Here is a 60949-nt window from a genome sequence, read left to right on the forward strand (position 1 = left end):
TGCTCAAATAAGGAATCAATTAGCAGTCAAAATCTGTAAAACGACAATGGCTTTGGCAGGGGCAAATCTACTGGACTTCATCATGTCCGGAAGCAAACGTACTCAGCAAGAAGCCTTCAGATTTTGGGTCCAAAAGTAAGTAACAATTCACAGGAATAATTAAGGACAAAAATGAGAGCATATTTGTGAGAATTAATATAAGTCTAGGGAAAATTCATATTAAAGAAGCTTTACAGAAAACTAATATTTATACCCAATACAAGGGCATCATACTATCAAATAAAACTCTCTGGTTCTGTCCTCTCCCTTCTTCCTATTTTTTTTCCATTTTTGAAAGAGAAAGAGAGGGAGAGAGCCCATATAAGCAGGGGAGAGGGGAAGAGGGAGAGAGAGGGGTGGGGGAGAAAGGGGGAGAGAGGGAGACAGAGAAAGAGAGAGAGAAGAGAGAGAGAGAGAGAGAGAGAGAGAGAGAGAGAGAGAGACAACCTCAAGCAGGCTCCACACTGAGCATGGAGCCTGATGCGTGGCTTGGTTCCATAACCCTGGGATCATGACCTGAGCCGAAATCAATAGTTGGACACTCAACCAACTGAGCAACCAAGGCACACTGGTTCTTCCTATTGTTTGATTCCTGGGCCTCAAAATTCAATATGGAGCACCTGGAAAACTAGAATAGTTGTAGATATTCAAATCCAAGTGAATATACTGGCAGTACTATATATCATCAAATATAATATAAAGACAAAGATTCCTAACATCCCCCAGCCAAACTTTCTTAAAGACTGTTTGGGGAGATAAAAATATAACAGTAATGAGAAAGGATGGATCTTTGAGAAGATTGGGAAAGATAATGTGAGATATCATCTAGAAAAGCTCTGTATACATTACTTTTGCTCAGATTTAAGATTTAGCTTACTCCTGCTTTGTCACGAGGCATCATAAAATCTTCAAAGATTCTTCAAGCCAGACAGATCTCTGTCTCTTCTATGTTATCCTGGATCCTAAGTTATTCCACCTTTTATACTACTATTTCATCATATATAATACTACACTCCTAATATTTCAAGTATGACTTATTTCCCAAAGATACTGCAAAATTTGTGAGTTCGATTTTGGAGATTTTTGTTTTTATATCATTATATTTTAGTCAGATTTTAGACATTTAGATTCTCTGATTTCTCTAACAAGATCTCTGTCTTTTGTATTTTAAGAAATCTTTCTCTATTAAAGACAATATAAGGTAGATCAGAAGAGAACTTGACCTCAAAATATATAGAATGTGGAATGGCCACAGAAGCATTTGGAGACCCTATAGAAAGCAGGGTCTTATTATTACCTCTATTGTTAGAGGTATTGATGATAGGGTTTATGCCACAAAAAATCAAATGGTCTCTATTACAATTATTCCTTGGAATAGCAAATTAAGGGCAGAACACCCTTTGTAAATTTCTTCACAGAATCTACTGAAATAAGCTTGTATTTGCTTAAACTTTGTCTCTTTAGTAGTCTTGGTTCCTACTACCTTGGAAGAAATAAAACTGCTTAAAACATTAACAGAAACTATACACTTCTGTGGCAGAGATAATATTGTGTATTCAACAAAACATTTCTTTTCCTTCCTGGATACTCAGAAAGATCTAATTTACCTTCCCTCTTTCATCTAATCAAAGTGCTGTGAGTACTTCTAGACAGGTAATGTCTAGAAGGAATGTGGTAAGGATGGTTGGGTGCCAAGTTAAAAGAGCCCAGATTTCAGATTCACTGTTTTTGAAAAGAGCTCACAAGGAGAACAGCCTGACCAAGAACATCTATCTGCATTGCATTCTATGAGAGCAAAAACTGAAGTTCTATTTTATGAGCCATGAGATGTCAATGTTCTGGTTATAGTGTCTAGCATTAATTATCCTGACTAGAACAACTTGCTTGTATCCACCAGGTAGAGTACTAAATAAATGCTTATTGAGTTTATGACATTTTTAATATTCTAATGCTTGCTAATTCCACTTTAATTCATTTCACGAGGTGACCAAGGCCTAAAGTAGTCTACCCAACACAAACCAAACATCAAAATCATCCCAAACCTTCTAAAATACAGCTTCAGAGATACCACGCACAGAGATATTGAATCAGTAGGTTTTCAGATGGAGCCCAGAAATCTATACTTGTCATATAGAGAATCCCATGTGATTCTGAGGTACAGCAGCCAAGTTTGGAAAGCCTAGACTACAGCTTTACAAGAGGAAAATAAGGACATACACCATGTCTTTCAGCACCAAGGACAATGGCTTTACCACAGAATACATTCTACATTCAATACAAGCTTGTAGTAGATTTGTTAACAGATGCAGGGGCTAACTCTGGCAAAATAATGAAGGCAACAATGATTTACACTGAAACAATTTTTCTTTTTCTTTTATTCTACAGGTGTCTAGAGCTCTGTGTTTCCTTTCTCCTATCTCCTATCAAAATCCACTCTATCAGGTGGGGGGGGCGGGGAGTGGATTCCTTCACTACTTTATACACTAAATAATAATATTGGTGTTGCTCAAACTATCTATGAAAAGGGGCCCACTGAAGCTAATACGTTCATAAAATGCAATATAAACAAATTATGAGAAAATAAAATTTAAAAATCAAAGATATACAAAATACAAGTCCTAATATTTTTATTATTGGCTTCAAGAGACTTAAAATTACATTTCAAAATATAAAATCAAAGCAAATATAACACAGGAGAAAATAAGTATCATGGACTGGCCCAGTCTAAAGACTAAACTTTACTGAACACTACAAATTATTAAAAAGCAAAATCTTCTACTTGTGGACATTTCCATTTCTACTGACAAAATATGTACACTGCCTTTATTTTAGAAAGCCAGCCATTGGCTAGCTACTGGTTTGGGATAGGGGTATTGAGACAGAGGTGTTTCCCAGGCCCTTCAGAAGTCAGAATAAAGACATCTAGGCCTGTGCTCAGGATTAGGGAGTTGGCTGGGGCATGGGAAGCAAGCATAGGTCCTGAGAGAAAACAGATCAGCAGCAAAATCTTAACAGAATTTTCACACTTTGGCTATGATGAACTCCCAAGCTCCTCATTTGAAGCAATGTGGGTCCTGACTTGTACCTTTGCTTTCACTGAGCCAGCTGTGATATTAATATCCTGTTGTCAAAATTCTACTAACATGTGAAGGTACCAAACTTCTAAAATGTGGAAATTTTTTAAATGTAAAATTAGGCTAAGTGAAGTAATTTTGTTCAGTAGGGGACATATTTGCTATCATATGGGGAGAAAGTGAATAGGGAACTGAGATTGATAATAGCAACAAGAAACAGAAACAATATTTTAAAATTAAATAAATGGGTCATTTAGGGACCAACTGACAGATTCTTAATAAAGACTATAGAATGCATTAAACATTAGACTGTATGGAGAGAATGTTTGTAACTTTAATATGACAATTTTACGTGATGAGAAAAACTATGGACTTTGATTTATTGTTTATTGGCACAGTTCTAGAATTATATTCCAGCATTCTGTCTCTGAGACCTTGGCCTTGAATTAAGTTGGTGACAGAGTAGAAATAGTACACATATTAGTACACTGTTCATTAAATTGTGGAATAGTTGACAATTTGCATTCCCTCCTGCTTCCCCCCCCCCCCCATTTTGGTGCCCTTGACACAGTTTGGAAGCCTCCTCATCTTATCCTCTACTTCAGGTCGTCTGTTTGTCCCCATTCTCTCTAGGGTCTCCTTCCCTACCCCACCACTTTCCCTCCCTGCAATTTTGCAAGCTATCTCTATCCTCGTGATTTGGTTTCAGCTTGTAAAACTGTGTCTTTTCCATAATGCAATCAAACCAGAGAGCCTCTGCTTCACAGGTGGGTCTTGTGACCCACAGACTCTTGTGAGTCTTTGTCCAGTCTCTGTTAAGAAAGTAAAAAAGAACAATGGAAGCAATTATCCTATTGATTTCAGCTATAAATCCTATTTTGCCTGAGTTGTACGAATGATGAGTATTATGTGAAAATGCTGCTCTCTAGTGCAACAGAACTGCAAATAATGTACATCTATTTCTTATAATCCCATCCAATATATCCCAAAAGGTTCAAATCGAACAAAACAGAGGTAATATGGTAGCTGAATCATAACGTAAGTATGGAGAAGAAAAGGGAAATTCCAAGCATAAGGAAGCTGTAGTGGGAATAAATGTGCTTAAGGAAATATTATTTTAGTTACTTAAACAGGGGTCACAGATAAGAATATTACCAATCCATCAATAGACAATTACTTACAGCTTACTATACACTCAGGAATGAAGTGTGAAAACAGAAGGATCAACATGGGTTCCAACTTCAAGGAGTTGTTTGCAATTAGGTCCAGGTAAAAAGATAAGAAACACAAAAGTACATATTTGAGAGCTGGGGAATGTGGTACAGATTCAGTAGTCATATGCCACATTGAGCACTTGAAATGTGGTTAATCCAAATTGGGATATTCTGTAAGTATAAAATATAAACCAGATTTCTGAAGCTTAGAATGAAATAACAACATCTCATGAATAATCTCAACCTGATTGCATGTAGAAATGAAAATATTTTTAAAATAACAGATGAAATAAAATATATCATTAAAATTCATTTTACCTGTTTCTAGAAAATGTAAAATTACATATATGCCTGTATTTTATTTGTTAGAGAGCATGGCTTAAAAAACTGTATTTCAAAGGAATGGGAGCTTAGTAGAGAAGGGAATAATCTGGGTCCCCTAGAAGAAATGGCCCTTGAATAGGTTTTGCTGAACTTGGAGAGAGCAGAGAGAATAAAAGGTGTGTCAGATCTGGGAAATGGGTGATGGAATAAAAGAGAAGGTAAGAAAAGAACAGAGAGAGAAGACCCAGTTTGGGGGCAGGGGTGGGGATTACAGAGAACACCCTGATGAGGATGGAAGAAGAACAAGATAGAGGGAGGGCAAAGAGATGGAGTCTTTAAGGCCAGCCAGAGGCTTGGAGTACCTCAGAAGTAAGGCACCCCTTGAAAGGGTTTGAGTAAGGGAATTTTTGGATGAAAGCTGAAATTAAAAAAGAAAACTCTAGCAGTGAGTTATTTAAACTCTCATCCTATTAGAAGGTTCTTATATCATTATTAAATTCAGATCCCCAAATAATAACACAAAACTAATACCACAAAAGCTCAGCCACCCGATTCAATATGAAATAACAACACATTCTCACATGTCCAATTAACCTTGCCCTTCAAAGTTTGGTGGTGTGTATGTGTGTGTGTGTGTGTGTGTGTGTGTGTGTGTGTGTGTAAGTGAGAGAGAAAGAGAGAGAGAGATTTTCAAAGGCTATCACACACAGGTGCTGTGATCTCTAACAGGGAGGGCAATAAGAGAATGGAAAGTAAATAGGAGGCCTGGAAACACTTTCAGATGATGCACCTGAATTAACAGTCCCTTCTTTCATTGTCTATAAAAGAAGCTGTCTTTTCCTGAAAGCCCTTGGAAATGATGAAGTGCTCATCGATAAACATCAATTCCCTTTAAATCATAATGTTTGCCAGTCTGTCTTCCCCTATCTCACTCTTTATGTTGGTCCAGAATGTGACTGTCACAACTATCTGGGTGAACAAGATTGTGAAATGTGGTCATAAAATACGCGATTATTTTTAAACTCATCTTTGTCACATTGATGCTCCACAAAACACCTTTCCCTGGGCTACGATTCATTTTAATTGATCCCATCAGCACCATATCTATATCCTGAGTGCCTTCACAATACCCTCTATTTCCAGAGAAGCCCATCAGGTTATGGGTTTGTTAGTAATAAAAATTACCAAGGAGCAGTCTGTGGACGATAAGAGCAATACAAATTCTAAGGAGAGGTAATAAGAGAAATAATGAGCATCCTTCTCACTCCTTGGAAGTGAACAATTCCGAGCTCCCCGAAGCAACACTTAACCTATTGTATTAAACAGTAATGGACAAATATTAAAAATGTTGATGTCAGCATTTAGAATCTGTTGGCTTCAAAATGTCATTTAAAAGTTAAGTTCTCCTAAGTATTGTTTATCACGTTTCTTTCTACAGTGTTCTTTTCTTACTAGGACAGAGCCTTAAACCCCAGAAGAATAATTTTCCTCCCGTTTTAATGATTTGTTTACTGGTTCACTCCAGAGTGTGAGCTGGAAAAAAGGGAAGTGTCATAAAGTCTTTTATGTACCAGGATTTTCCACGATGTCACATTGGTATCAGTTCCCATTGCCAAAACTATTTGCAGAGCTGGACAAATAAGCATCCAGCGAGCTGCTATGAGGACCCGATCGCTAACCAGAGCACAGGCTGCACACATTTCACCTTCTCCCAATCTTCTTGGGGTGTGTACCTGCTAATCCTTTATGATATATAAGAGAGCGAGGAAAGTGATAGAACAGCCCCAATGGCACAGACAGCTCTTTTTCTCTCTAAACAAGAAGAATTAGTTGGACTGAAAGGTGGGCTATTCTAGGGGAGTGAGAAAGAGGTGACAGAATCAGAAGGGCCTGAGAGGGCCATCATTTTAGACTATTTCAGGAGGAAAATAAGTATAATGTGCTTGAAGTGACTTTGAAGCTCTCTTCTGAAGAAGTCCATGCTGAACTGGGGACCCCTTGCAAGATGCAGATTCTGGAAAGCTAAGCAGACTTGGCAAAAAGGAGGCAGGAGTTAATGTTGTCAAATAGGGAGTACCAGTCTTCTGCCCTCCCATGTTTAGGGCATACAGCCAGCATTACTCAATCACAGCACTGCTATCACAACCCTTGTCAATAAAGGGATCCAGGCACGAACTACTGATAAATGGGCATTTGCACTTGAGGTGAACTCCATTTACCATACTGTTTGGACTTTAGGCTTAAAAGTGAAAGGAAACACCATTTTCCTTTGCAACTTGATTTATCCCATGTCACTTGGAGAAAGGCAGGCAGGCAAAGCTTCAGAGCAGAGCAAAGATAAGTTGATATACTAATACCAAAGACATAATTATTAAAAAAAAATTGTCAACTTCTGAGTCCCCACACTTAAAAAATGCCAGGTGTTCTAAGTGTCATTTCTAATCCCCATGATAACTCTTTTCAGGGGGCATTATTATCATTCCCACCAACCCCTCCTTTCTGTGGAGGAGACTGGGACTTGGAGAAGGGACCTTCCCCAAACCAGAGCACTCATAAGTAGCAGAGCTGAGATGAGAACTCTGATCCTCTGATCCCAAGTCCCAAATTTACTATTCTAAGCCATTTCACAAAGTGGGAAGTGGTTTTAGAGTTATGAACTTATGTAACATTTATCTTTTATGTATAGGAAGTGATAGTAGATGTCTATTTATAGAAGTGATATAAAATCTTCCTTTAAAATACATTATATTTATGGGGCACCTGGGTGGCTCAGTCAGTTAAGTGTGTGACTCTTGATTTTGTCTCGGGTCATGATCTCACAGTTCGTGAGTTCGAGTCCTGCACCGGGCTCAGCACTGACAGTGCAGAGCCTGCTTGGAATTCTCCCTCTCCCCTCTCTCTACCCCTACTCTGCTCATGCTCTATCTCAAAATTTTAAGTAAATTTTTTAAAAAATTAAATAACAAAATAAAATGAATTACATTTCAAAAACCAACACTGATTTAAAGAAAAATATAAGAAAGTTATCTCAGATATTTACAAGGATATGGCAAAAGGCACTATGTTAATACCTCCATTTACTAGGAAGTCAAAGTAAAATGGCTTGAAATAGTGATTTTTACTTATAACTCCTTAAAGCTCACACAAAAGAGTACTCAAACCTGGATACACAGGGTGAACAAATAGCTTGCTGGCCTACTGGGCTTCCTCTTCTACACTCTTGGGAAACTCCTATGTTAATCAAGCACTCACAGCCTGGGAAGGAGTTTCTATTCTCAGTAAACTGAAGCTGCCATCAGGCAATTAAGAGGTATCTATTTTGCACTTTATTCCCTTAAGGTCAGGATCTGTGCTTTTAATAGTGACAATTAGCTAACATATATAATTAAGCCATGCAAGTGAATGAAGGGAAAGCAAGAGGAGGAACCCAGGAGCTAGTTTCCTTCTCCAGACATCTTACATAAACAGTACTCAAAGACTGACCCCCAAAGGTGATTTCTTAAAGTGTCAGGAAGGAAGTGCCGACAATAGGGCAAATGTTTTGAGGACAAGTAGAGTTTCTGTAGAACTCCTGAAATAACATGATGTACAAATGTCCTCATTACCTCCAAAGGGTAACACATTCATAACTCCAGTAACAGCTGATGTTTGTCAATATAAATTTCCATAGTGACTTCCTAATTTTTTTTCCATTTTGTTTATTTTGAGAGAAAACTCTTAACATCAAACCACCTCTGGCCAATATCATCCACTGATATCAGCAAATAGCACTAATATGACTCCTCAATTCTAATTCCCCCCCACATTTCAACATTTCTGAAATTAGATTATACCTTACACCTGAGTGACTATACATTCAGTGTGGTCTTTCTTTTTCCTTCCTCATCACATCTCCCACTTCATTTTCCCCTTGGCATTGAGTAAATATAATGTGTTAGTGGGAATTAGGCTCAGTCATAATTTTAGAAGTATGTCTAGAAAAATTATAGACAAATATAAGCCTCTCTACATATTATTGGCTTTGAAGTCATTTCTTTTTTAAACCATTAAACACTAAAACACGTTGTTAGGGAAAATGCATTTGAACAAGAGACCAAGCTGGTAGAAAGAAAGAAAAAATTACATAATCAAAAGAATGCCACTATGTCCCAAAGGTTAGAGTCATCTTACTATCAAGAAAGTCTAGAGCAAGGAGAACCACATAATTCACAAATTAAAATTTCCAGGACTCATTTATCTTTATTTTTAATAATTCCATTTGTGTTCATGTGTTAGATCACAAGGTCATGTGTTACTCTTCATCCTGGCTTCTCATGTAAACTACAAATAAGTTTTTATGATAATGATGTATGGGGTTAGCTATTTATCTTCCCGACAAAGAGATACCTACAAAGAAAAAATTATTCTGCCTCTGAGATGGGATATCATTAAAGGAATGCTTTCCAGATGCTTTTATAAAAAAAAAAAAAGCTTAAAGAATATATGCAACATAAAATTTCAATGTAGGCAAAAAACTGTCAAAAAAAAAAAACCAGTCAAAACAAAGGCTACTTTTGGTGAGAAGGGAGGGGATTGTGATAGAGAAGGGGCTTGAAGATTTCTTCTAGGCACAGGGAGACTGGCAATGTACTTTTTCTTGACCTGGATGGTGATTACACAGGTGTGTTTCCTTTTGATAATTCACTGAGCTGTGCCTTCTTCCATATATGTGCCATATTCTTCAAATGAAAAAGAAGTTTACAAAATAAATGCAACAGATACAGGATTTCCTATAATATATTATTTGTTGACCAAAAAAAAAAGGGGGAGAGGATTTATTCTGCCTTCGGGTAAACTGAACTAGGGGCTTTAATATTACATTGACTACAGGGTAAATGTTGACACTAAGGACATTAATCTTGATGTTCTCCCAAGTCATTATCTGTTCCCTAGCATTATCAGAATAAAATATATCTCTATAGAAATAACAATTTCTGGTCAATCTCAAAGAGTAACACTAAGCATGGAAATCAGAAATATTGATCTTGTGTTGGTATAAAGATGTTTCTATTGAAGTGAAATCATTTCTGTAAAATTGTACACTTGCTGTTCTAACACACATAACTGGTCCTGGAATTGCACTGTTCAGGAGACCACTCACAAGTGAAAATGACTTCTTTCAATAAGAAGGTTCCAACAGGATCGTTTTGGGGTGTGGATGCTAGATTCCTCTATCTCAGGTTACCCAGGTTACTGAGGACTGAGAGTGACTCAGTAAGTACTAACTCTTCCTGCCCCCAGCACAAAACAGGAATGATTCCATGAATGGGTGCGGCTTTGGACAGGGGTGATGACAAAAGGATGGAGCACAAGAGGTCTTATGTCCCTGGGAACCAAAACTGGGAGCACCAAAAACATGTTTCTATTCTAACCACCAACAATATGTATGGGACATTAAATTGATTCACATGCCAAATTTGCTGGCTCCATCACTGACTTTGGGTGGTGTCTGTTACAGAGCAAACAAAGACATTGAGGTCCCAGTGTCTCTTCCCACTCCCAGCCTGACTCATGTTAGAGGGAAACGGTTGGAATTTCCCCTGAAGGTTTTGCACTCCTGTTGAATAAGGCCCCCGCAAAAGGTGCATCCATGTCCAAATCTCTAGAAGCTACGAAAGTCACTCTATTTGAAAAAAGGGTCTTTGCAGATGTAATTAAGGATCTTGAGAGGAGATTATCCTGGATTATGGAAGTGGACCCTAAATTCAACAACAAATGTCCTTATAAGAGACAGAAGAAGAGAAGGAAAGGTGAGACTGGTGTGGCAGAGGTTGTAGTGACATGGCCGGGAGCCAAGGAAGCCAAGGAAGGCAAGGAATGTACCCAGCCACCTGAAGCTGGGAAAGACAAGGAAGGCCTCTCCCCTTGAGCCTTCAGAGGGAATAGAGCCCTGCATTCTGGGCTTCTGCCCTCCAGAACTATGAGGAAATAGCGTTCTGTTACTTTAAGTCATCCAGGTTGTGGTACTTTGTTATGGCAGCCCTAGAAAACTAACCCAAATACGCACCTAGAGACGCTGCTCGTCAAGAAGCACACAATTCCCTCCTGAATGAAAAATACTCATCCTTTGGTAACTTGCAGGCATTTAGTGTTTCTCTGGGTGGCAAGTGGTAAAATATCTTCCCAGAGGAACCCAAGAGACAGGGTGTACCAGGGACAAGTCACCGCCCCCGCTCTCCTCATGCATGGATGCCTCTGATGGACAGGGTGTGAGTGCACGCTTGCACTTTTTTATGTCTAAACTATTTCACTGGATGAATCATTATGCAAGTCTGATCAATTCAAATACCCAAGAGTAGATGATAACTGTTTTCTGGCTGGTGAAAGGAGCCTAGCTATTACTGGCAGTTACCAAGTAATGTCTTTCAACTCAGTTTTACTGAAAAAAATAATTAATTATCAGGAATTAGGTGCTTTCGGCATCTGCATCGTTCTTACTCACTTATCTCAGGCAACACCTGCAGGCTCTTCCCTGTTTCTCTGTTCACTCAGCTCATTCTGGTCCTTATCACTCATAGAAACTTCTGCATCTGCTAGGTACCTGGAAAGGTTAAGCCTGTATCTCTCCTCTCTCCCTGCTTGACTGGGCCCATGCCTTTCCCATCCCCTCCTCAACACTGCCGAGTCCCACTCATCTCCTTTACCCTAGTTCACAGCATAAAACCTTTTCAAAAAGATACAGAAGCAGCAGGTAAATACAAATGCAAACAATGAGATATCACTTTACATACATCAGAATAGCTACTATCCAAAAAAAAAAAAAAAACCCAGAAAATAACAAGCATTGGCAAAAATACAGAGAAACTGGAACCCTTCTCCACTATTGGTGGGAATGTACAATGATGCAGACACAGCAGAATACAAAAAAAATTTTTTTTGAAAATAGAATTACCATATGATCCAGCAATTTTCTGGGATATACCCAGGAGAATTGAAAGCAAGGTCTCAAAGAGATCTTTAAGCCATGTTCATAGCAGCATTGTTCACAACAGCCCAAAGGAGGAGGCAGCACAATGTCCATCAATGAATGAATGGATAAACAATGTATGGTTTACACATACAATGGAGTACTATTCAGCCTTCAAAAGGAAACAAATTCTATATGCTACAACATACATGAACCTTGAGAAGTGACTAAGTGCTAAATGAAATAAGCCAGTCATAAAAAGGCAAATACGGTATGATTCCACTTACATGAGGTATCTAGAGTAATTAATAGAAACAGAAGGTAGAATGATGGTTGCTAGGGCTGGGAAGAATGGCAAGTGGGGAGCTGTGGTTTGATGTGTACAGAGTTTCAGTTGCACAAGATGAAAAGATTCTGGAGATTGGTTGCACAGCAATATGAATATACTCAATGATACTGAATTGTACACTTAACAGTGGTAAATTTTGTTATGAGTATTTTACCACAAATAAAAATTAAAAGAGATATAAAATATTTCAATTAGATAATAATACAACCACCTACCCAGACTTGGAGCTCTTCTCCCACTGTCTGTATCCCTATCCCTTCCACCTTCCAAAGTTGGTGTGCATCTGGGTCAAGCATTATTTCTCTACTTTTACTTTCCTTCTACTTACCCCCAACCGATATGTAGTATCATCCTGATACATCTCAAAAACACAATGTTGCCTGGAAAACAGCAAGTTGCAAAATACCACTAATGTAAATGTTAAAGGCACACAAACACAAAAGGTAACTTTGAGAAGAAGTGACTGTCCCCACACCTACAGACTAGACACTACTAGAGTGAACTTTCCTCAGACTTAACTTTCTAAAACATTTCAAACAATCTGCCTGCTTCTTGATGAGCAGTGTCTGTACCTCACATTCAAGGTCCTATTTTTGTTCCCTTGCCTACTTGGTCAGATTGCTCACTGGATGCCCCTCCCATTTAGCCTGGCTAAGACCTCAGTCTTTCCAGTTATGGCTTCACCTCCTGGGCAACACCGTCATAGACAACTTATCATAGATTCAATACCTAGCCCTGGGATCCTCCTGCCTGTGTGTTCATTGCCACACATGCCCCTACCAGATCCCAATGGGTGGGCCTCAGAAACTTCAGTGATTAACAGATGATGTTGAAAATATGCATTTTTATTTTAGGTTTATGTTAAGTTTGGCTTTATGCATTATGGAAATACCTGAACAATTAAACTATCAAAGAAAAAAACCGAATCAAACACTGACGCCAAGACACAAAGCTGAGTGTTTGAGCCCTTTTTATGGCAAGAAACTAGCAAGTTATCTGATCATAAACACTTTACTTTTCCATATTCATCCTCAAGTCCATGTGTGACTTGGATGACCCACTCCTAGGGGTGGAAAAATTATTTCACTTTTGTATAGAAAAGATCTTCGGTTTTTAATGAAGGCTTCATGGTCCAGTAATCTGACCTAAAACTCAGAAAGCCAGAAAGATGTGTGACAAGTTTAAATGCTTTCGCTCTTTACTTTTCTGCATAAGGTAAGTAATTTTTATAAGAGACTACGGTGCACTCTGTATATCGGCATTTTTGGTTTTGCAGTTGAACTACATGAATGCAACGGCGTTGGTAAGCAAAAGCAGGGCTGATGTGGTTTTATAAGTGTCTAACAAATCCATCATTTTTCTCCCAAGTGTCCTTATTTCCCTTACATAGATCTCAGACAATGTAGTTCACTGTCTTCAGAAACTATGAAGACCTCTGACTTTATAATCTTACACCTGAATCAAAACTCTGCTCCAACACTCTTTAGGAATGGGCCCTGAGCAAATTGCTTTACTTCTCTGAGGCTTGATGTCTCACGGGTATAGTGAGGTTAATAAAAGCCACCTGACACAGACTGACCACATTAGCGGTAACCTAGCTGAAGCATGTAGCACAGTGTCAGGCATATCATATCATGACCAAGGTTTAACACAACTTTTTTGACACCATTTCATGAAGATCAAATAAAGGTTAAGGATAAATGCAAAGAATCTGTTAATTTGGTTTTTGTTGCTTTTGTGCGTGTTCATTGGTTTGTTCCTGTTCTGGCTGATTTGATCAGTTGTTTCTCTAAATTAGTGAAATCAATCTACTGGTTTGGCTATTAACGTGAATCACAGCCATTTACAATTAATCCATATTTACAGTATCGCGATGGAAAAAATTTCCTTTCTTCCCTCTAGGTTCTGTGGCTGACCTAATAATTAAATTGACATAGGACAGATTACCAGGGGAAAAACAAATTTAATTTCATATGTACCAGAGCCACAAAGATATGAGACCCAAGGGCAAGTCAGGCCGTTGAGGAGGCTTATACGCCATCCTAAGCTGGGAAATCAGGTAGGGGCCTGGGACTTCAAAAGGGAGAAGGGTATTCACAGAACAGCAAGAAGAGCAGGTGTTTGGTAACTGATGTTTGCCTTGCCATCTCAAGAGGTCATTCAGATAAAAAGCTATCTCTGGTAATAGCTCTTTCTAGGCCAGACCCCCTATCTAAATTCTTTTAGGTAGTTAAGGGAGAAGTAAAGGTTTTTCTTAAGTCTGCTCAGTCTTGATGGACTTCAGTTCAAGATAATCCTCATATGAAAGTGGTGGATTTGGGGGTGGCAATACCTGCTCCCCTTCAATGGATTACTACTAGATAACTTTCTAGGGAAAAAAAAGATGGCAGCTGGATCCCCAGTTCACACAAACACCAGGATAAACTCCAAATGGATCAAACACTTATAATGAAACAAGAAAGAACTACAAGAAATATGGAGAATTATTTATAAACTTAGAGTAGAGAAGGTCTTTCCAACTATGACTCACAATTAAGGTGTCATAAAACAAAAAAAGATCAACCAAACAACTACAAAATAATACCAAAGCAAAAACAAAAACAAAAAACATGTGGCAAAATCAAAAGACAAATATAATACTAGAAAATTAATTGCAACTCATTCTCCAAAGGGCTAATCTCCATAGTTGTAATAAATTGCTAGAAATAAAAAAAATCCCACAGACCAATAATCCAGTAGAAAAAACTGGGCAAAATATAAATCAGGGGGAACAAGGAAATACAAATGATCCTGGGGAAACATATTAAAAGATTTCAGTTGTAATCACAATAAAAGGCAATGCAAATAAAAACAAAGCAACAATATAGCACACCAAGTTACAATATTTTACCTATCATATCCTCAAATATCCAAGCTCAGTTAAACATCTGACTGGCGAATTTGTGGGAAATAGGGACTCTTCATTCACTATCAGGGGGAGTGAAATAATACAACACCTACAGAGGGAAAATTGGGAATCTATTTAAAAATTTAATTGCATTTATTCTAGCAACCCTACTTCTGGGGATTTATCTTAAGGATATACCTGTGCACTTAGAAAATCATGTACATTATTCACTTTGTAGTAATATTGTTTGTAAAAGCATGACCTGGAAGCAATTCAGACAGCCATCTAAAGGTGACTGGTTATATAACTATCATTCAGCCACAGAATGGAACATTCTGCAGCTCTTACATGAGGAAGACCTCTGTATACTGACATGGAAGAAAAACAGATGGCTGAATGAAAAAATACAAAACTGGCCACAGAGTATGAGAATTTTGTCTAAGAAAGGAAGGTGATATGGATACACATGTATATTTTCCTGCATTTTCATAATGAGATACCAGATGAACACAAAAAAATGAGTAGAAGAAAGTGGTTTCCTACAAAGGGCAGGAGGAACAGAGCAGATGAGGACTAGGGTGGAGCAAGATTTGCCAGTGTATTAATTTTAACATCATTTGGATTTTTTAACATGTGAATATGTTATCTATTCATAAGATTAATCTTGATTTGTTGACTGATTACCTGCTACATAGAAAACCTGGTGAGTGGCACTATAGTCACACTTTCAAACCAGCTAGCATGAATATTTGTAAGCATCTATGTGCTAGACATGACACACTCATGGGAGGTTGGGGAGGAAGAGAACTCATGGTTTACAAATTACATGCGAGTAAAGGTCCCATCCTTGACTTTGTACTGCTTTTCCTCAGGGCCTACCATGGATATCATCTGAGGTGACACAAAACATATATAAGGATAACTATCAACAGTATGGAACAGTGCTAAACAAATACCAAAGGAAAAATGTTCTAGACCAGAAGAGGGAAAAGTCCCAGTGGCCGAACTGGTCCAGAAAGGCTTCAGAGGAAGAAAAGCTTGAAGTGGGCCTTGTGTATCATATAAATTAAATCTTTCTCACAAAAGTTCTTCAGTAGAAAAAATTTTTTTCAGAACCGTTCTGATTATGTTGATTTTCCTGAAGCAGGTGAGAGAGGAGCAAGGAGATAGGAAGCACATGCCCCATCATTTCCACTCAGTTCTCAAAAAAGTGAGTAACATTGCAAAATTAGCTTTTCCTGGTCATGTTAGTCCTTCCTCAAAACGAAATTAGTACACGGAAATGAGAGTTGGATTGCAAGTCACAATTTTAAAAATCTCACTTCTTCATTTTACTCCTTTCCAATTTAAAAGTTTCCATCATCTCAGGGAAGCTTTTCTCCTTGACAGCTTTCACAGACACTGTCTCTGAATGGGTTGGCCAGAATCAAGAGAGGAATCTTAAGTTTCCATTCCTGTCCTACACCTACAAAGTGGTTTTACTTTGTAAATGCTCTTCAAGCTGCAGCAATTAAAAGAGGGAATGCCATCTTGAAGGAGTCATTTGTCAAGACTCTCAGGATCATACTGTCCATCTGTTACCTGAATGGCCTCTTTGGCACAGCTTAGCTCACCCCTGAATGCCTCCCAGGGGAGGAACTCTCTACCAATGTCATCTTGATGCAACTCTGTCAGGAAGTTCTTATGCTGAGATGGAAAAACTCTCCTTTCTTCAACCGGCTGGTTCTACTGCTAGCCCCAGAACCCTACAGACAAGACAGATTCATCTCACAGGAGTTAAACTTGGCACACCAGAAGAATCACCCCTCTTACATTAGCCTGGAGTCAGCGTATTGAGGTGGCATAGGGAAGGGCAGTAAATAATGTCTTCTTGTAGGGGCACCTGGGTGGCTCAGTCGGTTAAGCATCCGACTTTAGCTCAGGTCATAATCTCACGGTTCGTGAGTCCAAGCCCCGCATGGGGTTCTGTGCTGACAGCTCAGAGCCTGAAACTTGGTTCAGATTCTGTGTCTCTCTGCCATCCCCTACTTGCACGCTGTCCCTCTCTCTAAAAATAACTAAACATTAAAGAATTTTTAAAAGGGGAACCTGGGTGGCTCAGTCGGTTAAGCATCCAACTTTAGCTCAAGTCATGCTTTCACTGTTCGTGGGTTCAAGACCCTGTCTGTGCTGACAGCTCAGAGCCTGAAGCGTGCTTCGGATTCTGTGTCTCCCTCTCTGTCTCTGCCCCTCTCCTGCTTGTACTCTGTCTCTCTCTGTCTCTCAAAAATAAATAAATGTTCAAAAAAATTTTTTTAATTAAAAAAATAACAATAATGTCTTGTTGCTGTTGTTCCTGTATGGTTCTAAACAAACCTGTATCAGGTATGCATTTAAGTTAATTAGGTAATAATATTTTGATTAATTGCAAAATAGGGTATTTTGAATGTACTAGTCATCTAGTTGACCAAATTCACTTGAAAAATAAAGTTTTCAGAAGTGTATCTTAAACATGTAAAATAAGTAGAATAAATGTCTTCCGAGCACACACTCCCAAATATTTCAGTAGTCCCCTGTTAGTTTAGGTCCAAGGTACTCAAGGAAACAATTCAGAAGTGATAATCAACAGACAAGCCACATTCTCTTCCACCAAGGTAACGGCCACATAGAAATGAGGTCTTTGAACACATTCCTGGAGAAGACTTATTTTGAATAAAGTGCTATCAGCTAAGTTAGTAATACCCCAAGCAAGTTTTATGGCTCTCTAAGGAAAGAATTAGCCTACTCATTTGGGAATTTAGTGGTGTTTGGAATGCAGAAAGTGACAAGGAGGTTGGAAATGGATTGGCTTTGGGGCTTGTTCTGCTATATAAATAATAATGAACCTTTTCCGACATGAAGTAATATGAAATGAAAAAAATAAAATAAAATCTGTCCCTAGAGTATAAAATTACCTCATAACCCAATTTGCATTTCTCTACTCCAAGCATATTTTCTGGGAGTTCTACTTAGAGAGAGAAAGCTGCTGAATGATAATTAATTTTAACAAGCACTTGGCACACAGAGCTGGACAGTACACAAGCTGCCTGCCCTAGAGCGAGTAGGAATTTGAACTCTACTTTTTACGGTGTTGTTTTTTTTTTCCACAATGACAATATTTAGGCATGAAAATGATCAGGACTTCAACTTTATTTTGTTCTTTCTTTTTTTTTCTTCATTTGGATTTGTCATCCATTTAATTCAACTTAAATGCACAAGCAGTTTGTAAACACTGTTAAGAAATGTAGGGGCGCCTGGGTGGCACAGTCGGTTAAGCGTCCAACTTCAGCCAGGTCACGATCTCGCGGTCCGTGAGTTCGAGCCCCGCGTCGGGCTCTGGGCTGATGGCTCAGAGCCTGGAGCCTGTTTCCGATTCTGTGTCTCCCTCTCTCTCTGCCCCTCCCCCGTTTATGCTCTGTTTCTCTCTGTCCCAAAAATAAATAAACGTTGAAAAAATATTTAAAAAAAAAGAAAAAAAAATGTGGGAGATAATTGGATCATGGTGCAGCAACACCAGAAGGGCATTAGGTATTTGCTACTCATCAAAGAGACCATTCGTTTTTCTTTTCTTTTTCCCCCTGTGTTCAGAAAAGAAGGAAAAAAAAGTGCACATCTCCTGACTTATAACTTATAGTTCATTGGTGAAAAAAGTGCTTTAGAATGAGATCTTTATGTCATTTCCCATGCAGTATTTTCATTCTTTCCTGAAGCACTATTTGGTAAAAGCAAGTGATAGTCTTGAGATGTGATCATCAATGTTCCAGCACTATTTCTCGTTTATACCCCTGCACATGGGATACTGGCAAGCAAATAAGGAGTCGTTTCTGAAGAGGATATTAATTTTGAGAGAACTAACACTATGATTTGATAGTAATAACTTATCTCTCATCTATCCATCTAGCTTACTGTTCTATACTAAATTACACGTGTCTACAGGTTTATAATGTATGTGAAAAATTGCAAAATCTTAATTTTGACAGAAAAGACATTCTTTAACTTCCCAGGCAAGCTACTAAAAAGATGAATATCTCTCTATGTATTTTCAGATGAAAAATAATGACATACTAATCCATCCCTTCTTACGGTTTTGAAAACAGACTCACTACCTGTGACTCCATTCCTTGCTCTCACAAAGGGAACTAATTAACCTTCATGATTAACAACTCATCAAATTCCATTGCTTCTATAAAGGCAGTATTTTTTATCTTTCATAATCACATTTAAACCCATAATTAGTGCCATGGATAAAACTGTAGGTTAAAAATAATGTCTGAATTTCTTAACCTCTTCCTTTGGAAGTTCATGAAATGTTTATCTAGAAATCTTGACGCTAAAGTGGTCTGTTATTTTTGTCACCTACAAACACAATAATGTTCAAATTAAGCTTTTCTTTATCAGGATCCCTTGATCTTGTGCCATATTTGGAGCTTAGCAAAATTCTGCAAAGTCAAATCTATGTATAGATTAAAAGAATTTTCTTAATTTATTCTTGATTCTGATGGGAACTTTCTTAAATTGCACTCAATATTTACTGAGAATCTAATACAATCAAGGCACTATGCCTAGAAACAAGGGGAAGACAAAGGTGAATAAGAAAAGGTCTCCGCCCTCAGGAAGATTTCAATCTGGTGAGGACATAGATTATATTCATTTTACATTGTTAGTGATAGATCTGCCCCAAACTAAAGGTATGACCTTGAGAAAGGCCTTCTTGTTCTTGCCTTCTCAATCTCTTCCATCTATAAACTAGGGATCAGGCTTAGATTTATTCTAGAAACACCAACTGAGCATCTACCATGGGATAATAGTGGCTAACCCTAATGAGCAATTACCATGGGGCAGGTTGCAGGGTAAACATTTTATGTGTATTATCTCATTTAATCTTCAAAGCAATCCCAGTTTTCAAGGGGAGGAAATTGAGGCTCAAAGATGTTAAGTGACTTGCCCAAAGATACAAAGTAGCTAAGCCAGGATTCAAACCTAGGCTAGCCTGACTTCAAAGCTGATGATGCCTTTAAACAGTATATTGTGTTTTTGCCACTATCTTTAATGGTTTCTAATTTCTTTACTGTTAACTTTTTTATTTTAATTTCACTGTAGTTAACATACAGTGTTACGTTTCAGTTTCAGTTGTGCAATATAGTGATTCAACAATTCTATACATTACTCAGTACTCATCATGATAAATGTGCAAATAGTGTCTAATTTCAATATTATATGATCATTATTTGCCCTAAAATTGTAAAATGTAAATACAAAGAGTTTGATTTTAATATTAATAGCAAGAGGAGTGGAGGTTGAGGGTGCATAACTGAATGTCACATTGATTCCAACCAAGGAAATCCAAGGAGACTTCCTGGAGGAGGCAACATGTGGCTGCAATTTCCTCTCACACACACACACACACACACACACACACACACACACACACACACAGAATGAACTGGAGCAGTAAGGGCATTCCAGGCCAGTGTATTATGTGAGTGGTCACAAAGCTGTAAACGCTCATGGATCTGCAAGCAACTAGTAGAAAGGGCAGTAAGAATGAGGCCTTGAAAATTCAGCTAGAGAGACTGTGGAGAGCCTTTAGTCATGCTAAGGATCCTGAACACTATGGGAAATAGGGAGCAACTGAAAGTTGTGCATGAGAGTGAAATGACTGATACCTTTTTGTTTTGAGTTTATTTCTTTGGTTTGTTGTTTTCAAATATTTACACCCAATAAGAACAGTTAGCAAAACTGCCAAACACAAAATGAACATCCAAAACTAGTGATACTAAACACTAGCAACAAAATATTTAAAATGTCATTTTCAGGGGCACCTGGGTGACTCAGTCGGTTAAGTATCCAACTCTTGATTTTGGCTCAGGCCATGATCTCACAGTGGCAAGATTGGGCTCTGTGCTGGGCATAAGGCCTGCTTAAGACTTTCCTTCTCTCTCTTTCTCTCTCTCTCTCCCTCTGTCTGTCTCTCCCTCTCCTCTTCCCCCACTCGCTCACTCTCTCTCTAAAAAAAAAAAGTAAATAAAAAAGTAAAATGTCATTTCCAGAAGAAAAAATTTTAATAGCAACACAAAATATAACTTGGGGAAAATGTCAAAAAATATGTGAAGCATCTTTTCCATGAAACTTATATAACCTCATTAAAGAATATATGAGGAGTTTTGGGGCGCCTGGGTGGCGCAGTCGGTTAAGCGTCCGACTTCAGCCAGGTCACGATCTCGTGGTCCGGGAGTTCGAGCCCCGCGTCAGGCTCTGGGCTGATGGCTCAGAGCCTGGAGCCTGTTTCTGATTCTGTGTCTCCCTCTCTCTCTGCCCCTCCCCAATTCATGCTCTGTCTCTCTCTGTCCCAAAAATAAATAAACGTTGAAAAAAAAAATTTTTTAAAAAAAGAATATATGAGGAGTTGTAAGTAGAGCGATACGCCATGCTTATAAATGTAAGGACAATAAATTGACCTATAAGTTCAGAGGACAGTCATTACAGTCATATGGAAAACAAAGGGTCAAGTTTGTCAAGAAAATTTTGAAGAAGAAAAAGAGTAGATGTTAAAACTTCACACATGTCTGATTAAGAGGTACAAATTTCCACTTATAAAACAAATAAGTCACGGAGATGAAAAGTACAGCGGAGGGAACATGGTCAACAATATTGTAATAACTCTGTAAAGCGACAGATGGTGACTGCATTTATCGTGGTCAGCAATAAGTAATACATACAATTGTCCAATCACTATGTTGTACTCCTAAAACTAATATAGCATTGTATGCCAACTGGACTTCAATTAAAAAAAAAAAAAAGATGTCAAAACATTTTAAAACTAAGTGACCTGAGATTGCTCCCAAGGACAGTTATTTTTTTGTTTCTTTTTTGTGCTAACAAAATTGTGTGGGAAAGGAGGTAGGAAAGATGACATTGATGACGAAAAAGACATGAACTCTGGAGCGCCTGGGTGGCTCTGTAGGTTAAGCATCTGACTTTGACTCAGGTCATGATCTTGTGGTTCGTGGGTCTGAGACATGCATCGGGCTCTGTGCTGACAGCTCAGAGCCTGGAGCCTGCTTCAGATTTTGTCTCTGTTCCTCCCCTACTCATGCTCTGTGTGTCTCTCTCTCTCTCTCAAAAACTGAGTAAATGTTAAAAAAAAATTAAGAACAAAAAAACGACATGAGCTCCTCACCCACTTCAAATCAAAGTGATCCTGAACCTGAAACACTATCACTCTGGCCCTTGAATAAGGACAAAGGCCATTTTCAAAAAAAGCCCTTGCCTGACAGGAGCCTGGCCTAAGGATAACGATTCTAAGTAGTAGGAATCAAGTTTCAGTTAGCCAGCTGGCATTTATATCTGATATGTACCAAAAACAAAGGAGTCATAAGATGAAATTGTAAGCCCACCTATGGGCCTGGGTCATATAGCCTGTGACAAAGTTGAGAGGCAGAAGCCACACATGAAACAACTAAAGAACTTACTTAAAAGCAACATACGAGTAAGCGTAGTGAAGTACAAGCATAAATGAAAAAAATGCTGAGAGCTGCAAGTGGGGGTTCCGACAGGCAGATGGACTCAGGGAGACATTCTGAAATGGGCCTGGGAAGGGTGTGGCTATAGAGGGAGTCACTGCCACTTATCTGCCACTACTCCACTGTGACTCAGGCATTACAGGACAGCACCAAAACTACCCCCCTGCACTATCCACTGCATCTAAATTCTGTCAAATTATGACAAACTTACCAAGATATAACTTCAAAATCTGTCTTCCTCTACAAGAAATTGGCTAATGATCTTGTCTAAGATTTTTTTAAATGTTTATTTTTGAGAGAGAAAGTGCAAGTGGGGGAAGGGCAGAGAGGGAGACACAGAATCTGAAGCAGGCTCCAGGCTCTGAGCTGTGGGCACAGAACCCTACATGCGGCTCAAACCCACCAACTGTGAGATCATGACCTGTTCAAGAGTCAGATGCTTAATCAACTGAGCCACCCGGGGGCACCTTATCTAAGATTTAAGAAATCAGTAGGCTTGTCTTCCAACTTGTTCTCTTTCTTGTTATGGGTTCTATGATGCTGCAATTAACTAGGAATTTCTTCTCCCTGGGGACTCTTTATTTTGGGCCTTAGATCTTTCACAACTCTTGCTTGTGAGGTGCAGACCACCAGCATGGAAGGAACAGAGGTTAGTACCTCGTGGAGGATGTGATTCTTCTCAATGAGAAGTTTATCATTTATACAATGGTGAATCCCAGAAGGACATGAAAATACACATGGGATCCTAATGTTCTTTCACAGGGGTGTTGCCTACAATGTGCATCATTAGAGCCATTGTGGACCCATTAGAGCTTTCTAAACCATTTATATCACACTAGATCACAGAACTAACTTAATAGATCGTAACTGGAAGTACCTCGGCTGGGTGCTGGCTCATTTATATTGCAACCAAAAGGCAATGCACCATAAAGTACATACTGATAAGTCTGCAATGAATAAGGCAACCATATAAAATCTCATTACTTAAAAGAAATTAAACTCACTGTGGTTTATATAGCAATATTCCTCATCCATGTCGACATCAGATAGTTCCCATGCCAGTCACAGTTAAATCTAATTTGCTGTAATCCTGGTAAATGGGAGGTAATCAACAAATCCTCAGCTCCGGCTCCAAAGCAGCACATAAGACATTTCTGAAATACATTAGTAAAGAGAGGATGGGGAGGCTTCCTGCCAATAACTTACATTTGTTATGTACCAATAATATTCCCTGGGTTCTGATACTCTATTTATTGAAATTATAAATATGTACACAGTTTAAGAGATTTACAAGTCATTTCTTATTTCTTCTGTTATCCTTGCATGATTACTAAAACCAAAATTGAAGCCACCCTTGTTTGAATGTGCTATTCTAAATTCTTAGCTTACTTGATCTCAGGTGAGCCTCACAACAACCTGGTGAGAAATTATTCTGCTTGCCATTTTGTAGCTAAGGAAACTGAGGTAAGAGAAGGTACATACCTCAAAAAACAAACAAACAAAAGAAAGAGAGAGAGGGAGAAGTTACATGCTGCCCACCCAGTCTCACAACTGATCAAAGGCAAAGACAGAATTTATACCAGATCTGATTCTCGAGCCCAACCTCTTAACCATCTGCTTCACTGCTCTCCTAGTTGAGCCTTTTTGTATGATTGCTAATTAATTACACGTGGATAGGAGGATAGCTCAAAATTTCTAAACAGGATCTTGGAATATTAGTCGAATTGGAAATGGAGGACTAAGTCTCTTACTTGAAGAAACATTTCAATAACAAAACGTATTTTCACTAGATGGCTGAGTTATTTGGGGTGGTTTATTTGGGCTGATTGACAGAGTCTGGAGGAAATAAGGGTTAAAGCCAGATTCCCAAGCCATCCTTTGGTTCTGCTAATATGGATCACATTACTATGTATTTAGTATCATTTTCTCTTTGGTTCCCTGAAGAAGGGATGGACGCTAGGATATCTGTCGTCCTATTTTACACCTTCCAATGTAAAATTTTACACCATACAAGTACTGTGGATCACAGTACTAAGTCACAACTACCTTCTCCCTCTTGAGTTTTTTGCTCTAATCCACTGAAAGACATTGACTAAGGAGCACAGTACCGAACACACAATAGGAACTAAATGAATGGTACTTATTTGGTGCTATGATATAAGCATACAGCACTGACTGGGTAAGGGATCTAATTCTGCAAAGGGTGTTAAGTTTGAGGGAGTCATTTGTGTATTTATTCCTTCTTTTCTTCCTCAATGATAAAGATGTGCTGTATGCTTTTTTAAATTTTTTTTTAATATTTATTTATTTTTGACAGAGAGAGAGAGAGAGAGAGAGAGCGAGCACGAGTGGGGCACAGAATCCAAAGCAGGCTCCAGGCTCTGAGCTGTCAGCACAGAGTCCGACGCGGGGCTCAAACTCACAGCCGTGAGATCATAACCTCAGCCCAAGTCGGACGCTCAACCGACTGAGCCACCCCAGGCGCCTCTGTGCTGTATGCTTTTTAAAGATGAAAAATGTTAAGTGCTGTTCCTCTGTACCATGGATATATAAACCTGCATACCAAAGGCTAATCAACTCGAGGTTTAGAAACAAATCATACGGCACATCAAATAGAATGGTGAAGTACATTATCGAAGGCTAAAAAACCCCAACTTCTCCACGTTGCACAACTAGCAAAAATGACGTTTAAAAGTGTGAAAATCAAGCTTAAGAAAATGCTTGTACGTAAGGAAGACAAAACTGTGGTGACTAGGTTTTGCGGGAAAAGGAAATTACCTAATCAGACTTGAAGTGAAGTTACAGCACACTTAATAGTGTCATAAGGAGAAAATAAATCCATTAATTCAACACACTTACTGAGCGCCCACTACCTGTCAAAGCACAAACCATTCACAACTACCAACTCTGCTTTCTCGGGTCTAAGCAGCTTTCCTCACTAATGACACCACTATCTCGGCTAACACCTTACCCCCCATTTTCACCGAACGCGTCATCGAACAAAGGGATGGAACAAATGGAGCCCGCCCTCTTCCACATGCCTCCCGCCTTCACGTAAATGCAAATCGAAAACTTCAAGACGCACCTACGGTGTCCCACGAGGAAAACGAAATTAAGCAGCGACTTCTTCCGCCCACGTAAAAGATGGCGTTTGAAGCGTCAACCGTCCCCGCTGCCCGGTTTCTTCCCTTCGGGGGCGGGGTCCAGAGAGATCAGGAGGTGTGTGCTTCGGAGGTGTGTGCTTTTGTTTTCCTCATCCTTTCTCCCCTCCGCTTACTTTCACAATATTCGCTGAAGATGACAAGCGAAAGATTGGGTAAAATCTACTCAGAGGAGCACCAGGCGGGAAACAACTGCGGCGTGAAGGGGTTTTCGGGGCCGGAACACGAGCGAGGAGCCGGGCCCTGGGGCGGGGCCCTGGGGCGGGGCCGGGGGCGGGGCGGGGTGGAGGCCGGGCTGCGGTTGCGGTCCCTGCGCCCGCGGAGGCTGAGTCGCTGGTGGTGGCGAGTGGGTGAGTGAGAAGCCGGCGGGCCGGCGATTGTTTGGGGTCGGGGTCCTGGGACCGTGCGGGGGCGGTCGCGGCGGCACCTATCCTCCGGGCTTGGTTGGTCCTCCCTGACCGAAACCCGGCATCAGGTTTTCCAGCTGGTGACTAGTGGAGTTGCCTCCATCCGGGCCCCCGCCTTCCCGGCAGCGGCGGCAGGGAGACTAGGGCTGCAGACCGGGCCTCTAGCCGGCTTTCCAGCCCGCAGCTCCCGAGCCGTCCCCTTTCAGGAATCCTATGTGAGACCCAGAGGGGCCCGCCGCACCACCTGCACCGCGGGTTCGAGGGAAAGGCGCCTCCGGCACTGAGAGGCCTGGTCCTGGGGAAGGCCAGGGGCGGGTGGTGCGCGGTGAACCCCGAGTCGGGGTTCGAGAGGAGATAACTGCGGGGTGGGATGGTGGCCCGGGTTATACCACATAGCTACCCAATTCGAATCGAAGTTTCTAGAGATTGCTGATGCCTTGTAAATTTGGGGAGCGATTCTAGACTGGGCTGTGCTCCCACTGTATGGGTCATGACTTGCTTCACAGCTCCGAGGTTACACAGACTTACTTAAAGGAAGTGACCTTTGACTTGAGCATCACTTGGCTGATGGTATCTTTTGCAGAAAGAAGTGCCCTGATTACATGACTACTGTGCCCACACGGGGTCTGAGTCACCCCGTGAACTCACCAGTCTTCTGTATTCAGCAGAGGGAGGTCATGAACTTGCCCAAGAGAGATGGCCCTTTGAGAAACACTGGAGATTGCTAGCTGGGCTCTAGCAAAGTAACAGCCTGGTTGTGGCCAGTGGATAATTTTCGATTCCGACTGTTCCCATCCCTCACCTGTGATGCAAAGCAAGGGGACACAACACGTATGGCATTACTTTTAATTTGTACTTTTAACTTGAAAAATACTGATACCATCTTTCTCAGGCTTAAGGAAACTTTTAACATAATGGGAAGAAATCTCACGGAAGCTAGAGTATATTATATGAAAGCTTAATAATACAGAGTCAGAATACTTGGAATACGATGGTGTTATGTGATGCAGATACCCTCAATTAGTTGGAAAATCACCAGGTGATGTCTGCTTTTTATACATCCAAAACAAAAATGAGAGAAATTCTAGACAACGTTGCTGATGGTGCACTAAGCCAGCACTAACCTGCTCCAGGAAACAGTGCATTGGAGCTAAAGATTTTTTTTTTTCCCTCTTTATAAAGTTGATAAAATAGTCTCTTTATTTGGCTCTGTTAGCAGTCCAAAATTTGCTTTGGGAGGGAAAGAAGTTAAAAAAACAAAAAAAACCCCACAAAAAACAATGAAGACTCCTGTCTTTCAAGCCTGCCCTCGGGCCCTGTGGTAATTAAGTAGTTCTAAGGAGCTGTGTGGGTTAGGCTTCCTATTATGTGAGAAACTTGGATCTGTCAGAGATAGCCTGATAGTGATATCCTAAACTTCATTTCCGAGTCTCGCCTGATAAAAATTTAGAAAGTGTTGCCCACAGTCTGGTGTTAACAAACAGTTCTCTGTCATTAAAGCTGGCCTGAGCATCATCTGTTTTAGGAAGTGGGCTGGTTAAGGATCCTGCTTCTTTTCGGGCTGGGAGAAAATAAACTGAAAGCATGGTCACAAGAAATGTGAGCCTTATGATGGCACAGTTCTGATTTACAACAGCAGTGGGCCAGCCAACTTTGTAAATACCGGTGAGAGAAGAGACGGCTGATTTTTAGCAAAAGTTTAAGAAAAAGCAAAGCTTCAAACCTACTACTCTGCCAGAAGTTTTACAGATGGTAATTAATATAATCTTTATGCCTGCATATGTTGGATGATTTTCAGTAAGTATATTGGTACATCCTCATGAACCCTATTCTTTGTTTACAGGAGTGGCAAGCCACCGTGTCACCCAATTTGGATCCTGGCTTCCCTCAAAAGACTCTTATGGCTATTGCTTGATTACCCTCTGGAGTAGCCAACTACATATAGATATATAGATAAAAGACTATTGGTTTTGGCCTGATTTTTTGCAGCCACCTTTATATATATGGATTTTCCTTACCAAGGATGATGACTTTAAGTGTTAGTAAAAGTATTTTTACAGCTCTCCTAACTATTCTTCTCTGTAACATTTCATTTCTCAAAATTATTAATTTTGACAGGATTTTAAGCTAAACAATTCAGCATGGACCTTGTCCTTTCTTTTCTTTCTAATGAGACTAGCAATGAGACTAAATGTAATAAAGGTCTGTGATAGTTGAATTTTCACAATCTGGTAAAAATCTCCCCATCCCCATAATCCAACCAGATTTTGCTCTAGGGCTCAGTTCGGTTTTAGGAAATGCTTCTATTTTCAATGTAATGATGAAATGTTTGAGGTAAAGGTTTGTTCTTATGATAATTCATCTTTTTAAAAAAAATTTTTTTTTAAGGTTTATTTATTTTGGGGAGAGTGTGAGAGGGGGAGGAGCACAGAGAGGAGGGGGGAAGACACAGAATCTGAAGCAGGCTCCAGGCTCTGAGCTGTCAGCACAGACAGGGTCTTGAACCCATGAACGTGGGATCATGACCTGCACCGAAGTCAGATGCTTAACGGACTGAGCCCGGGGTTCACATGCCCCAAATATTCACCTTTTTTATTCAAAACAGAAGAACAAAAGAAAAATGTTACAATACAATTTTGTGGCTATGTGTTAATCCATCTCCTTGTCCTCCAGTTTGTTGTTTGTTGTTACTAATGATGACAAATAACATCATTACAGTTTTAATTCAAATTACATTCCTGTATTCTGTCATTGTAAACTGTTGAAATTGTATCCAAAACAGTAGATATTGTAAATAAACTAGACAGTGTATGTCCAGTATAGTCTTTTGAGACTATTAAGTTGATATGACACATTAAAAAGTAAACATTGCCTAAATGAATTACAGAACTAAAAGATACATACATAAACTGCCTATTTGTTAAATCATTTCTACACATGCATACAATAAAGTGTTTTTGCAAAGATCCGTATACCTATCCTTGACATGCATGATAAAAATGCTCGTCTAATACTCTAAAAATAGAAGCTACTGCTTTTCAACAGTGTCTGAACTCTTGACAAGATACAGATAAAATTCTTTAAGTAAATGAATTGTAGTTACAGATCAAATGCACCTCCCAAAGCAGTCCTGCAATCAAAGATAGGTATATCATAACTAACCTATTAATTGCTATCCTTTATCATTATGATGAACACATTCCACAATTTTAGACTTGGTTAAATGGTTCTTTTGGTTTAAATAGTTTCTTATGGTTCTTTTCATTTTGGGTCTTTAAATATATGCATTCAATTGTTTTTAAAGATTTTGTTTTTAGGGGCGCCTGGGTGGCTCAGTTGGTTGGGCAACTGACGTCGGCTCAGGTTATGATCTCACAGATCGTGAGTTCGAGCCCCACATCGGGCTCTGTGCTGACAGCTCAGAGCCTGGAGCCTACTTCGCATTCTGTGCCTCCCCCTCTCTCTACCGCTCCCCTGCTCATGCTCTGTGTCTCTCTGTCTCTCAATAATAAATAAATGTTAAAAAAAAAAAAAAAAGATTTTGTTTTTAAGTAATTTCTTTACTGGGATTCAGACCCACAACCTCAAGATCAAAAGTCACATGCTCCACCAACTGAGCCAGCCAGGTGCCCCTCAGTTTTAATATTAGGCAAAGAATTATCCATTTTACACTAATATCACATAGAGTATGTACCTTAAGAGTGTTATATTTCAGTGGGTTAAGATGTATGAGACCTCGATTCTTGCCTGACTCTGTGACCTTGGGCAGTTTGCTTTTGTCTCTGTGTGTATTATCTCAGTGGTTTGAAAGGCTTGGCCAGTATCCCATCCAGTCACTGTGCTCTTTACATGTTCTAAATAACTAAAGTTTTTTTTTTTTTTTTTATTTTAGCCATTTAGCATAGAACTCTCTTTGTAATGAACTCAGTGCAATGCTACACTGCTTCCTTAAATTTAAGTAGCATATTAAATGTATTTATCTTCCTCTTGATGTTTCAGTGTCATGTTAAACACTGAATTGGGCTTTAGTACCCTGAGAACTTGTTGAGAATAACAGGACTTTTTGCTCATTTTTGTTATGGTCCCAGATTGTTGTGTTTTTGTTTCTTGTTTGCTTTCCTTCCTCCCTTCTTCCCTGTCCCCCACCCCCCACCTCCAACAGCTTTAGGATGTTTTTATTGACAGGTGTCTTTACTTGTTCTAAGACTGCCATAACAAAGTACCACAAACTGGGTAATATAAAACAACAACAGTTTATTCTCACAGTTTTGGAAGCTGGAAGCCCAAAATAAGGTGTCTGTAGGGACATGCTCCTCTGAAGGCTGTAGGGAAGTATCCTTCCTTGCCCCTTAGCTCATAGCAGTTACCAGCCACGTTTGGTTTTCCTTGGCTTGTAGCCATATCACTCCAATTCCTACATCTGTCTTTACACAACCCCATTTCCTCTTTGTCTGTGTGTCTCTAAATCTTTCTCTCTAAGGACACCAATCATTGGACTAGGATCCACCCTCATCCAATATGACCCCATCTTAATTTGATTACATTTATTTTCAAATAAGGTCACACTCACAAATACAGAGGGGTAGGACTTGAACATATATTTTGTGGCAGACATGGTTCAACCCACAACAAGTGTGGTGGTCTGTAGCAGAACCCTCCCCTGCCCAATTTCCTCCTCTTTAGTTGCTGTGGTTTAAGGAGCAAATATCCAGTGATAATAGAATTGCACATAGACTAGATATTTAGGAACAGTGAGAGTCTATTCCATGAGCTGTAGTGTATAGTATTTCATATTAATGTTCAAAGGCCCTTTTTTTTAGGTCATTATTATTTTGGATATCTAAGTATATTCTCTGAATATAGGTGACAATTTACTATGTATCAAGGTTATCATATTCACAAGCATTTAATGTGCACTTGCCATGCTAGCTGGTGGGACATGTTTTCAAATCCTTTTTGACTGAAGAGGAGAAAACCACATAGGCCTTTATCATTTGAGTTTCTGAGCTATGAATTTAAAATTGCTGAACCTAATTATTGATTTTGTATGTCATTGTTTAGATATCCCTGGAGCATTTGGATAATGTGATAGTTGGGATGCAGTGATGTCGAATCTCTGTCCACCACCATCTCCAGCTGTTGCCAAGACAGAGATTGCTCTAAGTGGTGAATCACCTCTATTAGCAGCTACCTTTGCTTACTGGGACAATATTCTTGGTCCTAGAGTAAGACACATTTGGGCTCCTAAGACAGAACAGCTACTTCTCAGCGATGGAGAAATAACTTTTCTTGCCAACCATACCTTAAATGGAGAAATCCTCCGAAACGCAGAGAGTGGGGCTATAGATGTGAAGTTTTTTGTCCTTTCTGAAAAAGGAGTCATTATTGTTTCATTGATCTTTGATGGAAACTGGAATGGAGATAGGAGCACATATGGTCTATCAATTATCCTTCCACAGACCGAACTTAGCTTCTACCTCCCGCTTCACAGAGTGTGTGTTGATAGACTAACACATATTATCAGAAAAGGAAGGATATGGATGCACAAGGTGAGTGATTTTTGAGCGTATTAATCATGCTAATCTAGCCATTGAATGTTTATCTTCTGATACATTTATATCTAACTTTTAGAAATTCTATGCAATTAATTACAAGCAGTAGCTATTATTTGCATCTGCCCTATTAAATTTTTTTTTAATGTTTATTTATTTTTGAGAGAGAGAAAGAGACAGAGCATGAACAGAGGAGGGGCAGAGAGAGATGGAAACACAGAATCTAAAGCAGGCTCAAGGCTCTGAGCCATCAGCAACAGAGCTCAACGCGGGGCTTGAACCCACAAGCCATGAGATCATGACATGAGCTGAAGTCCGATGCTTAACCCACTGAGCCACCCAGGTGCCCCTGCGTCTGCCCTATTAGATAGATAGGTCTAGTAGTCTGATGTCAGTGATCTTCATAATAACCCTTAAAGGCAGGGGATGATAGCTCTCTGTTATAAGTAAAAAGCTAAAACAGAGAAATTAAGAATATTGTAATAAGTTTTAGAGTATGGGTTTGTCTTGGGAACCTTTAACCATAAAACCTTTTTTTCTTTTTGCATTGCATGACCCTGTTTTTCACTTAGTACTGTGTGTAGGTACAAGCAGTTCAAAACAAGTGTTTCATAAGCAGCCTGCCATGTAGCCTTTGGTCTCTTTAACTTTACCAAGTTCTGAAATTTGTAAAATGAGATTGGACGAAATGGTTTCTAGGAGACGCTCCTTTTAATTTTGCAGATTGAGCCAGAGGAAATTACTGTCATCCCCTAAATCCTGCAGTTTAATATTTAGTGGTATTTATATTTTCGTGTATTTTTGGCAGATCCAAAGAACAAGTTTAACTCTCTTCTGCTCTACGGTTTTGATACTAATGTGGAAGTCTGTTAAAGCATTATTAATCTTCCAAGGCTTTTACCAAATAGTGAAGAGAAATAGCGTCTTTCAAAAGAATAGTGTTTTACTATGTTTGCATACATGTTTTCTTATTTTAAATGTTTATGAAAATCATTTAAAATCAGGAAGCCCCAGATTCAACTTGATCTTATTTAATTTGAAAAGTACAAATCATTAGTTTCCTTTGTGAAACTATGCAGATGTTACATTGACTGTTTTCTGACAACTTACCTTTTTTTAACTACAGAAAAAAGGGTGTTTTTATTTTATTTTGTATTGTTTATAAGAGAAGGAATTTGTTGGATTAATTTCCTGCCCCCTCCCTTTTTTTCCTGCCCTAATGTGGAAAGTATTTTTCCCATGAACTAAATTACACAACAGCATGTCTACCATTTAACTGTATAGTGAAAACTAAACAAGTATCAAGATGTTTTTTTTAATTTTAACTTTAATAAATTTTCTCTTGCTTAGGAAAGGCAAGAAAATGTCCAGAAAATAGTCTTAGAAGGCACAGAAAGAATGGAAGATCAGGTAAGATACAGAATGCTTGCTATCAAAAAGTACAACCTCATGACATGTATCTATATAAGGCTGAGGGCTACTTTTCTTTTTTCTTTTTTTTTAATTTTTTTTTTCAATGTTTATAAATTTTTGAGAAAGAGAGAGAATGTGAGCAGAGGAGGGGCAGAGACAGTGGGAGACCCAGAATCCGAAGCAGGCTCCAGGCTTTGAGCTGTCAGCATAGATGCAGGCTTGAACTCATGAACCACAGGATCATGACCTAAGCTGAAGTCAGACACTTAACTGACTGAGCCACCCAGGCACCCCTGAGGGCTACTTTTCTTAAGGCCTTGAAGCCATACTATTTTGACAGAGTGAATCTGAAAATGAACAGAGCCTTTGTGGAAATATATGGAATAAACTAAATGAAAATTTCCATATCTTAGATCTGAAGAGTTAAATAAGTGGAGAATAATAGCAATTTTGCTACCTTTTTTCTGTTTGTATAGAGCAAGTTTTGAATAACTTGTCCATACTAAAAATTTTAAGTTTTATATGAGATTTTCTTTAAGGCGTTGCTTCTCAGACATTTCCACAGAAGTTATAACAGGAGGGAAGTGAGTATACTCCTAAGATATCTGGGGGTACAGGCACAGTTCTAAGCATAATATTTATTTGAAGTCTCACATTGTATTTTTAAAAGTCATGCAGTTTATATTTTATATCTATTTAATATCACAGTCTGCCAGTGATATTCCTCACCTTCTTCTGGTAATAAGTCTCTAGGGAAGCATGTCATGTTTATCCCATGGCTTTTAATGTCCTTAGGGCACAGGCACCAGTATTTGAGATATTTGATTGCGAGGGTACGCTTTCCCTTATGGAAATTAAATGCAAACCATTTTAGTGCAGGGCAGAGATGTTCTGAAGGGGAATCTCTAATGGAGAAAGGGCTCTTTGCTTTTACTCCCATTGCTGCTGGCTGGCCACCCTCAGTGTTCCTTCTGTTTGAACTCTAGTCTGTGGCTGGGTTGTCCTTACTGTGGTTTTCCTTAGCATACCTAAGACATAATAGTACTTTGAACAGTAACTTTTCTAAAAATTGGAATATGCAGGGACTTAAACCAGGAAAATACAAAACCCTGTAGAATGACCTACTTTACAAAATTGTTATGTCTGTACTTTTGTAAATAGCTTCCCAGGCCAGAGGAGAGGTAATCCTGGGGAAAGATCTGACACTTAGAAGATGTTTCCGTTTACCCAGAAAAGCCTGGCCTTTACTTACTGGTAATGAGCAGGGTGCCAAGTACTGGGGGGACTTTTACCAACCTGTAGATGTACCTGCTAGTTATGGAGTAGTTAGTAGGGTTTCCTCAAGATAAAGATATTTAGGACCCAGTAAAATTCTACTTTTCCTGGGATTTTTTTTTTCAAACTAGAAACCTATACTTAAGAAATTTACCACTGTTAATTTTTAAGTTTTGTTTCTTTTTTTTTAAAGTTTATTTGTTTATAAATTTGTTTATTTATCTGCACTTTTGTTACATGCAAACACAAGTAGGGGAGGGGCAGAGATGGAGAGAGAAAGAATCCCAAGCAGGCTCCACAGTGTCAGCACAGAGCCCTATGGGGGGCTTGATCCCATGCACCAAGATCATGACCTGAGCTGAGATCCAAGTCGGATCTGAGTTGAAGTCAACCGAGTCACCCAGGTGCCCCAGTTTTATTTCTCTCTTAAGGGCTCTTCTTGAAAATGTTATTGTGTCCCTTCTGTGTATTTGGACCAACAGAAGGTTTTTAAAGGGGAAACATTCTTCTGCTGAGAAGTTCAAGTTAGAGAAGTCAAAGGAGGAAAAGAAACTTGAGGCATTTACTTTAGAGTCTCTTCTGTGTTCAGGCTCGTAGAATTTTTTTTGTTAAGCTGTGATGAAGATATCCATTCACTTAGGATAAATATCTGAGATACGGTTTATGGCACTATATATATGCCTACACCGAAGGGAAAGTATTTTCCTACAGTTTTCCTTTCTGAAAAGAAGCTGCTTGATAACTGAATCCCTGTGAATCTCCCATCATGTGCTTAAAATGACTTTATTTTGAACAAATAAATACTATTTGGGGATGACACATGAGTCTGGAATCAATCACTGACTTCATTCAGTGCAAGTTTTGGATACTTATAGCTATCATCTGATAAAAATCACTTTATGAGGAAATCCCTTTATAGCTTGTCATTATTCTTGTTGAATTGCCTGTGTTGATTGTAATTGTAAACAAGAATTTTAAAAATTCTTTTAAAAAACAGAAACAGTGAGTGGTTATGTTTGGAGGCTACTACAGGATGGATTCTTTTTTTTTTTTTAATAAAACCTATATCTTGCAAGGAGGCTTAGGACTTAGCATAAAATTCCCACAGACAGCATCACATTTAAAGCCCAAGTTTCTGAAAAACTGGCTATAGTCACTCAAAAAATGACTCTTGGAATGACTGAGATTTAAAGACACATTTGAAAAGTTTGAGTAAGATAGTTTCATGAGATGTGAGTGAGCTGTTAGATTGATCTTATTTATGTGTTTTGAAAACATATTTAGCTAAAATTTAACGGACATGTGACAATTTATCTACCTCTCTAAAAGTTTACATATTCAGGATGGTCCAGAAATTTGGGGGCAGGGGTGATGGTAATGAATAAATGAGAGATCATCCATTTGAGACACTCTGCGTTTGTGATGTTCTATATTGAACTTGGAATTTCACTCTAGAAACTGCAGATTTCAAAATTGCATTTTTGATAAATAATTCAAATTTTATCTTGAATTCTAAAGGAAACTTGTCTGTTTTATTGATTGTTAACATATATGTGATGATTTCAGTTTGCATTTGAGTACTAAACCTTATTGTGAATGTAGACGTTGAGTGTTGAGTTATTTGCTATTTCTAAGCCTTTTTGTGCTTGTTTTTCCTCATTTTTTTTTAATGTTTATTTATTTTTGAGACAGAGACAGAGCATGAGCAGGGGAGGGGCAGAGATAGAGAGGGAGACACAGAATCTGAAACAGGCTCCAGGCTCTGAGATGTCAGCACAGAGCCCGACGCAGGGCTCAAATCCACAAACTGTGAGATCATGACCTGAGCCGAAGTCAGATGCTTAACCAACTGAGCCGCCCAGGCTCCAAGTTTTTCCTCATTTTTAAATATAAAATGCATCAATGACCTTTAATTAACAAGAATTTTTATATCTCAAATAAATATCAAAGGAAATCCTTTCTAAATTTGGCATGGCAATTTAATTATAACATGTAACAGTAAATGATAAGCCAATGATTCCACTCTGACTAAAGAAAGTCATTCCCAGAAGAATGAAAATGAGTTTATTTATTTTTTCCTATCAAGCAAATCTTTTATTAATTTATCAATTTCTTATAAACTATTTTACTTTTATTTTTTAAATTGTGGTAAAGGACCCTCCCCTGCTAATGCTCTGTCTCTCTCTCAAAAATAAATAAACCTTAAAAAAAAAAGTTTAAAAAAAAAGTGGGGGGGGTGCCTGGGTGACTCAGTCATTTAAGCATCCGACTTTGGCTCAGGTCATGATTTCTTGGTCTGTGCATTTGAGCCCCACGTTGGGCTCTGTGCCGACAGCTCAGAGCCTGGAGCCTGCATTGGCTTCTCTGTCTTCCTCTCTCTCTGACCCTCCCCTGCTCATGTTCTGTCTCTGTCTCTGTCTCTCTCTCAAAAATAAATAAACATTAAAAAAAGTTTAAAAAAATAAATTGTGGAAAAGGACACTTAACATGAAATCTATCCTCAACAAAACTTGAAGTGTATTGTGTAATATTGCTAACTACATGTACATTATCATACAGCAGATCTCTACAGCTTCTTCATCTTGTATGACTGAAACCATATACCCATTGAACAGTAACCTCCCATTTTTCCTTCCCTCCAGCCTCTAGCAACCACCGTTCTTCTTTTGACTTCTGTGGGTTTGACTACTTAGATACCTCATATAAATGGAATATTGCACTATTTGTTCTTCTGTGACTGGCATATTTCATTTAGCATAGTGTCCTCAAGATTTATCCATGTTGCGTATGACAGCATTTCCTTCTTTTTAAGGTCCGTTGTATGTATACACCAAATTTTCTTCATGCGTGCTCCCATAGATGGACATTTAGGTTGTTTCCATACCTGGGGTATTATGAATAATGCTGCATTGAACACGGAAGTACAAATATCTCTTTGAGAGCCTGTCTCTAATTCTTTTGGATAAATATACAGAAGTAGGATTTCTGGATTATATGCTAGTTCTATTTTTAATTTTTTGAAGAACCGCCAGAGTATTTTGGATAGTCGCTGCACCATTTTATATTTCTTCCAACAGTGCACAGGGATCCAATTTCTCCATATCGTCACCAATACTTGTTATTTTCTGGGTTTTCTTTTTGTTTTTGTTTTATATTGGCCATCCTAACAGGTATGAGGTGATATCTCAGTAATTGTGATTTGCATTTTCCCAATGGTGAGTGATGAAAATCAGTTTTAAAATAGTACGTACATCTTTTAGAAATGCTTTGAAATGGTAGACATGTTTGGGGCTGTGTTCTAACAAGCTATTGAGTGTTTCTATCAAAGGGTGTCATTCTTGGTTTCGGTTCTTAATATTTTATTGTCCTGTTGGTCCTCTACAGGTTTTCCCCGCTATCCAAAAGTAGAGTGTTCCTATAGAATATTTCATACACATAGAACATTTCATACACTGAAATGGCCATAAAGTGAGGAAGCAATTACCATTAATTTACATGGAAAAGTTCTTGGGCATTCCCAGACCCAAAACATAACCCGTCTTACACATCTCAGATACCTTAGAACACACCCTGCTAAGAAATGCACAAAATAAATCGAGACAAAGCACAGATGCTCACCACCATCCAAAGCTAAGGTGGCTTGATGCTGAGATGCCTAGGATAGTTCCTGGGGAAGGAGCTTGGCAGGGCCTCTCCTGCGCTCAGGCTATGTGCTGCCTCTTAGAGGGGTTCATTGCAAAACAGGTGCTCAACCCCTTTTAGCTTTTCACCTTTTTTTTGGTGAAAGCAAAAATCCTCTTTGGATTCCTTTTGGTTACTGAAAACAGGTACTAATGTAGGTCTTTGATAAAAGCAAAATGGTGTAACTCGAACTTTGGAAAAGCAGGGGATACCTTCATTGTGTAATTTTTTTTTTTTTTCTGCTTCATTTTGCTTTTTTTGTACAGGGTCAGAGTATTATTCCAATGCTTACTGGCGAAGTAATTCCTGTAATGGAGCTGCTTTCATCTATGAAATCACACAGTGTTCCTGAAGAAATAGATGTAAGCCATGACTTGTATTATTAAATAAGAACAATGGTACCACCTCTTATCAATTCCCTTGAGTTCTATTACTATTATGTATATTAGTAGCATTCTAATTTTACTAGTGTGCATTTTTTGTCATACATGCTATTCCTATGAAGTATTAACCACTTTAATAACACACACATAAAATACTGAGTTTTATGGCCAAAAAGAGGCTTTTTTGGTCAGTGACAGTTGTGACAGAATTACACCTATTTAGTTTAGAAGTAGGAGAATTCCAGACCTTAAAGAAGCAGTCAGTATTTAATGCAGTACTTTTGGTAACAAAGCAGTGTACAAGTCAGTGGTGATAAACACAAGTTTACTTATATTCCATAATCTAGTTTCTTAATCACATGTTGACATTTTGAATCACACGGTAAGAGTGCATAGAGAAATCTTTAGGAAACTTTTCCGGTTTCTTTCTGACTGTGTCATTAAGAATCGTCTCCTGATTCTGACAGCAAAGAATAGGAAGTTGTTCTCATAAAAATTGTTGTTTAACCTGCCTGACAAGTTTTCACATTTGTTCTCCTGAAAGTTTATAGAAGCACAGAGATGGCTTTATTAGGATTCTTGATGCTTAGAAATGAGGGCAATGTGTTCTGTTGAACCGAGACTTGAGAGTGTTATTTCACTGCCATATTATAACCAGAATAACTTCTTTTTTTTGTGGTACATTTTAGATAGCTGATACAGTTCTCAATGATGATGACATTGGTGACAGTTGTCATGAAGGCTTCCTTCTCAAGTAAGAATTTTGTTTCCTTTATAAAAGGTGGATAAAGCACATAGAAATCTTATGCTCAACAATGACATGATTTGGAAGGAAGAAAGTAATAGAATAGCTACCCAAACTATTCTAGGAACATTGTTTCATATTTGAACTATTATTTAGCTTTGTGTTATTTTTTAATTTGTTACATGTCTGTGACATATTTGATGTTACTCTTTTTAATACTGAAAGAAGCCGAGTTTCCATAGTGCCCAGACAGAAAATCTTGTTGGTTCTGGTTTCTTGTTTTACTTCTCATTAAATCTGAAACTAAGAACAAAAGGGATTCTTAGACCCATTTCTAATGTTGGTGGGGTTCCTCACACCAACAAACAATGCTTTAGATACCAAGTGGGTCCTACGATTTAATTCATTTCTGGCACTTTCTGCCTAGAGATAATGTCAGATTCCCCAGATTAAGGGTTCAATCCCACAAGACTGTGTCCCACCTACCCTCCAGACACTAGTCACAAGCCCAAGGTTTCACCTGTGCTTCTGACTGGCTGGATATTAGAGATCCCAACCACCCATCCTTGGACTTCAGACATCAGTAACAAGTCCAGGATGTTACCTGTTCTTCTCACCAACTGGCTATAGATCCTATGACTCCCTCCTTGTGTTCCATTAATTTACTGGAACAGCTCACAGAACTCAGAGAAACATTTTATTTACTGGATTACTGGTTTATTGTAAAGGATAGAATATAACATACAGATGAACATCTATATGGAAGAGATGCATAGGATAAGGTTTGGGGAAAGGGTGAAGAGCTTCCATACCATCTCTGAGCACACATGTCTCCCCAGATCTCCACGTGTTCACCAACCCAGAAGCTCTCCAAATCCCTTCCTTTTGGGTTTTCATGGAGGCTTTGTTACATAGACATGGTTGATCAAATCATTGGCCGTTGGTGATAACTTCCATCCCCTCTCCCCTACCCAGAAGTCAGCTGGAGGGACTGAAAGTTCTAATCTTTAGTGGTTGGCTCCATTGGCAATCAGCCCCCATCCTTAGATGTTTTCCAAAAGTCGCTCATTAACATAACAAAAGGCATCTTTATCTTTTCCTGCACTTAGGAAATTCTAAGTGTTATGGGAGCTGTGAGCCAGGAAATGTGGATAAAAAACAAATACGTTATTTCTTAAAATCACAGTATCACAGAACCCTTACAAATTGAATTGCATTGTGGATGCACTTAAGTTATTTAGGCCTAGAAAAGAAAATTATTTGTTATTTTTACTTATCCTTTCCATCTTATAGTAGATTTTAGTACTTAAGAGTGTGGGCTCTAAAACCAGACTTCCTGGGTTATTGCTGTGTGTAAACTGGGGCAAGATACCTGAAGCCTCTGTGCCCCCATCTCCTCATCTGTAAAATGGGAATAATAGTAGTACCTACTTAATAGGATTGTTGTAAGAATTGAGTGAGATAAATCATACCAAGCCCTTAAAACAGCACCTGGAACGTATAAGCATGTAACAGCTAATAGCTAACATTTTCTACTTCTGTCTCTTCTAAGGAAAATGTTAATGACTGTTAATGACAGTAATATCAGCCAACATTTATCCCTCTACTAAGTGCGCTCTCTGCACTTAGAATCTCATCTTCTACCTCAGTGATTCTTTATGATTGCAGATTATTGTGAAGTTTTATTTTGTTTTTGATGAGAAGTGACAGGATAAAGTATTTGCTTTTATGTCCATAGTCTTTTCCTTTAGGTTCATGATGGAAACTCAGAGGTGTGAGTGTTTTGAACCCGGAAGCTTTACGTAGTATGAATCAGAAGGACTTTAGTCCCCCTTCCACTCACTGTCAGCTGTTCATATCCTTGTTTTTAATCCCATTTGACTTTAAGTAAATCACTTAACCTCTCAACACCTCAGTTTCTTTCATTATAAAACGGTGATATTTTACTAACTGGGTTTTAAGTTCAAATGGGAGGATCTGTGTGAAAGGCCTGTGGAAAAAAGGTAAAGTACCGTGGAAATAAAAGGTGGCATTTTACTTACAGTTTGTCATTCATCATGTAAAGCTAGTCTGTTACTTGAAGTTCGCATGCCCCTTTTTTGTTTAGTTTGTGAAATTGCTTTACAGCCAATGTTTTTCATCTTTTTTCTCCACCTTGCAGTGCCATTAGCTCACACCTGCAGACCTGTGGCTGTTCAGTCGTAGTAGGTAGCAGTGCAGAAAAAGTAAATAAGGTAATTTATTTTATAATCCAGCAAATAATCTCACTTCTTAATACTGCTAACATATCATGGATTGTGATTTAAAAGTTAGGTTGTAGTCAAGCAAAATTACTGTGACACCCTGTGCAGAAGTAAGTCGAAGTAAACTGCTTAAATAGGAAATCATTTATCAGTTTCATTTTGATAATTCATTAATAATATTCATAAATATGATACAGTTCTCAGTATTGTATAAATGGTTTTGAGAATTTCATTAAAATAAGGTATTTTAAAAAAATATTTGTCTTCTGGGGGCGCCTGGGTGGCTCAGTCGGTTAAGCATCCGACTTCGGCTCAGGTCATGATCTCACAGTCTGTGAGTTCGAGCCCGCGTCGGGCTCTGTGCTGACAGCTCAGAGCCTGGAGCCTGTTTCGGATTCTGTGTCTCCCTCTCTTTCTGCCCTCCCCTATTCATGCTCTGTCTCTCTCTGTCTCAAAAATAAATAAACGTTAAAAAAAAAAAATTAAAAAAAAAAATTTGTCTTCTATTTTCTGACGTCACTTAATAAGTATGAAGATAACCATGTACTTGTGATCCTAAGTCCAAAGAAATGTTATCTAATTATTCATTTTGATTTCTTATATTATTTTCCTCCTAAATCTGTTTCTTTTAGGGACCTATCACTGTTCAGTGGTCAGTGGAAGTTATGTTTTACTCAGTAACGTCTGTGACCACTTCCTTCAGTGCTCTATGAGTTACTAAAGAATTAATGAAGTTAACTTACTTTTCCAAGTGTTAGGCACTAAACTAAGGGATTTTGTACTTTTCTTCACTGACTGTTAACTAGAAAGAGAGAAATTGCACATATCTATCAGTTTAAGCAAACCTAACTTCTCTTTTTATGTTTTATATAGGAAATATGTTAGCAATAATTATTTCCTTGACAAATATATTTGTAATTTTTTTCTCAAGTTACCTACCCTGTATGCTTGCATGACCCTTAATTTACCAAAATTATATTTTTCCATACATCCATTTGTGAAAGGTTAATGCATCTCTGTTGTTATACTGGTCTAGTGATTTATTATTACATCTGTTACCCCAAGGAGGTAACTTTCCCTCTGTGTCACCCAGACCCTTCAGGGTCACAGAAGGACTTCCCAGTAGCTTTCTGGAAGGAGAGAGGCTCTGTGGTTGGGGCCCTGTGTATTTTAAAACATTTTTTTCATTCCACATCCTCTTCTGGCATGATCACTTCTCTTTTATCTTTTTAATTTGAGAAAACGGATGCCATCACTCTATATTGAAAGCTAGTACTTTAATCTAAAAACTCTGAATATAGTCTGAATTCCAACATACTTACATGGCTTTTTACTTTTCCTAATAGAGGTATAGATCAAATCCTGTTAGAATCCTAGATTTCTAAACCCCAACCAAAGGCTTGCTTATTTTAAATCAAATTTGATAGAATTAATTCTCATTCTGTTGAAGGATTTGGACACTCCTGATATTCATTATAATGAGATTTCATATGTTGAACTGTTCAACCGAAGCCATAATTCTGCCTAATTCAACTGCATTTAGTTTTCTTATCCAAAATTGTTTATTTTCATTTGAAAAATACTTGCTGCTGGGTGGAAATAGAATTAATAATTATATTAAGTCATTAGTTCTTACTGAAATATAAAAGTTCCATGGTCAAAGAGTTGGATAAAGTATGCATATTATATCAATCACCTGGAAAGTCAATATATATTCCAATGCTAAAGGTTTTGAGATACCATACATTTACCACCATTTGCCAAACTTACTTGACCACAGAATTCCTATTTTAGGCAACAACTGTTATGTCCCATGGACTACTCCAGGTGACTAAGGAAAACTTTTTTCTCAGGATGTATTTTATCGACAGTATGGTTGAAGTTTCTTTTCAGATTTCTTTCATAAGCAGACCAGTGGCCTTTTAATTAAATTAAAATTTAATTTATTTATTTAAAAAATTTATTTATTTATTTATTTAATGCTAAAATATTTTCTTTTACAGATAGTGAGAACATTATGCCTTTTTCTGACTCCAGCAGAGAGAAAATGTTCCAGATTATGTGAAGCAGAATCATCATTTAAATACGAGTCAGGGCTCTTTGTACAAGGCCTGCTAAAGGTATACTTTCCATTTGTCACATGTGAAAGCAATTTTTTAAAATCATTTTTGACATTCTGTATAAATACACTGTGAATATTAGCATGTGGTGCATCTCATGTTTGTATGCCAAGGAGCTGACTGTTATGCACAAGTCTGAGCACAGAGTATATATCTTACAGATTTATAATTAGTATGAGTGAAACAGCTTAGAGTATCTTTTTGTGTGTGTGTCTGTTTGGTTTCCTATAACTGCCTGTCTGGCTCCAGGATTATTTGTTTTTTAATATGTGGTTGAATCTGGGGCGCCTGGGTGGCTCAGTCGGATAAGCATCTGACTTCAGCTCAGGTCTTGTTCTCGTGGTTCGTGCGTTCGAGCCCCGCGCGTCGGGCTCTGTGCTGACAGCTCAGAGCCTGGAGTCTGCTTTGGATTCTGTGTCTCCCTCTCTCTCTGCTCCTTCCCAGCTTGCACTCTGTCTCTCTCTCAAAAATAAATAAAACATTAAAAAATATATATGTGGTTGAATCAGATTGCACATCTAAAATAGTTACTTTTTTTCTGAAAAGGATTTGAATTTTTGTGTTAGCATTTTTTATGTACTATATTCATTTATTGAAAAAAAATTTAAAGCTGCTTCCTGTCTTCAAAATTGTGTATAGGATTTGAACAATGCATATATATTTTCACATGTAGGTAGCTTTAAATTATTTTACATTTTTCTTTTATTTATTTTCTTTTTCTTTTTAATTCCAGTATGGTTAACATACAGCATTATATTCGTTTCAGGTGTATAATACAGTGTTCCAGTAATTATGTACATTCAGTGTTCATCGTGATAGGTGTACTCTTAATCCCCATCACCTATTTTACCCATCCTCCCATCCCCTTCTAATAACCATAAGTTTGTTCTCTATAGTTTTTGTTCATTTGTTTTGTTTCTTAAATTCCTCAGACGGGTGAAATCATATGGTACTTGTCTTTCTCTGACTGCTTGAATCTGCTTTTCAAGGAGCAAGGCAGATAAATGTAAATTAGAAATTGTTTTCAATAATTACAGGGAAGACAGTTTATTCATTTTATTGAAACTATCATTGATGTTTCAATTACAGTCAAAAGATGGGAGAAGGTAGATTTCCTAATGGTTATGTGATTCTCATAGCGAATGCTTTCTTGAGGATCTATGCATAGCAAAATGAAACAAAACATATTAAAAGTTGTGGCAAAAATGGGGCGCCTGGGTGGCGCAGTCGGTTAAGCGTCCAACTTTAGCCAGGTCACGATCTCGCGGTCCGTGAGTTCAAGCCCCGTGTCAGGCTCTGGGCTGATGGCTCAGAGCCTGGAACCTGTTTCCGATTCTGTGTCTCCCTCTCTCTCTGCCCCTCCCCCGTTCATGCTCTGTCTCTCTCTGTCCCAAAAATAAATAAACGTTGAAAAAAAAAAATTATAAAAAAAAAAATAAAAAAAAATAAGTTGTGGCAAATAAAAATTATATTCAGCTTTTGCATTTTTAACAGTGTGCATGCTTTGAGCTCAGAATAATACAGAAACTACTTAAGGGATGTAACTATTTCCGATTTGAATTTTACAAGTCTGAAAATTAGAACTTCTTTTTATCAAAAGCATGATAAGGTACTTAGTACTTTTATTTTCTCAGTACCCTCTCATTTAGTTATGTAATTTTATCCCTAAAAGGGACCTATACCAGATGCATAGAGGAAAACTTGAAACTATAATCTAATGAAAAATATTTGTTAAGAGTTTTCCATATAAGTATAAATTGTTAAGCCTTTCAGAAATATTTTAACATTCTTTGTCAAGAGCCTTAAAGATGTTCAAAAATTGGGGTGCCTGGATGGCTTAGTCAGTTGAGTGTCAGACTCTTGATTTCAGCTCAGATCATGATCTTAGGGTTGTGGAATTAAGCCCTGCATCCAGTTCCACACTGAGCATGGATCCTGCTTAAGATTCTCTCTCTGTCTTGGGGCGCCTGGGTGGCTCAGTCAGTTAAGCAACTGACTTCGGCTCAGGTCATGATCTCACGGTTCGTGGGTTCAAGCCCCACATCAGGCTCTGTGCTGACAGCTCGGAGCCTGCTTCAGATTCCATGTCTCCTTCTCTCTCGGCCCCTCCCCCACTTGTGCTCTGTCTCTCTCTCTCTCTCTCAAAAATAAATAAAAAAATGTAAAAAAAAAAAAAAAAAAAGATTCTCTCTCTCTCTCTCTCTCCCCCTCCCTCTCCCCCCTCCCCCACTCAAGTGCATGCACATGTGCAGGCACTCTCCTTCTCTCTTGCTCTCTAAAATAAAAAATAAAAATGTTCAAAGACTTAGCTTACTATCTATATTTCTGGAAATCTTAGGGAAGCAGTTATATAAGAAGAAAGATTTACTTATGAAAGTGTTTGTTATAGCATTATAAGAGTAAAAAATTGAAAGTAGCCTCTATATTGTATTCATAACATATACCAGTGTATCATACACAGATATTTGTTACATGGCAGTTGACTACCCAACTGACAATACTTGGAAAGAAGTACATTTTTTTACTTACAAAAATTATATATTCATTGAGATTTAAAAGAACATTAGGAATAATCAAGAAGAAAATAAAAAGTTACCCATACTCTCATAATCCAATGTATAACCACCATTAACTTTTGGCATCTATCTTTCGGGTCTTTTTTTCTTCTGTATGTATCTTTTACATAGTTCCCTGTCCCTATCCCTGCATATTTTAACCTCCTCTTTCCATAATACGTTATGAATATCTTTCTGTATCAACACAAATTGATAACTTCAGTTGTTCTGCAAATTCATTTTTAGTAGCTAAATAATAAGCCATTTTTTGTTTAAGCAGTTCTCTTTTTGGATGCTTACTTGTTTTCTAGTGTTCACTATTTCAGCCAGTGCTTTAGTGCACACATCACTAAAACTTTGTATACAATGGATCTGTTAAAGCCAGTTTTTCTGGTTAAAAAATAATTCTTCATGTCTTTTGACATATAAGACAATGAATTTTCTTTTCATTATGACAGGATTCAACCGGAAGCTTTGTGCTCCCGTTCCGGCAAGTCATGTACGCTCCCTATCCCACCACACACATAGATGTGGACGTCAACACTGTCAAGCAGATGCCACCATGTCACGAGCATATTTACAATCAGCGCAGGTACATGAGATCTGAGCTGACAGCATTCTGGAGAGCCACTTCAGAAGAAGACATGGCTCAGGATACAATCATCTATACAGATGAAAGCTTCACTCCTGATTTGTACGTAATAATGTTATTGTTAAACGGTATTGTGCAGTTGTATCTTTTATGAGTAAAATCAAGTGTGTATTTGAAAGGAATGAACTATTACTAAGAGAATTATGCTTGAAGAAAAACTTTGTTAGTCATGCCTTTTTTTCTTAAATGTCTGTTTTTCTTAATGTAATTATGTTTTGCATAGAGAGATTAGATTAGTCTTTAAAAGTAAATATTTAAGGGGCACCTGGGTAGCTCAGTGGGTTAAGCGTCCAACTTTGGCTCAGGTCATGATCTGTGCTGACAGCTCGGAGCCTGGAGCCTGCTTCAGATTCTGTGCCTCCCTCTCTCTCTGCCCCTCCCCCTCTCATAGTCTGTCTCTCTCAAAAATAAACAAAAAAAAATTTTAAGTAAATATTTAAGTATTTATTTAACAAATATATATTGAGGCCCTAGGCACCGTAATAGGTGCTAAGGCTGGTAGTGACCAACTGGGGGCACCTTTGTGGCTCAGTCAGTTAAGCATCCAATTCTTGATTTTGGCTCAGGTCATGATCTCACAGTTCATGGGATTGAGCCCTGTTGCATTATGCACTGACAGCACAGAGCCTGCTTGGGATTTTCTCTCTCTGCTTCATCCTGCTCACACTCTCTCTTTCTCTCTCAAAATAAATATTTAAAAAAAATAGTGACCAACCAGATAGCCCCAACCCTTGGCATTGCTTATTAGTCTAGTGTATAAGACTCATTAGAAGGCATTTTAACTTAACTAAAGAAATAATTCTAAGTCTTTTTTTCTTGATATGTGAATATAAAATACAGTAGAACTACAAAAATACATTTACAGAGCATTCTTTTATTTGCATTTCATATTGTGTTACTCATTTTTTACCATAAAGTGTGATCACTAAATAAAAAAAGAGGAAAAGTAGTGATAAAATGTTGAAAGTGGACCTAATGAGAGGAGAAAAAATTATAAATTTGTATTATAAACCCCAAGAAAATACTTAAGTTCTACATCAGGAAAAGAAATGGAGTATAGTATAATGGTTCTCTTTAATCAGTGTAAAGTACCTGGCATATATAATGTGCTCAATATATGTTAACTGTGATAATCCAGTTCTGAGTGTACAAAGCAGCAGTAAAATTGGAGCATGCAACTCTGTCCTGTGTTTCTAAGAAAGATTTTGAGCTGAGACAGGGGACATGTGGAGCACCAGTAGTGACACAGAAGATGGTGACCAAAAGCAGAGAAAAGGAACACCCATGTCCAAGGGATCCCCAGCCTCACGTGTCTCTAAAAGATGGCATCATTAGGACCCATCTTTTCTCAGCTGTGCGTGCACCGATCTTGTTGGTTCCTTAGAAAGTTTTAAGAGAATTGGTTTAGAAAATGAATTGGTCAAGGGGCACGTGGGTGACTCCATCCGTCAAGCGTCCAACTTTTGGTTTTGACCCGGGTCATGATCTCATGGTTTGTGAGATGGAACCCCACATCCGGCTCTGCACTGACAGCACAGAGCCTGCTTGGGATTCTCTCTCTCCCTCTCTTTGTGCCCCAGCCCTGCTCATTCACTCTCTCTTTCAAAATAAATAAAATAAACTTTCAAAAGAAAAAAGAAAGAAAATGAATTGGTCAAAATCAGAATTCCAGGTGATGACTATGTTTTCAAGTATTGGTAATTTTGGTACATGTGTAGTAATTCTCAAAATTAATCTGTGCTTTCAAGCATTTTCTTCTTAACTAAAGTGTTTAATATTTTTTCTGCTTTGTTTTTTTTTTTTTTTTGTTACTTCAGATATCCTTTTTGGGGAATTTAGTGAACTTTAGGATGGATTTACCACCTATATTTATATTTTTATTTTTATTTTTTTAGAGAAAGTGTATGTATGCTTTTAACATTTCTTACTCATTTTAGCCAGTTATGTTTGAATGCTTCACTGATTTGACAGATGTTGATTAGCCATCTAGTCTTATTTTTGTTGGTGATAAAATAAAAAACCATAATGTCATGAATTTTTAAAATTTGTTTACAACTCTAAGTAAATTTTCTGAGCATCAAATGGGCCCAAAATGATATTTTCTACCATTAGATTGTGTATTAACTTTTATATGTTACATATACTGTATTTTTTAGTTTCCTTTAAACAATATTTAATTTTAAGATATTTTTAATTTTAACTTTTTTTTTTTTCAACGTTTATTTATTTTTTTGAGACAAGCTCCGAGCTGTCGGGTCTCGAACTCAGCCCCACTCGGGTCTCGAACTCAGACCATGAGATCATGACCTGAGCCGAAGTTGGAGCTCAACCGACTGAGCCACCCAGGCGCCCCTATTAAAAATAGTTACACTCTTGGGGCGCCTGGGTGGCTCAGTCGGTTAAGCGGCCGACTTCGGCTCGGGTCATGATCTTGTGGTCCGTGAGTTCGAGCCCCGCGTCGGGCTCTGTGCTGACAGCTCAGAGCCTGGAGCCTGTTTCAGATACTGTGTCTCCCTCTCTCTGACCCTCCCCCGTTCATGCTCTGTCTCTCTCTGTCTCAAAAACAAATAAACGTTAAAAAAAAAATTAAAAAAAATAGTTACGCTCTTAAAAATAGTTACACTCACTGCCACTACATGAAAAATCAGTCACTAGAAATATTCTTTTTTAACATTTGCTTCATCTGATTTACTTATTAGTGAGACAATCAGTGAAACAGTATATTCAGAACACTGGACTTAAATAATTTAGCCTTATTCTCTCTCCAAAGCCAGAAAAGGGGTACTGTTACTACCAAATTGGACACCAGTTGGACAGCCAGTGATCACGAAAGGCTGATTTTTTTTTCCTTCTGAATTTCCTTCTTCTGTAATTTGGTATACCCATCTCCTTAACTAGGAAATTTTAGGTACTTTCCTATTTATTTATGCATACACACCTCTTTGCCAGTCTTGTCAGTTCGATGATGATCCCTACTATTTTCAGTTAAAAATTGCTTACCTTATGGTATGTTAGATATACACTATCTCAAGTGTGCACATTATCTCAAGTGTGAGTTAACGTCTTAGTTTCTTACTCCGATCATTACCAAGTAGCTTCTACTTTCCTAAGTAATTCGTTCTTGTTACTTGCCTGATGATAGGTTTGTTGATGCAACTCAGTGGTCAAGATGTTCATTAATCCCATTTGAATGTTTCTTAGTGTTCACCCTTTTACCTTTTTCTTCCTGAACAGCTTATTACAAGTTATTGTAAGGTTAATCTTTTATTTTATTTTGGGTTTTGATGGTAGTAATATGTGTTTATTTTTGTTGCTTTTATTTTTTTTGACATGGCAGGAGTTGGTAATCATATTTATTAATTCTCTGAGGCTCTCAAATTTTTTTTATAAGGTGAGGGTACAAAAATAGATTGATAGGTACTTACATGCCCTTGGGACTGCTTATATCTTTAAGAGAAAAATAATTACATACTGTCTTGACAAACTCCAGTAATATGCAAGTGTATCCTTGAGTTAAAATGAATATGTATTTTATATCTCCAAATATATACATCTAATTTTTATAAATATGTTTATATGTAATATTCCATTTCTAAGAATTAATTTGACTGGAGTGAGGGATTTGGGAAAGTAGCGTTGTATAGACATTTCAACATTTGGACTGTTTTCTTTGTAGGAATATTTTTCAAGATGTCTTACACAGAGACACTCTAGTAAAAGCCTTCCTGGATCAGGTAAATGTTAAACCTAAGATTGTCAAAATGAATAGTATGACATATTATCTTTTTTAATACATACTACATTGAGTGTGCGCATGTGCTCTCTCTCGCTCTCTCTCTCTCTCTCTCTATATATATATATATATATCATCATAGAATTAAGTTACTATCTTTTCGTAGTGTCTCATGTCTTTCCAAAGTGTCTACATGATTTTTCTTTTGAATTGTTAATGGCCATGGGCTGTATATTACAATTAAAAATGCAGTATTCCCCAGTTAAAATAATAAATGTTTTAATTCCAACCACTAACACATAACTCCAGGTGTTTTCTTTTGGGGAGAGGAGAATGGTTTTTATTTGCCTTAATTGGGCCAAAATATCTTTAAAACTTGTATACTTCTACTGAAATAATAACATCTTTATTGTCTTATTCTTTTCAAAAATAATCTGCTTAATTAACATTTGAAGAAAATTATAGATTACATGGGACTTATTTCTTAATATAACAGAGCTGTGTCATATCATTCTGGGGATCAGGCCAGGAACAGGGTCATAGAAGTAGCTTTGAAATAATGAGGTCCTTAAGTTAACTCAAAATTTTGGAACCAGATCTGTGTGGTCTGTGACATATTGCAAAGTTCAGAGATAATTCACAACCATACAATGAATTCCATGCTTCTCAAGCTGAATAAAATCATTCTATCATTACACATGTACCCTCAATACCCCAAGAGTAGAGAGAGAGAAGAAGACCTCAAAACCCTAGCCTATAAGCGTGGCTCAACTTCTGAGAGCTTGGATTTTATTTGGAGATATGGGCAGAAAAAGTTAAGTACACATCAGGATGCAAATTACATCATGATTCTTAATAAAGTAAATAGGGATATATATTTGAGGTAGAATGCAAAATTAGAGTCCATTTTCAAAGATAAAATAGAAAACTTCAGAAAAACATGATCGCCTCTAAATTCAGTACTTCCTGTCTGTTAGGGGCATCAGTAGGAATGGTTGTGGAAAGCTGCTCTAATGTGTGTTAGCTGCCAGACATTGTCAACACTGTGATAGAAATATGCTGTATAAGAAGATTTGGAGCAAATTATTTATTAAAATGTTTGATTTTCCTGTAGGTCTTTCATTTGAAGCCTGGTTTATCTCTCAGGAGTACTTTCTTGGCACAGTTTCTACTCGTCCTTCACAGAAAAGCCTTGACGCTAATAAAGTATATAGAAGATGATACGTAAGTAAAGCTATATGGAATAAAAACCTTTGTGCATTGTGCTTTGTTTTGTTCCTTTTGGATTTTTTCTATATATTTTTATGTATTTATGTATTTATATGCAAAAAGGATTTTTCTTCATTATTTATAGGCAGAAGGGGAAAAAGCCCTTTAAGTCTCTTCGGAACCTGAAGATAGACCTTGATTTAACAGCAGAGGGCGACCTTAACATAATAATGGCTCTAGCTGAGAAAATTAAACCAGGCCTCCACTCATTTATCTTTGGAAGACCTTTCTATACTAGTGTACAAGAACGAGATGTTCTAATGACTTTTTAAATGTGTAACTTATTAAATATATTTTGTCACCATGATGATTGCTGCTGAAATAGCTCAGTGGTGTGGGAAACATCATTCCCTTGGGTCATGTCCCAGACTCCTACTTGGCAATGCAGTTAAAGTTAGTTACACTACACTTGTCACAAGTCTGTCAGGGGACGTCCGGTGCATTGTTACAATGGATGCATCTTTTCCTAGTTGTGCTGTCTTTAGATACAGACTTATGTTTACAGTTAGAGTAAATGTTCCTGCTATCTTTTAAAGATATAATAATAAGATATGAACTTGACCACAACTACTATTTTTGAAACTTACAATTCATGGTTTACATGTATCAAAGTGAAATCTGAGTTACTTTTCACAGATATAATACTAGTTGACTTTTCATCTCTTGGTATTCCTTGGTATGTAAGATTACTGTAATACTTTTATAATCAGCTGAAAATTAGAGCATCTGAATCATTTCAGTTCCACAAAAGGAACTTAGTTGGAACATAGGTTAAGTATTAGAAAGAATGTATTGATCAAGCAGATGTTTAATTCAAATTAATTATTAGATCCTCCTTTGTAGACTGGGTAGTCCTTAGGGTTCAGTCTGTGTAGAAACATCACACGGTATGTGTAGTCCAGATTATGGCAAACCAGTCAGGGTATTTGTGTGTTTCTGTGTGTGTGTGTGTGTGTGTGTGTGTGTGTGTGTGTGTGTGTGTGTTGAGCTCTGTCAAAGACAATAGAGGAAATTGGATTTTATGTTTTAGTAGTTATTGCAAACTATTTAAATTAATTTTTATTATTTTTGAGCCAAATTGAAATGTGTACCTCCTGTGCCTTTTTTTTTTCTTGGAAAATATAATTACTTGGAAGAAGTTCAGATTACACTAGTCAGTCATTTTTATCTTGTTTTCCTCCTGCATAGTCTTACCCTCATTTGACAGTTGTAACTCCAAGATTGTGAAATGCAATGGAGAATATACTAACTACTAAGATTCTTTTACAGGAACAAAGAACAATATCTTGTCCTTTTCCTTCTCAAATTTCTGCCCTTACTTTTGAGGTTATTGCCAGGTCTATTTGCCTCTGCATCATGTGAGGAAAACAGGAGAAACTTTATTGATGTGCTATTTTACTAGGTGCTACTTTGGCAGAACTAAGTGGTCAATTTCTTTTGTTTCCTTGATGTCTTTGGACCATTGTGCTAGCTGTAAACTGATTAATATAATTCTTTGCTAGAACCGTTTTGACATAATAGTATATACAAGCATAAAAATTATTTTTATTTAAAACTGTGGAAGTTACACAAAAGGGAAAAGTATTTATAAGAAAGGGATAAAAGTGACAGAGCCCCTCTGCCATTGCTCACCAAATGGAACCAAAACTAACATGTTATGTTCTGAAAGGTCCTAATTACCTTTCACATCACTAATAAGAAGGGTGTAGACATCTTGATTTTTAGACACAAACCGAATGAGATGACTGGTGCTCTGTGGTGCACTCATGAAAGAATTTACAGATACCACCTTATTGTACCCCTTACTCAGTGCTTCTTATGTGATTGATTATTAAAGAGTGCTGACCGATTATTTTCTTTTGCTGGTTTATTGTACTGTTACATGGAATGCAAGTTGTACAGTGAAGTAAGTTATTAAAGCATGTGTAAACATTGTTATATATCTTTTCTCCTAGGTGGAGAATTTTGAATAAACTGTCTTTGAAATTTTGTGTCCAACATTTATTTGTTCAGAAAAGCAGTATTATGACAATGAAGACTGATTGGTTTCCTGTTTAGCTGACAGTCTGTGTTGTATCTAAATTGTTTTTTTAATTGTTGTCTCTTTTGAAAGAAAATGAATTTGAAGGTTCTATATAATGCTGGAATCTTATGTTGTTTTTATTACTTTTTTAACTTTCTGCTTAACTCCCAGGATTGCATTTTGATTTTTAAAGTCATGTATTAATATTTCAAATGTAAGGTAATGCTTGAGTAATTTTTCTAATCCTTTTCTAAAATGAAGTTATTTCTTCTAGGTGTCCAAAATGAAAACACAAGGAATCTAAATTTTGTAATCTGGATAAAAAGTGAGATTGACAGTTTTACTCCGGGGGGGGGGGGGGGGGAGAAAAAAAAGGATTTGATAAATTTATATTTGATAAATATAATAGTTGAGTTGGAAGTTTCCTTTAAAAGAAGGCTGACTCATTTCTAAGATTCTCAAAGAAAAATCGTCAAGTTCATATAATGCTGTAAAGTAAAAATGAGACAGTAACTCCTATGCTCTATTTCTGTAATGCTGCAGGTTGAGCAGGAGGGTAGTGATGGTTACTCTTAGCAAGCACTGTTTTGGTTTTGAAGTGGAATTGTACAATTGATGTTTCTCCTGTGATCTGCAGGGGGTGGCCTAAAGTACCAGGACCACCCCCAGTTAATACACACTGCCCACTGGACTTTCTCAGTGTATCGTGACAACACTCTAAGGTAGCTATTATTATTTCTACTTTACAAATGAGGAAACATACCTTAAAGAAATATATGCGGCCCATGGTCATCAGCTAGTTAAGTTAGATTTCATCCTAAACAGTACATATTGCCATGCAGCACAGCACCTAATGCAGTTCCTGTGCATTGAAGGGAAGGGAAGGAAGCAAGTACTATGGGCGTCCCAGCCCTCTGCAGTGCCCAACAGTGATTACCTGCTGGGTTGCTTGGCGAAGTTACATAACCTCTCTGAGGATCATTTTTTTTAAAAATATTTGAAATTGAAGGCATGATTGATACCTCATGATTGTTGCAAGAGGATTTAATGAGATTATCTAAGGTGCTTAGGTCACTACCTGACCAGAGCTCCAGTGCTTTCTTATCTAATCTGAAAATCTCTACCTTTTAATTACCTAATTAATCATGTTTTAGAACATTTACATTTAACATGATTTTGATATGGTTTAAGTTAAATCTATCATCTTTGTTTATTTTTTTAATTTTGATCCATTTGTTCTTTGTCTTTTTTTTTCTGTTTTGTGTTATTTTTTATGATTCCTTTTTATCTCTTCTTGGCTTATTGTAACTCTGCTTTTAAGTGATTGCTAGTGTAGTATACTAACCTATATATACACATATATATGGATGTATATAAAGGTCTATACTATACTATACATACATTTTTAACTTCTTTTTTTTATTTTATTTTTTATTATTTAAAATTTACATCCAAATTAGCATATACTACAACAATGATTTCAGGAGTAGATTCCTTAGTGCCCCTTACCCATTTAGCCCATCCCCCTCCCACAACCCCTCTAGTAACCCTCAGTTTGTATTCTGTATTGATGAGTCTCTTATGTTTTGTCCCCTCCCTGTTTTTATATTATTTTTGTTTCCCTTCCCTTATGTTCATCTGTTTTGTCTCTTAAACTCCTCATATGAGTGAAGTCATAGGATTTTTCTCTTTCTCTGACTGACTAATTTCACTTAGCATAATACCCTCCAGTTCCATCCACATAGTTGCAAATGGCAAGATGTCATTCTTTTTGATTGCCGAGTAATACTCCATTGTATATATATACCATAGCTTCTTTATCCATTCATCCATAGATGGGCATTTGGGCTCTTTCCATACTTTGGCTATTGTTGATAGTGCTGCTATAAACATGGGGGTGCATGTGTCCCTTCGAAACAGCACACCAATATCCCTTGGATAAATACTTAGTAGTGCAATTGCTGGGTCATAGGGTAGTTCTCTATTTTTAGTTTTTTGAGGAAGCTCCATACTGTTTTCCAGAGTGGCTGCACCAGCTTGCATTCCCACATCAATGCAAAAGAGATCCTCTTTTTCCACATCCTTGCCAGCATCTTTTGTTGCCTGAGTTGTTGATGTTAGCCATTCTGACAGGTGTAAGGTGGTATCTCATTGTGGTTTTGATTTGTATTTCCCTGATGAGTGATGTTGAGCATTTTCTCATGTGTCAGTTGACCATCTGGATGTCTTTGGAGAAGTGTCTATTCATGTCTTTTGCCCATTTCTTCAGTGGATTATTTGTTTTTTGGGTGTTGAGTTTGATAAGTTCTTTACAGATTTTGGATACTAACCCTTTATCTGATAATGTCATTTACAAATATCGTCTCCCATTCTGTTGGTTGCCTTTTAGTTTTGCTGATTGTTACCTTTGCTGTGCAAAAGCTTTTTATTTTGATGAGGTCCCAGTAGTTCATTTTTGCTTTTGTTTCCCTTGCCTCCGGAGACGTGTTGAGTAAGAAATTGCTGCAGCCAAGATCAGAGACGTTTTTGCCTGCCTTCTCCTCGAGGATTTTGATGGCTTCCTGTCTTACATTGAGGTCTTTCAACCATTTTGAGTTTATTTTTGTGTATGGTGTAAGAAAGTGGTCCAAGTTCATTCTTCTGCATGTCGCTGTCCAGTTTTCCCAACACCACTTGCTGAGGAGACTGTCTTTATTCCATTGGATATCCTTTCCTGCTTTGTCAAAGATTAGTTGGCCATACATTTGTGGGTCCAATTCTGGGTTCTCTATTCTGTTCCATTGATCTGAATGTCTGTACTTGTGCCAGTACCATACTGTCCTGATGATTACAGCTTTGTAGTGTAGCTTGAAGTCTGTGATTGTGATGCCTCCTGCTTTGGTTTTCTTTTTCAAGATCGCTTTGGCTATTCAGAGTCTTTTCTGGTTCCATACAAATTTTAGGATTATTTGTTCTAGCTCTGTGAAGAATGCTAGTGTTATTTTGATAGGGATTGCATTGAGTATGTAGATTGCTTTGGGTAGTATCGACATTTTAACAATATTTGTTCTTCCTATCCAGGAGCATGGAATCTTTTTCCATTTCTTTGTGTCTTCTTCAATTTATTTCATAAGCTTTCTATAGTTTTCAGTGTATAGATTTTTCACCTCTTTGGTTAGATTTATTCCTAGGTATTTTATGGGGTTTTTTTTGTGCAACTGTAAATGGGATTGAATCCTTGATTTCTCTTTCTGTCGCTTCATTGTTGGCGTATAGGAATGCAACCTATTTCTGTGCATTGATTTTATATCCTGCAACTTTGCTGAATTCATGAATCAATTCTAGCAGTTTTTTGGTGGAATCTTTTGGGTTTTAGATAGAGAGTATCATGTCATCTGCAAAGAGTGAAAGTTTGACCTCCTCCTGGCCGATTTGGATGCCTTTTATTTCTTTGTGTTGTCTGATTGCAGAGGCTAAGACGTCCAATACTATGTTGAATAACAGTGGCAAGAGTAGACATCCCTGTGTTGTTCCTGACATTGGGGGAAAGCTCTCAGTTTTTCCCCATTGAGGATGATATTAGAGTTGGGTCATTCATATATGGCTTTTATGATCTCTAAGTATGCTCCTTCTATCCCTACTTTCTTGAGGGTTTTTATCAAGAAAGGATGTTATATTTTGTCAAATGCTTTCTCTACATCTATTAAAAGGACCATATGGTTCTTGTCCTTTCTTTTATTGATGAGATGAATCACGTTAATTGTTTTGTGGATATTGAACCATCCCTGCATCCCAGGTATAAATCCCATTTGGTCCTAGTGAATGATTTTTTTAATGTATTGTTGGATCCTGTTGGCTAATATCCTGTTGAGGATTTTTGCATCCATGTTCATCAGGGAAAATGGTCTATAGTTCTCCTTCTTAGTGGGTTCTCTGTCTGGTTTTGGAATTAAGGTAATGCTGACTTCATAGAAAGAGTTTGGAAGTTTTCCTTCCATTTCTATTTTTTGGGACACCTTCAAGAGAAGAGGTGTTAACTTTTCCTTAAATGTTTGGTAGAATTCCCCTGGAAAGCCATCTGGCCCTGAGTCTTGTTTTTTGGCAGATTTTTGATTACTAATTCAATTTCCTTACTGGTTATGGGTCTGTTCAAATTTTCTATTTCTTCCTGTTTCAGTTTTGGTAGTATATATGTTTCTAGGAATTTGTCCATTTCTTCCAGATTGCTCATTTTATTGGCATATAATTGCTCATAATATTCTCTTATTATTGTTTTTATTTCTGCTGTGTTGGTTGTGATCTCTCCTCTTTCATTTTTTATTTTATTTATTTGGGTCCTTTTTCTTTTTGATCAAACTGGCTAGTGGTTTATCAATTTTGTTAATTCTTTCAAAGAACAAGCTTCTGGTTTCATTGATCTGTTCTACTGTTTTGTTTTGTTTTTTTATAGTGTTGATTTCTGCTTTAATCTTTATTATTTCCTGTCTTTTGCTGGTTTTGGGTTTTATTTGCTGTTGTTTCCCAGCTCCCTAAGGCATAAGGTTAGGTTGTGTATCTGAGATCTTTCTTCCTTCTTTAGGAAGGCCTGGATTGCTATATACTTTCCTCTTATGATTGCCTTTGCTGCGTCCCAGAGGTTTTGGGTTGTGGTGTTATCATTTTCATTGACTTCCCTATACTTTTTAATTTCCTCTTTAACTGCTTGTTTAGCCCATTCATTCTTTAGTAGGATGTTCTTCAGTCTCCAAGTATTTGTTACCTTTCCAAATTTTTTCTTGTGGTTGATTTCGAGTTTCATAGTGTTGTGGTCTGAAAATATACACGGTATGATCTCGATCTTTTTGTACTTACTTAGGATTAATTTGTGTCCCGGTATATGGTCTATTCTGGAGAACGTTCCATGTGTACTGGAGAAGAATGTGTAATCTGCTACTTTACGATGAAATGTTCTGAATATATCTGTTAAGTCCATCAGGTCCAGTGTGTCATTCAAAGCCATTGTTTCCTTGTTGATTTTTTGATTAGATGATCTGTCCATTGTTGTGATTGGGGCGTTGAAGTCTCCTACTATTATGGTATTACTATCGATGAGTTTCTTTATGTTTGTGATTAATTGATTTATGTATTTGGGTGCTACCACATTTGGTGCATAAATGTTTATAATTGTTAGGTCTTCTTGGTAGATAGATCCCTTGATTATGATATAATACCCGTCTGCATCCCTTGATACAGTCTTTACTTTAAAGTCTAGATTGTCTGATATAAGTATGGCTACTCCCGCTTTCTTTTGTTGACCATTAGCATGATAGATGTTCTCCATCCCCTTATTTTCAATCTGAAAGTGTCTTTAGGTCTAAAGTGGGTCTCTTGTAAACAGCATATAGATGGATCTTGTTTTCTTATCCATTCTCCTACCCTATGTCTTTTGATTGGAGCATTGAGTCCATTGACGTTTAGAGTGAGTACTGAAAGATATGAATTTAATGCCATTATGATGTTTATAGAGTTGGAGTTTTGGGTGGTGTTCTCTGATCCTTTCTAATCTTTGTTGCTTTTGGTATTTATTTATTTTTATCCATATATTTTCATCTTTTCTCCCCTCAGAAAGTCCCCCTTAAAATTTCTTGCAGGGCTGGTTTCATGGTCACAAACTCCTTTAATTTTTGTTTGTCTAGGAAACTTTATTTTTCCTATTTTGAATGACAGCCTTGCTGGATAAAAATTCTTGGCTGCATATTTTTCTGATTCAGCACATTGAATATATCCTGCCACTCCTTTCTGACCTGCCAAGTTTCTGTGAATAGGTCTGCTGCAAACCTATCTGTCTTCCCGTGTAGGTTAAGAACTTTTTTTCCCTTGCTGCTTTCATGATTCTCTCCTTGCCTGTGTGTTTTGTGAATTTGACTATAATATGCCTTGTTGATGCTCGGTTTTTCTTGAATCTAATGGGAGTCCACTGTGCTCCCTGGATTTTGATGTCTGTGTCTCTCCCCAGGTTAGGAAAGTTTTCTGCTGTGATTTGCTCACATAACCCTTCTATCCCTATTTCTCTCTCTTCCTCTTCTGGGACCCCTGTGATTCTGATGTTGTTCCTTTTTAATGAGTCACTGATTTCTTTAATTCTTAAATCATGCTCTTTTGCCTTAATCTCCCTCTTTTTTTCTGCTTCATTATTCCCTATAAGTTTGTCCTCTATATCACTGATTTGCTGTTCTGCCTCATCCACCCTTGCCGCTGCTGCATCCGTCCAAGATTACAGCTCAGTTACATTTTTAATTTTTCTATTTTTTACTTCTTTTATCTCTGAAGAAAGGGATTCTAACCTATTTTCAACTCTACCTAGTATTCTTATTATCATAATTCTAAATTCTGGTTCAGACATCATGCTTCTATCTGTGTTGGTTAAGTCCCTGGCTATTGTTTCTTCCTGCTCTTTCCTTTCAGGTGAATTCCTTTGTTTTTTCATTTTGAAGGGAGAAAAGGAATTAATGAGGTAAAAAAATTAAAATTAAATAAAATTAAAATTTTTTAAATATTAAAATTAAAAAATTAAAAACAAACACACACACAAAAGATAATCGAATAAATGATGCTATATCCTAGGTGTGTTTTGGTCTGGGTGTTGAAAGTGGCTTGATAGATGAGAGAAACAGGGAAAAGAAAAAAAGAAATCGTTTAAAAATTTGAAAAAATGAATACACTGAAGTAGACTAAAATGAAATTATGGAAGTAAAATAGAATTTGAAAAAATTTACACAAAAGTAAAAAATATAGTAGAAAAAAATTAAAGAAAAAATATTCTTAATAAAAATTGAAAATAAAAATGACTTTTTCCTCTTTCTGTATTCAAGAAAAAAACAAAACAAAAAAGAGAAAAAAGAAAGAAAATTGAATAGATGGACTGGCTAACAGACTGAAATATGACTGAAATTACTTCGTTTTCCCCTAGAAGTCAAACTATGAAGCACTTTATAGTCCAGAAACTAAGCAGGCTGTGAGACTTGTATTCTTGAAGAGTGAGGCTGGCCCATTTGGGCAGGGCTTAGTGTAACGACTCTGTTCTCCACTGGATGGCGCTGCTTAGCTTACTGGGGTGGATTTTTGTGGCACTTGTAGGTGGGTATACACATAAGTGGAAGTGGTGAAAGTGGTGTCACCCAGCTACCCAGTCTCTAGTATCAGAACTCTGTTCTCCCCAGTCAGCAAACGCACACCTGTCCTTTGTCTTCAGCTTCCATCCACTCCCCACTTTTACACAGTCCGTGACCAAGCCCCATGCAGCACCTCCCTCCTGAGTTTTGTCTCAGATGCAGCTTTTTTTCCCGGTACGTTACTTCTGAGGGACTGCGGCCTTGACCCGTTCCGCCCCTTTGTGGAGGATCTC

General features: G+C 37.8%; 1 protein-coding gene across 9 annotated transcripts; it reads left to right on the forward strand.

Moving 5' to 3' along the window:
- The first annotated feature begins 25505 nt into the window (after nucleotides 1-25505).
- On the forward strand, nucleotides 25506-53936 carry C9orf72 (C9orf72-SMCR8 complex subunit). Of its 9 annotated transcripts, XM_047830838.1 has the most exons (14): nucleotides 25513-25608; nucleotides 26526-26773; nucleotides 27579-27694; nucleotides 27786-27980; nucleotides 31004-31491; nucleotides 32845-32904; nucleotides 38130-38225; nucleotides 38936-39000; nucleotides 41153-41225; nucleotides 43238-43354; nucleotides 46368-46603; nucleotides 50238-50295; nucleotides 51409-51518; nucleotides 51649-53497. In XM_047830838.1, exons 5-14 carry the CDS (start codon nucleotides 31048-31050, stop codon nucleotides 51833-51835), a joined length of 1446 nt encoding a protein of 481 aa, XP_047686794.1. In that variant the 5' UTR covers nucleotides 25513-25608; nucleotides 26526-26773; nucleotides 27579-27694; nucleotides 27786-27980; nucleotides 31004-31047; the 3' UTR covers nucleotides 51836-53497. The 9 variants fall into 9 exon arrangements, with proteins under 9 accessions (XP_047686800.1, XP_047686794.1, XP_047686793.1 ...); XM_047830837.1 differs by lacking the exon at nucleotides 27579-27694; XM_047830840.1 differs by lacking the exons at nucleotides 27579-27694; nucleotides 27786-27980.
- Nucleotides 53937-60949: the final 7013 nt, after the last annotated feature.

Source organism: Prionailurus viverrinus, chromosome D4 (assembly GCF_022837055.1).
Source record: "Prionailurus viverrinus isolate Anna chromosome D4, UM_Priviv_1.0, whole genome shotgun sequence".
Classification (NCBI taxonomy): Eukaryota; Metazoa; Chordata; class Mammalia; order Carnivora; family Felidae; genus Prionailurus; species Prionailurus viverrinus.

Bases quoted from the DNA above. Each gene is read 5' to 3' on its own strand.
- C9orf72 (XM_047830844.1), top strand. From the start codon at position 31,048: ATGTCGAATCTCTGTCCACCACCATCTCCAGCTGTTGCCAAGACAGAG. The intron at 39,001-41,152 runs GTAAGAATTTTG...TCCACCTTGCAG, and splicing joins CATGAAGGCTTCCTTCTCAA to TGCCATTAGCTCACACCTGC. The intron at 51,519-51,648 runs GTAAGTAAAGCT...CATTATTTATAG, and splicing joins AAGTATATAGAAGATGATAC to GCAGAAGGGGAAAAAGCCCT.